General features: G+C 44.7%; 3 protein-coding genes across 5 annotated transcripts in view; 2 read left to right on the forward strand and 1 right to left on the reverse strand.

Annotated features, from left to right (window-relative positions):
* PYGO1 (pygopus family PHD finger 1) overlaps positions 1-15,222 on the forward strand; it is a 15,832-nt gene extending 610 nt beyond the window's left edge. Inside the window, exons 2-3 of the mRNA XM_038750449.1 lie at positions 8,734-8,819; positions 13,817-15,222. Coding sequence (XP_038606377.1) covers positions 8,734-8,819; positions 13,817-14,941 — 1,211 coding nt within the window. The 3' untranslated portion in view covers positions 14,942-15,222. The remainder of the gene's footprint in view (positions 1-8,733; positions 8,820-13,816) is intronic.
* Positions 15,223-28,991: 13,769 nt separating this feature from the next.
* DNAAF4 (dynein axonemal assembly factor 4) lies at positions 28,992-46,045 on the forward strand. Of its 3 annotated transcripts, none has more exons than XM_038750418.1 (9): positions 28,992-29,119; positions 32,065-32,212; positions 35,118-35,251; positions 36,741-36,981; positions 39,436-39,581; positions 40,685-40,794; positions 41,521-41,674; positions 44,135-44,240; positions 45,752-46,045. In XM_038750418.1, the coding sequence occupies exons 1-9, from the start codon at positions 28,997-28,999 to the stop codon at positions 45,853-45,855; spliced, it is 1,266 nt and encodes a 421-aa protein (XP_038606346.1). In that variant the 5' UTR covers positions 28,992-28,996; the 3' UTR covers positions 45,856-46,045. The 3 variants fall into 3 exon arrangements, with proteins under 3 accessions (XP_038606346.1, XP_038606348.1, XP_038606347.1); XM_038750420.1 differs by having other exon boundaries at positions 44,135-44,229; positions 45,752-45,863; XM_038750419.1 differs by having other exon boundaries at positions 45,729-45,856.
* Positions 46,046-49,157: 3,112 nt separating this feature from the next.
* C8H15orf65 (chromosome 8 C15orf65 homolog) lies at positions 49,158-54,122 on the reverse strand. The gene is made up of 2 exons (XM_038750694.1): positions 54,007-54,122; positions 49,158-49,744 (listed from the first exon to the last, which is right to left on the reverse strand). Exons 1-2 carry the CDS (start codon positions 54,120-54,122, stop codon positions 49,411-49,413), a joined length of 450 nt encoding a protein of 149 aa, XP_038606622.1. The 3' UTR covers positions 49,158-49,410.
* Positions 54,123-60,948: the final 6,826 nt, after the last annotated feature.

Below are 60,948 nucleotides of genomic sequence, written 5' to 3' on the forward strand. Positions count from 1 at the left end.
TTGGATAATAATGATAATAATAACGGCGTTTATTAATCAATCAATCAATCAATCGTATTTATGGAGCGCCCGCTGTGTGCAGAGCACTGGACTAAGCGCTTGGCAAGTCCAAGTTGGCAACAGCTAGAGACGGTCCCTACCCAACAGCGGGCTCGCAGTCTAAAAGGGGGAGACGGGGAACAAAACCAAACATACTAACAAAATAAAATAAACAGAATAGATATGTACAAGTAAAATGAATAGAGTAATAAATATGTGCATACATATATAATAATAATAATGGCATCTCCCATCCCTTCCCTCCCCCCCGCCAGTGCGGCCGGCTTGGGGTTTCCCCTTTCTCCCGCAAACCCAGACCCAGCCAGTCGCATAATAGTGATAATAACGGCGTTTATTAATTAATCAATCAATCAATCAATCGTATTTATTGAGCGCCTGCTGTGTGCAGAGCACTGTACTAAGCGCTTGGGAAGTCCAAGTTGGCAGCATAGAGAGACGGGCCCGACCCACCAGCGGGCTCACAGGGTGGAAGAGCACTGCTGGGGAGGTTACAAGGTGATCAGGTTGGCCCTCCGGGGGGGCTTGCAATCTTAATCCCCGTTTTACAGATGAGGGAACTGAGGCCCGGAGAAGAGGAGTAATGTTGGTGTTTGTTAAGCGCTCACTACGTGCCAAGCGCTGCTCTAAGCGCTGCGGGGGATACAAGGTAATTAAGGTTGTCCCACGGGTGGCTCACAGTCTCCATCCCCATTTTACAGATGAGGGGACTGAGGACAGAGAAGTTAAGGTAATCAAGGTTGTCCCACGGGGGGTTCACAGTCTTCATCCCTATTTTACAGATGAGGGGACTGAGGACAGAGAAGTTAAGGTAATCAAGGTTGTCCCACGGGGGGTTCACAGTCTTCATCCCCATTTTACAGATGAGGAGACGGGGGACAGACTTGCCCAAAATCACGCAGCTGACAAGTGGTGGAGTCGGGATTAGAACCCATGACCTCTGACTCCAAGTGAAGTGACTTGCCCAAAGTCGCCCAGCGGACAGTTGGCGGATCCGGGATTTGAACCCGTGACCAATGACTCCAAATCCTGTGCCCTTTCCACTGAGCCACAATGTTAGGCGCTTATCATGTGCCAAGCACTGTTCTAAGCGCTGGGGTAGATACAAGGTCATCAGGTTGCCCCACGTGGGGCTCACAGTCTTCATCCCCATTTTGCAGAGGAGGGAACTGAAGCCCACTAAAGCAGGGGCCGTCTCTATGTGATGCCAACTTGTACTTCCCAAGCGCTTGGTACAGTGCTCTGCACACAGTAAGCGCTCAGTAAATACGATTGAAAGTCACACAGCTGACAAGCGGCGGAGGCGGGATTAGAACCCAGGACCTCTGACTCCCAAGCCCGGGCTCTTTCCAGTGAGCCACGCTGCTTCTCCATATCGGGGTTTATCTCCTTCCCCTGCACAGGGAACCCAGGAGTCCTCGGAGCCGCCTCCCAAAAGTTTCGTCGTCGTCTTCTTTTTCTTCAGTCGTATTTATTGAGCGCTTACTGTGTGCAGAGCACTGTACTAAGCGCTTGGGAAGTACAAGTTGGCAACATATAGAGACAGCCCCTATCATCATCATCATCAATCGTATTTATTGAGCGCTTACTGTGTGCAGAGCACTGTACTAAGCGCTTGGGAAGTACAAGTTGGCAACATATAGAGACAGTCAACAGTGGGCTCACAGTCGGGCTCCTCCAGAGCTTCACTTTTAGGGGAGACCCAGGGGGGCCTCAATCCTGGCCGGGCAACTACTTGCCTGCCCCTGGGTATTTATTAAGCGTTTACTACGTGCCAAGCACTGTTCTAAGCGCTGGGGAGGGATACAAGGTAATTAAGGTTGTCCCACGGGGGGCTCACAGTCTTCATCCCCATTTTACAGATGAGGGGACTGAGGACAGAGAAGTTGTGAGTTGCCCAAAGTCGACACCTGTCTCCATGTTTTGTTTTGCTGTCTCCCCCTCCTAGACTGTGAGCCTGGGTAGGGACCGTCTCTATGTGTTGCCGACTTGTACTTCCTAAGCGCTTAGTACAGTGCACGGCACACAGGAAGCGCCCAATAAATACGATTGGATGAATCAATGAATGAAATCAGAAAGGCGGTCGCGCTCGGTGGGAAGGCGAGGCCCTCCGCAGCAGTTTTCGAAATTCATTTTTTTTTTTTTTTGGCTGCAGCTTCTTTGCACAGAAACCACAAGGGCCTTTTATGTTTTGGAGTTTTCGAGCTGGTGTCTTTGACTATCTAGGAATCAGGGCGCTCTAGACAAAGGGGCCATGGTAACCCATCTCGCTGAATACCTGGGGGGAGATCAAAGTCACCCAGCACTGGAAAACAATAATAATGATAATGATGGCATTTGTTAAGCGCTTACTCTGTGCCCAGCACCGTTCTAAGCGCTGGGGAGGTTACAAGGTGATCATCTTGTCTCCTGGGGGGCTAACAGTCCTAATCCCCATTTCCCAGATGAGGGAAGTGAGGCACAGAGAATAATAATAATAATAATGATGGTATTTGTTAAGCGCTTACTATGTGCCCAGCACCGTTCTAACCGCTGGGGAGGTTACAAGGTGATCAGCTTGTCTCATGGGGGGCTAACAGTCCTAATCCCCATTTCCCAGATGAGGGAAGTGAGGCACAGAGAATAATAATAATAATAATGATGGTATTTGTTAAGCGCTTACTATGTGCCCAGCACCGTTCTAACCGCTGGGGAGGTTACAAGGTGATCATCTTGTCCCTTGGGGGGCTAACAGTCCTAATCCCCGTTTCCCAGATGAGGGAACTGAGGCACAGAGAATAATAATAATAATGGTATTTGTTAAGCGCTTACTATGTGCAAAGCACCGTTCTAAGCGCTGGGAAGGTTACAAGGTGATCAGCTTGTCTCATGGGGGGCTAACAGTCCTAATCCCCGTTTCCCAGATGAGGGAATTGAGGCACAGAGAATAATAATAATAATAATAATAATGACGATGGTATTTGTTAAGCGCTTACTATGTGCAAAGCACCGTTCTAAGCGCTAGGGAGGTTACAAGGTGATCAGCTTGTCTCATGGGTGGCTAACAGTCCTAATCCCCGTTTCCCAGATGAGGGAACTGAGGCACAGAGAAGTTAAGTGACTTGCCCAAAGTCACACAGCTGACAATTGGCGGAGCTGGGAGTTGAACCCATGACCTCTGACTCCAAAGCCTGTGCTCTTTCCACTGAGCCACGCTGTTGAGCACTTACTATGTGCCAAGCACTGTCTAAGCACTGGGGTAGATACAGGGTAATGAGGTTGCCCCACGTGGGGCTCAGTCTTCATCCCCATTTTACAGAGGAGGGAAGTGAGGACCACTGAAGTGACTTGCCCAAAGTCACACAGCTGACAAGTGGCGGAGTCGGGATTAGAACCCAGGACCTCTGACTCCCAAGCCCGGGCTCTTTCCACTAAGCTACGCTGTTTCCCATAGAGGGGGGGGAAAAAGGGGTCTGGGCCATTCTGACTTGAATGGCTTTAAGGCGTGAGATGTGCCGTGGAAAGCCTCTGAATTAGGGTAATATGGAGCTGCATTTTTGCACTTCTCTTTCATTCAGGAAACTTCAAGGGCTTTACAGACTGGTAAGTAGCAGGGTAATTTCCCTGCGGACAACAAAGCTTATAGAGGCCAAGGACCACACTCATTCACCTATGTTTTTGTTCAGAGTGGTTAGGGAATAACTTGTTTACAGAGATCAACAGACTGGCTCAACCCGAATCACCATAAACATCTGCCGAATTGTACTGTCCAAACGCTTAGTACAGTGCTCTAGTGCTTAGAACAGTGCTTGGCACATATAACAAATACCGTCGTCATCATCATCAATAAATACAATTGAAAGAACGAATGAATCTCCTTAGAAGCTGGAGTTCAGTTTAACTTGCCATCTCAAAAGCTAAATTTTCAAGGTAAGGTGAAATGCCGTGTTTTAACGCTTTTGAGCAAATCTCATTATTTTTTTCACATCATCCTGCTTTCTAACCGAGCTCGTAGTTTGCCAGATTTCACCTTGGTTTCTTACAGCCAGTTGGTTCTCAGTGAAGCGGAGGCAGTGGGTTCTTTTCACCTCGGTTAACTACAGACTTGGCCATCACGGTGTATGTTAGGCAGAGCAAATCCTAGTGTGGGCTAAGAGCGTGGGTTTGTGTGCATTCTGTTCAGACTTGGTCTGTGGCAGTCTCTGTATCCTCAGGAGGGTACTGCCAGGCCCTATTCACGAGTTAACCCAAGGATACTCAGAGTTTCAGGGGCAGAAAAGAAGAAAATCAATTTTTATTTCTAAAATAAAAAGTTATGTGAGAAGCACTTGTAAGAAGGGTCTTGAATTAATTCGTTTCTAATTCTTTTATAGTTCTGTAACCTACTGAAGGAACCAAAATAACCGCATGGGTCTAATCTGAACAGAATTCTGCAGTGCTTCACTATCCAGATATTCCAACCCTATCGTTGTGATTTTATATTTATTATGCTTCATTACTAGGAATAGTCCTAGTAATGGTCTTCTTCCTTCTGCAACATCCTAACACTTGGATTTGTACCCTTTATTCGCATCTCATTCCATCCCACAGCACTTATGTACATATCTGTAATGTATTTTAAGCAGTGAATCATATTTATTGAGTGCTGTGTGCAGAGCACTGTACTAAGTGCTTGGGAGAGTACAATATAACAGAGCTGGTAAATATGTTCCCTGCCCATAGGGTGCTTAAAAGCAGGAGGGGGAGACAGACACTAATGTAAATAAGTAAATTGCTGGAGTGTGTGGGGCTGAGGGTAAGGTGATTAAGGGTGTAAATCTAAATGTAAGGGAGAGGGAGTAAGTAGAAGAAATGAGGGCTTAGCAAGGCCTCATGGAGGTGTGATTTTAATAAGGCTTTGAAGATGGGGAGAGTGATTGTCTGTCGGATTTGAAGGCAGGGAGGGCGGGCCAGGCCAGAAGCAGGACGTGGGAGAAAAGTCAGTGGTGAGATAGACGAGGTTTGTCACTCTCCCTCTGGATCGTAAGCTCTGTGTCTACCAAAACAGAGCTTCATATCTGCCAACTCTGTTATATTGTACTGTCCCAAGCGTTTAGTACAGTGCTCTGCACAGAGTAAGGCTCTGTAAATGTGATCGATTGAGATGACAGTTACCAACATGGACTCAAGTAATGGTGAGGACAATTGGCCAAATGCTTGGCCTATGTTTTCGGAACATTTTAACTTCATTCATTAGCCCGTTCAAACGGCAAGGCCTGTGGTCTAGTCCAGTGTCATCACGTTTGTATTTCAGAATGGGGACATGGAGGTCCAGCATGTAGCCCAGGGCTAGCCAGTGAGTCACTGAAAGAATTGAGTTTAGAAGCTAGAGTCTCTTATGGCTACACCCATGCACTCATCATCCCAAATGATCATTTACTGAGAGTCCAGTAAGAACAAGACACTTTCTAAGTGCTAGAGGATTTTTTTTAATAAAGAGTGAAGGCAATCTCTGCCCTTGATAAACTTACATTCTAAACTGAGAGACAAAATAAATGAATGGATTTAAATGGCAGCTCAGGATACACATAGAAATTCAGGTGTCTCTCAAACTGAGGATGAGATCTGAGAAAAGGCAATATAAACAAATGTGAGCAAAGTGAGCTGGTCTTTGTAAAGTACAAAGGAGGTTTGGTTCTAGACCTAAAGTTTGCAGCCTATTCATGTTTCAGAAGCGGAAAGCAGGAACCTAAGAATTCGAAGGAAATCTGGGGCAGTAGAGATCAAAGCCAAAAGACCTGCAAAAATTTCATTCATGAGTTCGATTCTTTGTAAACCGAATCTCTCTAAGGAGAAACAGTTTACAAAGAATCGTTGAAATTATGAATGAAAGTTTTGCAGGTGTCTGAACATGTCCTCTGAACTTGGCAATAATGATGTAGGGGTAAATTTTATTTCTATATAATAAGGGCATATACCTATTCATATTTTTCCATGTCCAGTTAGTTTACGAGTGTCCCTAGGTCTTTCATACCTGAAGAAGTCCGTGAGATTCATTCATTCATTCGTTCAATTGTATTTATTGAGTGCTTACTGTGTGCAGAGCACTGTACTAAGCGCTTGGGAAGTACAAGTTGGCAACACATAGAGACGGTCCCTACCCAACAACAGGCTCACAGTCTAGAAGGGGGAGACAGACAACAAAACAAAACATTTGGACAGGTGTCATCAGAATAAGTAGAAGTAAAGCTAGATGCACATCATTAACAAAGTAAATAGAATAGTAAATATGTGCAAGTAAAATAGAGTAATGAATCTGTACAAGCATGTATACAGGTGCTGTGGGGAGGGGAAGGAGGTAGGGTGGGGGGGATGGGGAGGAGGAGAGGAAAAAGGGGGCGCAGTCAGGGAAGGCCTCCTGGAGGAGGTGAGCTCTCAGTAGGGCTTTGAAGGGAGGAAGAGAGCTAGCTTGGCGGATGTGGGGAGGGAGGGCATTCCAGGCCCGGGGGAGGACGCGGGCTGGGGGTCGATGGCGGGACAGGCGAGAACGAGGTACAGTGAGGAGGTTACACATGGCTGCATCTGTGGCCACTACATCTTGTGACACAGAGACTGCCCTTATATATGCTGTCTTTTTTCTAGTTGTTTTTTTATTTTTCTTCTTATGCCTCTTTGTCTTTAAGACAAAGAAGAGCAAATGAAATGCAACTAAAAACTGTGTAAAGTGAACAGTTCCTGAATTTGTAACTCCCTGAAAATCAGCGGAGCGCATTGAGGGAAAATGTCTTCCCGGTTTCACCTTTACATCTACCCACAGTTGGTGAAGTCCGGGGGTTTCTCACTGGCTTCCAGATTTACCTCAGGATCAGTGCCCAGCTTTCTTCACCATCCCCTCTCCATCTTCTGCCGCTCCGTCCCTCGCGGCAGAATTGCAAAACTAGAGAACGCGAGGGTCCAGCCTCTGTCAGAACCTTCTCGCTTCTGTCTTCCCGTCCCGGCTGTTGTGCTAAGGGTCGTGAATGGGCCTGCAATGTCAGCGGGCGAAGGGGCCCATCTGTCTGTCCAGGGATGCCCCTGATTAGGTGGCAGCTGGGAATGGGAGGGGTGCCAGGATAGAGCATGGAGGGGTGGAAACAGGAAAAAGCATCCACATTTTCAAGATCTGGATAGCAGGTTTGCAGGGACAGACATGCACAGAAGAATGAGGACTGGAGATTCATCATCTAGAAAAAGAGAGGTTAGCGTTCATTGGCTAGTTTTTAATCTCTCAAAGTTATTCTCATGGCACGCTTGAAAGGTGTGAGTCTATGTACAGGATGTGAAACACCGGAGTTTTACTGAATATCTTTGTTTAATAATTAAGTCCAAGGGTAAGGTTTCCAAGGGTGAGGTTTGGGGGGCTGAAAGGAAAGTCATTTCACAGAAGAATGAGGACTGGAGATTCATCATCTAGAAAAAGAGAGGTTAGCGTTCATTGGCTAGTTTTTAATCTCTCAAAGTTATTCTCATGGCACGCTTGAAAGGGGCGAGTCTATGTACAGGATGTGAAACACCGGAGTTTTACTAAATATCTTTGTTTAATAATTAAGTCCAAGGGTAAGGTTTCCAAGGGTGAGGTTTGGGGGGCTGAAAGAAAAGTCATTTCAGCACTAAATGTGTGGTTGAATGAACCACATGGTATTAAGTGGTTGAATGAACCACATGGTATTAAGGATGGATGTTGGAGGTTCCGGATTTGAGGAAAGAAGCATCTGTATGTGTTATCTTTGGTCTTGGGTGGGGCATGGCTCATTGGAAAGAACGGGGGCTTGGGAGTTAGAGATCATGGGTTCTAATCCCGGTTCCACCACACGTCTGCTGTGTGACCTTGGGCAAGTCACTTAACTTCTCTGAGCCTCATTCCCTTCATCTGTGAAATGGGGATGAAGACTGTGAGCCCCACGTGGGACAACCTGATCACCTTGTACCCCACCAGCGCTTAGAACAGTGCTTTGCACATAGTAAGCGCTTAACAAATGCCATTATTATTATTAACCCTCATGAAAGATGTTCAAAAATAAGTCCCCTGGAGCTCTTGTGCCTCCTGTTATCTACCTGAAGCACATCAGGCAAAGACTTTTTACATTTCTACAAATATTCTTCCCCAACAGATTTAGTAGAGTCTCTTGTGTTAAGTGCTCTTGACCCACTGGTATTTTTCTTTTCATTCTGCCAGTCAGTGCCAGTTCTAGTGGTGGGTAAGCTTTGTGATTTGGAAAGCTGTCCACTTAGAACTAGCTGGAGATCACCAGTTCACTTTATACAGGCCAGTGATCAGCTTTTACTGGGTAAAGGTCTCCTCTAATTTATGCCGGAATTGGACCAGCATGACCTTGGGTAGGAAAGGTCCTTCCTTGTCTCCACATCATTTCTTCACAAGCAGTCATTTTACCACTCAGATGTATTCTTTGTCTTTTAACTTGAAAGCAGAGCGCTCAATTAGGGCTTCTCATGTTAATGGTAACAAATCTAAGGGCATTCTGATGTAAATCGGGAAAAGTGTGATTTTTATTGTCCTAGAGATAACAAAAGTTATGTGTGCTTCCTATGGTAATTCCATAGCCTTAAGAATAGAACAGGCGTAGTAATGGGTAGCTGTAATGGGCTTTGGTTGATGTGACTAACATAAAAATGATTCACTTATGAATGGAGAATTTTGTCTGGATGAAAACTTTCTAGGTGGAGACAGTGGACTGGATGGGTTAGGAGGACCAGGTGTTCAGCTTGGAAGCCCTGATAAGAAAAAGCGCAAAGCAAACGCCCAGGTAAATTATATTCCGTTGTTGTAGTTTTGCTAATGCCTTTCTTTCCTTCGCCATTGTGGCCAGATGGTTGAAGAAGAACATGCCCGGGGTTGAACCTTCAGTGCCCGCCTCCGTCAAATCATACCTCAGGAAGTGCAGACAGAAGAGGCTGAAGTTTAAGAGTCCTGACACGAACTCTGCAATGTCGGTGGTGTTAGGCTATCTTTTTATTCAGGATCTTACGAAACAAGTCAGGAGCCTTTGATGAACCTAGAAAATGAGAATGGACCAAATTTGAGCTGTTGAATTGGTGCTGGAGGGGTTCTATGAGGGAGGGGCTTGGGGTTGGATTGTTTAATTGTCTTCTCCCGTCTCTAATGCCTGCCTTTCTGTTCTGGGCTCTTCTTGATGCTCTGACATGAAGTTTCCGTTCCGTTCTGGTTTTCAGCCCTCAGCCTTTATTCCTTTACCCAGGAATTGCCCTCCTCCGTCATCACTGTGTTTCTGAATTGATAGTTATCCGAATGATAAAATCCAGTGGGTTCCGCTTCACGTCATCCATTATTAATGTGTTCAGCAGTTTAGCCCTAACCCAAATCACCAGACCAAGTCCAAATACCTCTGCCCTTTCAATGATATGACTCACTTGGCAGTCCTGGCTATTTAAGGCAACCCAATTTCTTCTTGGAGTTTAGGGTCCCCTCCTGGATTGTAAATTCCAGGACTGTAAGCTCCAGGAATGTGTCTACCAACTCTGTTATAGTGTACGCTCCCAAGTGCTTAGTACAGTGCTCTGTACACAGAAAGTGCTCAGTAAATATGATCGATTGATCGAGGGAAGGAATCATTTCTACTAAGTCCATTGTACTCTTCCAGCTGCTTAATCTGGGGCTATACATGCAATAGGCACTCAATAAATACTGTTGATTTATTGATTAGAGGAGCAGTGCCCAGGGTGACTCCAGTGTTCCCTTAGGGTTTGATTTTCATGGTCATTTTTGTTTGGGATCCATTCTGGGGATTTTGGCTGCTGCCCCTGGGAAGATCAAGGGCTCACTGTCCAGTTTGGGCTCCTCAACAACTGGCATTATTAGTCAGGGGTAGGGGGCTGAGAACACAGTTGAAGCAGCATGGCCTAATGGAGAGAGCACAGGCCTGGGAATCAGAGAACCTGGGTTCTAATCCTGGCTCTGCCCTTTGCCTGCTTTATGACTTTGGGCAAGTCACTTAACTTCTCTGGGCCTCAGTTTCCTCATCTGTAAAAAAAAAAATGGATTACATCTTAATCCTTTCTACCTACACCGGAAGCCCCATGTGGGACAGCGACTGTGTCCAAACTGATAACCTTGTATCTACACCAGCTCTTAGAACAGTTTTGGTGTAGATTAAGTGCTTAACAGATGCCACTATTATTATCATCATTAGTATTATGTAGTGGACTCCCTCTGTCTTGTTTCAGCCTTCAGAATGACTGTCCATTGAATTTATGCTTCAGTGTAGCAGTATCCGGGCTGCTGTAGATAACCAAAGTTGAGACTCAACGGCTAGACACCTTCAGAAAAGGAGTGGCTGTTTATTGGGGGTCCAAAGGGCGACAGTGCAAAGCTGGGGGGCCTTAGTGCACCTTATTAGGTGGAACCAGAAACAGGCACAAAACCGGAAAAGTATGCACAATACTTGCATTTTTTTGTAACAACGTGTTTGATATTTTCTCCCACATCCAAATGATTTATGCCCTTTCACTTTTGGATCAAATTTAGTACCTTCGCTTAGCCTTCACAAATCTGAACGCTGAAAAATAAAATTTATCTATATAGCTCCATTCGAGTATTACAATTGGGAGGGATTGTGTCCAGACCAATTTGCATGTATCCACTGTAGCGCTTAGTACAGTACCTGGCGCACAGTACGCACTTATCAAATGCCACGATTATTATTATTATTACCTTCTGATTACCTTATACATCACCTGATGTTTAGCACATAAGTAAGCCCTTAATACACAGTTCAGTAAATAAACAAACCCCTCGTTTATATTCTCCTACCTTTTAGACTGTGAGCCCACTGTTGGGTAGGGACTGTCTCTATGTGTTGCCAATTTGTACTTCCCAAGCGCTTAGTACAGTGCTCTGCACATAGTAAGCGCTCAATAAATACGATTGATTGATTGATTGATTGAGAGCAGTTCAGAAGGATGGGCTGTAACTTAGAAAAGCTAAGGGTGGCATGGGTAAATACTGAGCTTGCCGATGAAAATTCATCTTTAAAGTAAATTATCAGCATCTTTAATGTGGGAGACATCCGGAATGATCTTGGAAAATCATAAGGTCATTTAATATTACCACAGCCGTTTAATATTAAAATAGCCCTCACCCAGTGGAATCTCATTCAGTGCTGCTTGCTATACTGTCAAAACAATTCTTTGTTTAAAATTTTTGAAAAAGAGTTTCAGCCGAAGTAATTTTTTAAAAACTCCTATTGGAATAATTGGGTATTATGAGAATAATCTTATTTACCCAGGGTGCATTTTAGAGTAATCACGGAGGAGGCATCCTTTGTCTACAACCTGCTGTTGGAAGCATAATTGGGTGGTTTTAGGCCTTTCATATCTTTTTATTCTCTGTCAGTGTAAATCATTCCTTCTCTAACGAAGGCCTGGTGATAAGTACAGAGTGCATGCAGATCAGTTTTCTCTACTTCTGTCACCAATTACGAGACGTGCGGTAGGACTGAAATCTGGGAATTTATTTTTCCCCGTCTGTGGCCATGATCTCCTTTATTTAGTAAATCGTTTCTGAAGTCAAGCTAAGAATACCTCTTCGATCCTTATTTATAATTCTTTTTATGGACACTTTGGGCCTAATAGATGCTTTTAAATTTTTTTTTTTAATTTTAAGTGAATTCTTTTTTAGTGTAGTGGATAACCTGCTCATTATAGGACAATTAGGACATGAAACTTATTTTGAAGAGTCCGTTAAGTGCTGCAGTCTTTCTCTGCTATGCAGATTAGTTTGAACTCAGTACAAAGCTCTTTAGTATTTGATTTTGGGGACAGAAATGTGACGCATTTTTGCTTTTCACAGTAAAATATTTTAAAATATTGAAAATGGGAGGAAAAGCAACCAAACTATCTCTTGTATTCTCAGAGGGAAGATCCCTTTGGCCAGAGAGAGATTCCCCAAGCATTTCTTTAATGATATTTGTTAAGCGCTTACTATGTGCCAGGCACTGTAGTAAACGCTGGGATAGGTACAAGCAAATCCGGTTGGATAGAGTCCATGTCCCACATGGGGCTCACAGTTTTAATTCTCGTTTAACAGATGAGATAACTTAGAGGCACAGAGAAGTTAAGTGATTTGCCCAAGGTCACAGAAAAGACAAGTAATAATAATAATGGCATTTATTAAGCGCTTACTATGTGCAAAGCACTGTTCTAAGCGCTGGGGTGGTTACAAGGTGATCAGGTTGTCCCACGTGGGGCTCACAGTCTTAATCCCCGTGTTACAGATGAGGTCACTGAGGCCCAGAGAAGTGAAGTTACTTGCCCACAGTCACACAGCTGACAATTGGCGGAGCCGGGATTTGAACCCGTGATCTCTGACTTCAAAGCCCGGGCTCTTTCCAGTGAGCCACGCTAGGATTAGAACCCAGGTCCTTCTTCTGACTCACAGCCCGTGACCTATCCACCAGCCCGGCTGCTTCTCAAGTATTGTGATATTTGGAACCGTTTCCAGAGCCACCTTGAATCAAAAAGGAAATAGTCAATAATACTCAATTTTAATTCTATTTCAGTAGGTATCTTGGAGTATATTTTCCATAGGATTAACTTGCGTCTGCCCCAGCACTTAGAACTGTGCTTGGCACATAGTAAGCGCTGCTTAAAAAGTACTGTCAATATTATTAGTTCACCTTTAGCTGAGGCCTATGAAATATTTACAGGATTTTTGCATTCCCGGGATCTCCAGCCCTATTGTTGTCTCTTTCCATATCCTGGGGTTTTTCCCTTTCCCTCACTCTTATTTAATGGTCTCTACTTCTCTCTCATATTCCTTCTTGAAATCCCTAGCGCCCCATCTCTTCTCCATCCCCCATTTTTCTTCAACTTTTCTCCGCTGTCTTTCCACTCTTCCTTCTCTCTGTTATCTATACAGTCTCCCTCCCTTTAATTCCCGCTACCTTCTCTTCCTCCTCCCTCTGTCATTTGCCTCTTTGTCCCCATTTCTCTTCCAGTTGCTAGTTAGCCAGATTCATTTTGGCAGTGGAAAACAGAGGTGGTAATGTACCATTGCCAATACGGTGCCTATTTGTTTGTGGTGCTGATGGGATAAAATTGCCACCAGAAGCAGAAATGAGCAGAAAGTTTCCTTCCAGTTAGGGTGGCCACTTCCTCCACTGATGTCTTGGCATCTGCCAGGATTGTTTTAGGGATGGAGAGGAGGCCGTTCGCCTCCTCTGCTCCGTGATGCTGAAATGATTCTCGTGGGGGAAAGCAGGAATTAGAAGCCGGCTCCCTCAACTCTCAGTTCTTGCATTTGCAGCAGTCATCACCACTCTGAAGTGAGCGTCAGTCTGGACAAAGAACATGAGGCAGGAGATCCTCCTCAGTTGTCTCCATCACCAAAATGGCCCATGCAGTTTGCAACAGAATCGCAAGCCCAGCTGCCCAGGTTTTGGTCAGGGGTGTAGACAACTCTCCAAATAAGTCAGCAAACCACTCTCAGAGCCCAGCTCCCAGTTGTGCCATCTTGACCTCTCTTCCCGGGCACGTTTATTAGGCCCGGCAACTGCACGTGCCCAGATCAGGAGACAGAAGTTGATCACAGCTATTAATATATAAATTACGCGTCAGGGATAAAATTAAAAGTAGAGGCATTATTGAGCCAGCAGTGTTTGGGAGACAGGACCGTATTTACTTAGGTAGTTGGAGTGAGCGCTGAAATGTGTCCAAACCAAAACTCCCGTTCTGGTTCCTGGGAAGATTTCACTAATGTACCTCTCATTTGAAACTTTCATTGCAGGGGCCCTCTTTTCCTCCACCATCAGAATATGCCCCACCACCAAATCCAAGCTCGGATCATCTGGTAGCTGCAAATCCGTTTGACGACAACTATAATCCTGTTTCGTACAAGCCTCTTCCTTCGGGAAATCCGTATCTTAGTCCCGGTTATCCCGGCTTTGGGGGCTACACCACGTTCAGGATGCCTCCTCACATGCCTCCGAGAATGTCTTCCCCTTACTACGGGGCGTACGCCCTTCGAAATCAGCCGCACCAGTTTCCCCAGAACCCCATGGGCATAGGGTTCAATCGACCTCCTGCTTTTAACTTTGGGCCCCAAGATAATTCTGGGTACGGAAATCCGGTTTATAGCGGCGGGCTGGGGCAGAACGTTAATATGCCCGGTCAGCATTTTAGACCAAATCCTGGTGAAAACTTCCCTCAGATGCCCCCGCAGAACGCCAACCAAATGGCCAATCCCGACATGGTCCCGCATTTTGGCCCCGGAAACGCTCCGAGTTTCACCTCCCAGTTAGAACCGAATCATTCTTTCGTCCCCCTGCCAAACGCTTTTAGTCAGGCCAAAGCCCCTCACCAGAAGCCAGACTTTAATCAAGGACAGAGCAAAAACACCGCTCAGAACTCCTCAGCACACCCACCTCAGCTGAGCCTGGACCCCGCGGGGAACCAGAGTACCGCCGAGGCGAAAAACGTCCACCGCAGCAACGCGGCGAGCACGGAGAGCAACCACTCCGGCGGCGCAGAGGTGGTGACCGCCGGCCAGGCCAACGGGACCCCAAACCAACCCCGCCCGCCCAGGGGCTCGCCCGCCGGGGCCAGCTCTGAAAAGAACAGCAAAAGCACCCTCCCCCTGAGCCGCCATGGCCACCCATCCTCGGATCCGGTGTATCCTTGCGGCATATGCACGAACGAAGTGAACGATGACCAGGATGCCATCCTGTGCGAGGCCTCCTGCCAGAAATGGTTTCACCGCATCTGCACGGGTATGACCGAGACCGCCTATGGGCTCCTGACGGCGGAAGCGTCAGCCGTCTGGGGCTGTGACACCTGCATGGCCGACAAGGACGTTCAGCTGATGCGCACCAGGGAGAGCATTGGGGCCACGGCAGCGGGTACGGACGGGTAGTGGCGGGAAGGGTGTTCTTTGTCTTTTTCCAGGCGTCGCAGCGGTCCGGCTTTCAAGGATCCGAAAGCTTCCCAAAGCCCCTGAAAATCGTATTTGTCTCGTCAGCTCCCTGGTTAAGCTTAGCGATTTCCAGGCCGGACGTTCAGTCTTAGGTCCGGCGCGGATAATGATTCTCTTTTTTGGTATATCCTCCCTGGGTGTTCATCAGAAATACAAAAGCCTCTCAACGCTTCATTCATTCATTCGGTCGTATTTATTGAGCACTTACTGTGTGCTGAGCACTGTACTAAGCGCTTGGGAAGTACAGGTTGGCAACAGATAGAGACGGTCCCTACCCAACAGTGGGCTCACAGTCTAGAAGGGGGAGACAGAGAACAAAACAGAATAAAGCTTCAAATCCAGACCGGTAAAATTTAGATTTAGCGTAATCACAGGAAGGTCGTCCCCCACCCCCTCACACAAAACATCCCCACTATAAAAAGTAATTACTAGAATTATTGGCGGCGGAACATAAACTGCTCCAAAATGCTGAGCTTTTTAAGCCTGGCCAGTTAGGTCGACATCCAATACAATTCGTGGTTTTACAGGAGTTCGTTCTACTCAAAGGCTGCTAATCTTGTATTATTAAGGTAAATTATGTGTGGGTGGCGGAGAAACACTAAGGTTCTTTAAATCTTTTCTGAAAAACAAGGTTTGCTATTAAATTTCTCCAGGTGGCCTGGTATTAATGACTCCTATCATTTTCAAGTGTTTCGTCTTCAAAGAGCACTGGGGCGGTTTTCTTTTTCTCTCTCCACCTCCTAATTTGCGAGATTCCCGTTTGATTTTAATTGGTGTTCTGGTTCAGCACCGACTGAAGAATTTGCCCCCAAGAGCATCCGAAGCCGTGCAGATCACAACAGGTTATCTGCAGAATTGTAGAAACGGGAAGAAAAAAGAAGGACGTTGACCCTCCTCGAAGCCTTTACTGAAGATCAGACGGGCTAAAACAATGGCGTGTTCTGGTGTCTCACTCAGCCACGGTGCTCAGTGGTAGGCAAAAGTTCCTAATTGGTTTACACTGCCTATTTAGGAGAGTACCGTGTTAGCAGATTTTTTAAGCAAGCAGCCAACCAACCCGGTACAATTTTCCTCTTGAGATTCTAGCAATCAAGGAAAATACTGTTAAGAGGTAACACACTGCATTCTGCACACCCATTCCTAGCTTGTGAGATCATGTTGTCTTCCTGATGGGGTTGTACAATATGCTGCGCTGGATAATGTGAATAGGGCATTGCGGTTTTGGCCTCAGGAGTCCACTTATTTTACCTGCTGGTACATGAGTTTTGTTCTCTTCTCAAACTGACTCTGTGTTTTCCTTAGCCTTCTGCTAACGCACCAAATTTCACTCGAGGCGGTTGCTGTCAGTACTGTACAGCCAGCTAGGTTTTGAAAGCGAAATGAATTTGTCCCTCCCAAGTAACGGTAAAAGAAAAGAGAAATTGGGGACATACCGTGTTAAAAAAATATCTGGGTTGTGAAGTTTTTCCTCGGTGCCCTCGTTTCAGCTGTGGGGAAGCAGCGTGGCCTAATGGGTAGCGCGTGGGCCTGGGAGTTGGAAGGACTTGGGTTCATCCATTCATTCATTCAATTGTATTTATTGAGCGCCTACTGTGTGCAAAGCACTCTACTAAGCTCTTGGGAGAGTGCAGTTAGACAACAAGAGTTCTAACCCCACCGCTCCACCGCTTGCCTGCTGTGTGACCTTGGGCAAGTCGTTTCACTTCTTCTTGCCTCGGTTACCTCATCCATAAAGCAGGGATTAAGACTGGAAGCCCCGTGTGGGACAAGAACTGTGTCCAACCTGATGAGTTTGTATCTCCCCTAGCACTTGGAACAGTGCTCGACACATAGTAAGCATTTAACAAATACCATTATATATAAAAACAAACTAGCTACTGGTTATAAAGGGTGCCTAAAAGTGAGTTTTCACCCAGAAATTTGGGGCTGTAAATAGAGCGTTATTAACAAATACCATCGTGTAATGGATGTCGACAGCATCTCATCTCGAAATTCGGGTATTAATTCTAGCTAATTAGCTTTCCTGTGCTTGCTGCAGAGTTACAGAATTGAATGTGACAGGAGCTTCTCTGGGGCAGTTCAACATTGAAGGACCATTTGGTACTCATCATCATCATCAATCGTATTTATTGAGCGCTTACTGTGTGCAGAGCACTGTACTAAGCGCTTGGGAAGTACAAGTTGGCTCCGGAGAAATTGATCCCAGTCAAGATTTGGGGGGTACCGACCCCCCAGGTTGCTTGGCGGTAATACCCACCCAACTGTAGGTGTAATTGTGTCGGTGGTGAGGTTGGCAGGGCCTCCGTCCTCGCTTTCGGTGGGTTCCATCTTTCCGGGTCACCCGGGGGCTCCTCCTCCCCTTGTTGAAAGTGCCGCGTATTCATCCGGCTGGAGAAACCCTCCGTGTGTACAGAAAAGCAGTCACATTTATTCTTAAGGGAATGGGAAAGTTCTCCAAATCAGACCCACGCCAATTTTTATTTTCTGATTTTAGATCCTAGGTATTTATAAAACATTAAAGTGTTCATAGGAAGCTACTGTTCTCTGGGTAATTATGTATTTCAGTGGTAGTTTTTAGATAGTATCGCTGCTGCCCAAGTAACTGTCGTTTGGGTTTTGTAAATAATATCTAGAGCTCCTCTGGTCTCTGAGGTGGGCAGGGAATGTGTCTACTGACTCTGCTGTGTTGCTCTCTCCCAAGCGCTTAGTACAGTGCCCGGCACACAGTAAGCGCTCAGTAAATACAGTCGATTGATTGGGATGAAGATCGTCCTGGGTTGCTAATGGTTCTTTACAGACATAGAGTAGTCTATGATGAAATGCAGCATCCTTAATAAAGGCTCCCAGCCCACCTGGGTAGAAAGAACTCGTGGTGTACTCGTAAACTACTGATTTTAATCCCTTATGGAATATGCGTCAGGAGTCTCATTAAATGATCTTTCAGAGTTGTTTATCTTCAGCAGCAGTGTAGATGCTTACGATGGTTTGCCGTTTCCTCACTTTGGTCCATGGTTGATAATTAATATTGAAATAATATATTCGCAGCAGTTATTTCTGAAGGCAGCCGAAGAATCTGTGGATTTTTTTTGCTAGTGAGTGAAGATTTGCTAGGTATGAAATCCATACCAGTTTGGTTGTCTTTTTAAAAAATATATATGTATATATACTATATATATGTATATATATATGAGCTTTTTTTGGTTGGAAATTTTTACAAAACTTGGTGGAAGCCTGATTTTTCTCATATTCTTGGTAACTCCAAGTTACAAGCAATTCCGTTCAAGTACTTCAGCCTAAATTACCTGTTCTTCTAATATTATATAGATGATGTTGCCTGCTAGTTAAAAGATTATCTTTTATAAAAGAAAGTCCTGCTTCTTCTCATGATGTATGTGACTTAATGACTGTTTCATATTAAAACTTGTCCTTCCTTATGTACTGCTTACATATACCTCCTTTTGGGATATTAGTTCAGTACTTTTATAAAATTCTGAATGTGTTCCACATTGGTGACATGTATTTTTGCAATAATTGTTTTGTTTTGTTCTGATTATAAATTAGAGCTCGTCTGAGGTAACACACATTAGTGCTATGGGCTGTGGCATAATTACTGTAATTCAAATTGGAAAACAGTTTCCAGACTTTGTCCAACATTAACCTTATGGCAAAGAATAAATTACTATGTAATAATGTTAATAATTTCCTACGATGGTGTGTTTTAAGGTACTCTATGAAGTATGTGAAACATCACTGTTTAAGGTTTGGTACCTGGCCTGGCGACATTACAATAAGAAAGTGGGTTCAATCAATGCGGGCAATTCATGATATTCAGAGTACAATGAATACTTCTTAAAAACTAGGTGTCTTCTTACCACCTCATTGTTTTATCAGGTATAGAGTTGCTAGAAAATTAATGGCTGAAAACTGTGGTGTACAATAGGCTTTATTTAGCATGTATAGCTATTCTAGTATCCCACTTACACTGAGGATTTTCAATTAAACTTTCAGGCTTACCGATTCAGAGTGCGTGCTAATGAATGAATTATAAATGTGTTTTTGAAATAGGTGCAGTCATTTAACCATTTGGTGGAAACACTGTGGATTAGAATAGGTTCCTATAAAAGAAAAAAAAATCTGTGGCATATATTTTTAAAACACTTCCATGCTTTGTGCTAGGTGCCTTTCATTTGAGGATATCAGAGTTCTTTCTTTACACACACACACATACACTCAGCATTTTCTAAAAACAGGATGGTGATTCGTGTTAGACTCAGTGAACGCATATCAGATTTCGTTCGCTTGTTTTTGTGTGAACGTGTGGTGTCACGATCATTTGCCCTCGCCTTCCTCTGTGACCTTTCCCTCTAAGCCTTTCCAGCCTGTAAGTCCATTCAGTCGTATTTATTAAGCGCTCACTGTGTGCAGAGCACTCCCTGATCCTGGATTTCCACCTCTCCTTCTCGGATGAAGTCACTTTTCATATTTCCGCTGCTTTTCCCATTCTTCATCCTGATACATGGTTCTGGTTTCACAGTCGTTTCTTAGTTGTTTTACCGGTTCCTGACTTCCTACTTGCCATGCTTTTTCTCTCTTTGCCCTTTTCATCACGTGTCTGCCCCATTTTTTCTTCTAGTACCGTACATGTGTTGTGAGTGGTCTATTGTGTTTCTTTACCCCGGACTTTCTTGTTCTACCTTTTCTCCCTTTTCCTAGTCTCCTCCTGTGGTATATCATTTCAGCTACCGGTACAATAGTTGCTTTACATTTTGTGCTTCCCTGCATTCCCATCGGGAACTGAATTGGGATTTTGATTCAGTCCCGTCCATTCGAAGAAGTATTTAGTGTGAAATGATTCATGAATTGCTGACTAATGTAACTTGGTGGGAAAGTTAAAACGAGGAAAGGAAAATGAACGGTGAGTTATCACGAAGGGGGGTAAGCTGTGTTTTTCGGTTGGTGGCTCAGTTGTGGATTATTTGGGGTTAGGGAAATGAGATTGGTTCAGGGTCTGAATGGGAAATGCTAAGTAGTGTGTATGTCTTAAGTTCCTGAGTCTAAACACGTTCTCAAATCTGCAAATCTTAATTTAGGACATTCAAAGAGCTCGAGATAATTTGCTCATTCCCTCACTATAGTCTTTATTTAACGATCAACCCCCATATTTCCTGTTTTGAAAGTATAATTAAGGTTTCCAATGTAATCTCCCCAATCTTTTTACACCTCACCCAACTCCCAACGTGTTTACTTTTAAGTTTTTCTGGGCCATTTCACATCTCTTATCTTCCACATCTTAACATTTTGTGGCCTAATACACAAACTTCCTTTTCTCTGATTTGTGGCAAAATAAAGGTGTCGTAATGCAACTTGCAGAGTTACTGCCATCCAGACAGTCCATAAGACGAGATAATTAGTTTTTGCCTTTCCTTTCGACGGTGTTAGTGTAAATGTCATTTGTACGAAGTTAGAGGAATGTCATTTATCAGAATCTAGTTCTGTTAGTAGAAAATGTATGGCAGGCTTTCTTGAACGAAATATATTGTAAGATTATTGCTGTTGTGTTTATTTTGCTTCAGGTTCTTTGAAATAAAGCTAATTTTCAAGTGGGTAACGCCTATTTAATAGTAGAATCGGAGCAGCCTTACCGCAGGGCAAGTAGGAGCACCGTGGCCTAGTGGAAAGAGCACGGCCTGGGGAGTCAAAAGGACCTGGGTTCTAATCCTACCTCTGCCAATCGCTTGCTGTGTGACCTTGGGAAAGTCACTTAACTGGTCTGTACCTCAGTTACCTCATCTGTAAAATGGGGGTTAAATCCTCCTCTTTCCAACTCGGACCGTGAGCCCCATGTGGGACAGGGACTGTGTCCCACCTTTTCATTCATTCATTCATTCAATCATATTTATTGAGTGCTTACTGTGTGCAGAGCACTGTACTAAGCACTTGGGAAGTACAAGTTGGTAACATATAGAGACGGACCCTCCCCAACAACAGGCTCACAGTCTAGAAGGGGGACACAGACAACAAAACATGTAGGCAGGTGTCAAAATCGTCGGAATAAATAGAATTAAAGCTATATGCACATCATTAGCAAAATAAATAGTAAATATGTACAAGTAATAGAGTAATAAATATGTACAAATATATATACAGATATATATAAACTCACGTGATAATCTTCTCTTTACCCCAGTGCTCAGAACAGCGCTTGACACATAGTAAGCGCTTAACAGAAACCATTAATAAAAAGTAGAGAGGTATGCCTTTGATCCCATTGGTGGGACAAAGGTGTACCACATTAAAGAGTTTTAGGACTCGAGTCACCTAAAAGAAAAAATAGTTTGGTCCAGTAGCAATTGCCTGTATAGTTTGTGGCCACTGTGATGGAGAAGCAGTGTGGCTCAGTGGAAAGAGCCCGGGCTTGGGAGTCAGAGGTCATGGATTCTAATCCTGGCCCTGCCACTTGTCAGCTGTGTGACTTTGGGCAAGTCACTTCACTTCTCTGGGCCTCAGTTCCCTCATCTGTAAAATGGGGATCATTTTTAAATGGGGATCAGTCTTAATCCCCATTTTACAGGTGAGGGAACTGAGGCACAGAGAAGTTAAGTGACTTGCCCAAGGTCACGCAGCAGACATGTGGCAGAGCCGGGATTAGAACCCACATCCTCTGAATCCCCAAGTCGGTGCTCTTTCCACTAGGCAACGTTGTTCCCTTATCGGACGGTCTTTTGCTACCCCAACCTGCTCTGTTTTATGATATTCTCTACGGGTTGAGCAGTGAATAAATCTTCTATTCTATTCGTATGTGACTCAGTGGAAGTGCTTTATGTGAATGAATATCCGTGTCTGCCCAGGTACAGTGATGATAGATTGAAAGGAAAAATTCATGAATTCCATCTACTTCCCATTGGTGCTGATACAGTCTGACTCCGAGCTAATGTGGGAGGGTTTGTCAGCTAGCCCTTGAGGTTATTTTGCCACCGAGTCTTCTGGAAAAAAGTCAGAATAGCGGTCGGAGAAGGGAGGATTGTTGTGGGATGGCTCGCTCACTGGTTCGCTTATTGAGCGCCTATTCTGGGCAGGCACCGCTTGGGAATAAACAAGGAGAGTGACCGACCGTCTTGGCCTTCAAGCTTGCAATCTATTGATAGCTGCTGCCGTATGAGATGCTTCTGTCAGTCAGGTGAGTTTAACATCGTGTTCGGTGTGTCGTTAAATCCTGCGAGTGCTTCCTCTATAATCCTTCATTGACCCCATTCCTCCTCCGCTCTTACTGTCGCCATCCTGACTCAACACCTCATCACCATCTGCTGCTGCTGCTGTCTCTATATGTTGCCAACTTGTACTTCCCAAGCGCTTCGTACAGTGCTCTGCACACAGTAAGCGCTCAATAAATACAATAAATGAACACAGTAGGAGCTCAACTGCACACAATAAGTGCTCAATAAATGATGATGATGATGATGATGATTACCAAAATATTCTAATTGGTCTCCCAATGCCAAGCCTCCCACTTCTCCAATTTACCCTTCCTACAGCTTACACTTGTCATCATTCTAAAAACCTGAGTGCCTCCTTCTTAAAAACGTCTAATGATTAGCCACTTTTTCCTCATATAAAACAAAAGCTTGTCGCTTGTAGCTTTTTAAGGCTCTTATCGGAGCTCTCCATTCCGTCTTCCCCTTACACACCCGCTCCTGATGCAATCCAGTTCGAGCTCTCCCCAAGCTAAGCTGTATGAAAACTCAATCAGTGGTATTTGGTGAGTGCTTACTTTGTGCAGAGCATTGTACTAAAATGCTTGGAAGGGTATAATAATAATGATGATGATAGCATTTATTAAGCGCTTACTATGTGCAAAGCACTGTTCTAAGCGCTGGGGAGGTTGCAAGGTGGTGAGGTTGTCCCACGGGGGGCTCACAGCCTTCATCCCCATTTTCCAAATGAGGGAACTGAGGCCCAGAGAAGTTAAGTGACTTGCCCAAAGTCACACATTCGCTCCCACGGCTTCAACTATCATCTCTATGCTGATGACACCCAGATCTCCATCTCTGCCCCTGCTCTCTCTCCCTCCCTCCAGGCTCGCATCTCCTCCTGCCTTCAGGACATCTCCATGTGGATGTCTGCCCGCCACCTAAAACTCAACATGTCCAAGACTGAACTCCTTGTCTTCCCTCCCAAACCCTGCCCTCTCCCCGACTTTCCCATCTCTGTTGACGGCACTACCATCCTTCCCGTCTCACAAGCCCGCAACCTTGGTGTCATCCTCGACTCCGCTCTCTCATTCACCCCTCACATCCAAGCCGTCACCAAAACCTGCCGGTCTCTGCTCCGCAACATTGCCAAGATCCGCCCTTTCCTCTCCATCCATACCGGTACCCTGCTCGTTGAAGCTCTCATCCTATCCCGTCTGGACTACTGCATCAGCCTTCTCTCTGATCTCCCATCCTCGTGTCTCTCCCTACTTCAATCCATACTTCATGCTGCTGCCCGGATTGTCTTTGTCCAGAAACGCTCTGGGCATGTTACTCCCCTCCTCAAAAATCTCCAGTGGCTACCAATCAATCTGCACATCAGGCAGGAACTCCTCACCCTGGGCTTCAAGGCTGTCCATCCCCTCGCCCCCTCCTACCTCACCTCCCTTCTCTCCTTCTCCAGCCCGGCCCGCACCCTCCGCTCCTCCACTGCTAATCTCCTCACCGTACCTCGGTCTCGCCTGTCCCGCCGTCGACCCCCCGGCCCACGTCCTCCCCCGGGCCTGGAATGCCCTCCCTCTGCCCCTCCGCCAAGCTAGCTCTCTTCCTCCCTTCAAGGCCCTGCTGAGAGCTCACCTCCTCCAGGAGGCCTTCCCACACTGAGCCCCTTCCTTCCTCCCCCCCTCGTCCCCCTCTCTATCCCCCCATCTTACCTCCTTCCCTTCCCCACAGCACCTGTATATGTGTATATATGTTTGTACATATTTATTACTCTATTTATTTTACTTATACATATCTATTCTATTTATTTTATTTTGTTTGTATGTTTGGTCTTGTTCTCTGTCTCCCCCTTTTAGACTGTGAGCCCACTGTTGGGTAGGGACTGTCTCTATATGTTGCCAACTTGTACTTCCCAAGCGCTTAGTACAGTGCTCTGCACACAGTAAGCGCTCAATAAATACGATTGATTGATTAAATAAATATGAAAAAATGTTAAGTGAATTAATGGGCTCCCAAGATCCAAAAGGTTAGGTAAAACTATAAAATTTTTTTAAAAACATTGACTTCAAATATCACAATAGTTACATGATCAAATGGCAATGAAAATGTTCCAGTGAGAAGACTCTGAATTAGGTTTGTTTGTATGCATATGCACATGCTTAATTTTCGGAGGGTTAGCTTGCAAATCATTGATTGGCATTTATTGAGGCTGACTGTGTTCAGAGCACTGCACTAAACACTTGGGTGAGAACAACACAATAGTTGATGCTTGATTGCTGCCCACAAGGACCTTACAGTTTAAAGAGGGAGACAACTGTTAAAATAAACCAAGAGGTGTGCAGAAGTGCTGTGGGGCTGTAGATGGAGTGAATATCAAGTGTTTAAAGGTTACAAATCCAAGTGTATTAAGCGATGCAGAAGGGAGACAGAAGGGGAAATGAGGGCTCGGATGGGGAAGGGCTCTTGGAGATGTGATTTTAATTCGACTTTTAAGGTGATGTGGTGTCATGTATGAAGGGGGAGAGAATTCCAGGGAGAGGGAGGATGTGAACAAGGTGTCATTCGTTCATTGTCGTATTTATTGAGTTCTTACAGTGCGCAGAGCACTGTTCTCAAAGATTGGGAAGATGTGGACTGAAGATTGTTTTGAAAAACAGTGCCGCCAGAGGAATGAAGTAAGGACTGGCATGGGGGAGACGGGAGTCAGGGAAGTCAGTGCCGAGACTGTGAGCCCGCGGTTGGGTAGGGACCGTCTTTATATGTTGCCAATTTGTATCATCATCATCATCAATCGTATTTATTGAGTGCTTACTGTGTGCAGAGCACTGTACTAAGCACTTGGGAAGGACAAGTTGGCAACATATAGAGACAGTCCCCACCCAACAGTGGGCTCAATAAATACGATTAAATGAATGAATGAATGAATTTAAAAACTAGTGCCAAGGTTAGCACTTACCTGTTGTATTGTACTCTTCCAAACACTTAGTTGAGGGCTCTTCACACAAGTGCACACTAAATATTCATTCAATTGTATTTATTGAGCGCTAACTGTGTGCAGATCCCTGTACTAAGTGCTTGGGAAGTGCAAGTCGGCAATATATAGAGATGGTCCCTACCCAACAATGGGCTCACAGTCTAGAATCAATCTATGATTGATTACCCATACTAAATAATTCTGCCATTATGGAATGTAAACTGAAATGGGCTCAATCGCTTTTCTTTTTAAGGTGTTTGTTAAATGCTTACCGTATAATGATAATAATAATGGCATTTATTAAGCACTTATTATGTGCAAAGCACTGTTCTAAGCGCTGGAGAGGTTACAACGTGATCAGTTGTCCCGGGGGGGCTGACAGTTTTAATCCCCATTTTACAGATGAGGTAACTGAGGCCAAGAGAATTTAAGTGACTTGCCCAAAGTCACACAGCTGACTATTGGTGGAGCCGGGATTTGAACCCATGACCTCTGACGCCCAAGCCTGTGCTCTTTCCACTGAGCCACGCTGCTCAGGCACTGTACTAAGCACTGGAATAATAATAATAATAATAATATTGGCATTTATTAAGCGCTTACTGTGTGCAAAGCACTGTTCTAAGCGCTGGGGAGGTTACAAAGTGATCAGGTTGTCCCACGTGGGGCTCACAGTCTTCATCCCCATTTTACAGATGAGGGAACTGAGGCCCAGAGAAGTGAAGTGACTTGCCCCAAGTCACACAGCTGACAACTGGTGGAGCCGGGATTTGAACCCATGACTCTGACTCCAAATCAGTCAATCAATCGTATTCATTGAGCGCTTACTGTGTGCAGAGCACTGTACTAAGCGCTTGAGCCCGGGCTCAATTGGTCAGTCAGGTGTATTTATTGAGCACTTACCTTATGGAGAGTACAATATATGAGACACATTCCCCCCCTCCCAAACTCTTACAGTGTAAAGGTATGTTTGGTTTTGTTCTCTATCTCCGCCTTTTAGACTGTGAGCCCACTGTTGGGTAGGGACTGTCTCTATATGTTGCCAACTTGTACTTCCCAAGCGCTTAGTACAGTGCTCTGCACACAGTAAGTGCTCAATAAATACGATTGATTGATTGATAAAGGGGGAGACAGGCATGGCAGCAATGGATAGAGCTCTGGCCTGGGGGTCAGAAGGATGTGGTTCTAATGCTGATCACCCTGTATCCCCGTAACGCTTAGAATGGTGCTTGGCACATAGTAAGTGCTTAATAAATACCATCATTATTATTATTAACAAATACCAAAATAATTACTATTATGTCTGCTGTGTGACCTTGGGCAAGTCACTTAACTTCTGAGCCTCAGTTCCCTCATCTGTCAAATGGGGATGAAGACTGTGAGCCCCCCCATGGGACAACCTGATCACCTTGGATCCCCCCAGTGCTTAGAACGGTGCTTGGCGCATAGTAAGCGCTTAACAAATGCCGTCATTATTATTAGACGGGTGACAAAACAAGTACACAGGTGAATTGATTGACTGACTGATTCATTGATTGACTGGCTGACTGACTGACTGACCTGTATATATGTATATATGTTTGTACATATTTATTACTCTATTTATTTATTTATTTTACTTGTACATATCTATTCTATTTTATTTTGTTAGTATGTTTGGTTTTGTTCTCTGTCTCCCCCTTTTAGACTGTGAGCCCACTGTTGGGTAGGGACTGTCTCTATATGTTGCCAACTTGTACTTCCCAAGTGCTTAGTACAGTGCTCTGCACACAGTAAGCGCTCAATAAATACAATTGATTGATTGATTGTAAAATGGGGATGAAGACTGGGAGCCCCCCCATGGGACAACCTGATCACCTTGGATTCCCCCCAGTGCTTAGAACGGTGCTTGGCACATAGTAAGCGCTTAACAAATGCTGTCATTATTATTAGACGAGTGACAAAACAAGTACACAGGTGAATTGATTGATTGACTGACATTGATTGACTGGCTGACTGACTGGCTGACCTGTATATATGTATATATGTTTGTACATATTTATTACTCTATTTATTTATTTTACTTGTACATATCTATTCTATTTATTTTATTTTGTTAGTATGTTTGGTTTTGTTCTCTGTCTCTCCCTTTTAGACTGTGAGCCCACTGTTGGGTAGGGACCGTCTCTATATGTTGCCAACTTGGACTTCCCAAGAGCTTAGTACAGTGCTCTGCACACAGTAAGCGCTCAATAAATACGATTGATTGATTGATTGATTGACTGGCTGACTGACTGACTGACCTGTATATACATACATATGTTTGTACATATTTATTACTCTATTTATTTCTTTTTTTATTTTACTTGTACACATCTATTCTATTTATTTTATTTTGTTAGTATGTTTGGTTTTGTTCTCTGTCTCCCCCTTTTAGACTGTGAGCCCACTGTTGGGTAGGGACTGTCTCTATATGTTGCCAACTTGTACTTCCTAAGTGCTTAGTACAGTGCTCTTGCACACAGTAAGCGCTCAATAAATATGATTGATTGTCTCCCCCTTTTAGACTGTGAGCCCACTGTTGGGTAGGGACCGTCTCTATACGTTGCCAACTTGTACTTCCCAAGCGCTTAGTCCAGTGCTCAGCACACAGTAAGCACTTAATAAATACGATTTATTGAGCGTGGCTCAGTGGAAAGAGCCCGGGCTTTGGAGTCAGAGGGCATGGGTTCAAATCCCTGCTCCGCGCATTGTCAGCTGTGTGACCTCAGGCAAGCCACTTCACTTCTCTGGGCCTCAGTTCCCTCATCCGTAAAATGGGGATTAAGACTGTGAGCCCTCCGTGGGACAACCTGATCAGCTTGTAACCTCCCCAGCGCTTAGAACAGTGCTTTGCACATAGTAAGCGCTTAATAAATCATCATCATCATCAATCGTATTTATTGAGCGCTTACTATGTGCAGAGCAGTAGTAGTAAGTAGCTTCAGGGCAGTTCTGAAGCGCTTACTATGTAATAATAATTGGGGTCGTTCAGAAGTGCTTACTAGATAATAATAATTGGGGTCGTTCTGAAGCGCTCACTCTATGATCATCATCATCATCAAATGTATTTATTGAGCGCTTACTGTGTGCAGAGCCCTGTACTAAGCGCTTGGGAAGTACAAGTTGGCAACATATAGAAACAGTCCCTACCCAACTGTGGGCTCACAGTCTAAAAGCCATTATTATTATTATTTCTGCCAATTTGTACTTCCCAAGCGCTTAGTACAGTGCTCTGCACATAGTAAGCGCTCAATAAATACGATTGATGATGATGATCAATCAATCAATCGTATTTATTGAGCGCTTACTATGTGCAGAGCACTGTACTAAGCGCTTGGGAAGTACAAATTGGCAACACATAGAGACAGTCCCTACCCAACAGTGGGCTCACAGTCTAAAAGGGGGAGACAGAGAACAAAACCAAACATACCAACAAAATAAAATAAATAGGATAGAAATGTACAAGTAAAATAAATGAATAGAGTAATAAATATGTACAACCATATATACATATATACAGGTGCTGTATGATGATGATGACTGAAGACTGAGCACTGGAGGCCAAGCAGGCCCCTGCTCGGAGTGCGCAGGCGTGCGGGCGCAAGGCAGGGGCGCGCTCGAACTGCGCACGCGCGCGCGGGGCCCGGCCGTGCCCTGGGCAGGCCGTCCGCTCGGACTGCGCACGCGCGCGGTCGGAGGGTGGGGCGCGGCTGACGCACGCACGCAGAGCACGTCCACCGGAAGTGCTCCCGGAGGGGGCGTGGTTCGGTCCTTAGCAACCGAAGGATGCGCGGGTAGCAACGGAGGCCGGAGATGCCCCTGCAGGTCCGAGAGTACAGCTGGCAGCAGACGGATAGGGCCGTGTATCTTTCCCTGCCGCTCCCAGGAGTCCGGCCGGGCACGGCAGATATCTTCTGCACCGAAAACTACCTGAAGGTGGGCTGGGCACACAAATGCCAGGGCTCCTTTTCCTGCAGGATGGACGGGGGAGAGCGTAATGATGATAACAATATATGTTTGTACATATTTATTACCCTATGTATTTATTTTACTTGTACAGATCTATTCTATTTATTTTATTTTGTTAGTATGTTTGGTTTTGTTCTCTGTCTCCCCCTTTTAGACTGTGAGCCCACTCTTGGGTAGGGACTGTCTCTATATGTTGCCAATTTGTACTTCCCAAGCGCTTAGTACAGTGCTCTGCACACAGTAAGCGCTCAATAAATGAGATTGAGGATGATGATAATCATAATCAATCAATCGTATTTATTGAGCGCTTACTGTGTGCAGAGCACTGTACTAAGCGCTTGGGAAGTACAAGTTGGTAACATATAGAGACAGTCCCTAACCAACAGTGGGCTCAATCAGTCAATCAATCAATCGTATTTATTGAGCGCTTACTGTGTGCAGAGCCCTGTACCAGGCGCTTGGGAAGTACAAGTTGGTAACATATAGAGACAGTCCCTACCCAACAGTGGGCTCAATCAATCAATCAATCGTATTTATTGAGCGCTTACTGTGTGCAGAGCCCTGTACTAAGCGCTTGGGAAGTACAAGTTGGTAACATGTAGAGACAGTCCCTACCCAACAGTGGGCTCAATCAATCAATCAATCGTATTTATTGAGCGCTTACTGTGTGCAGAGCCCTGTACTAAGCACTTGGGAAGTACAAGTTGGTAACATGTAGAGACAGTCCCTACCCAGCAGTGGGCTCAATCAATCAATCAATCGTATTTATTGAGCGCTTACTGTGTGCAGAGCACTGTACTAAGAGCTTGGGAAGTACAAGTTGGTGACATATAGAGACAGTCCCTACCCAACGGTGGGCTCAATCATATTTATTGAGCACTTACTGTGTGCAGAGCACTGTACTAAGCGCTTGGGAAGTACAAGTTGGCAACGTATAGAGACGGTCCCTACCCAGCAGTGGGATCACGGTCTAGAAGGGGAAGACAGAGAACAAAACCAAACATATTAACAAAATAAAATAAATAGAATAGATAGGTACAAGTAAAATAAATAAATAGAGTAATAAATATGTACAAACATATATACATATATACAGGTGCTGTGGGGAAGGGAAGGAGGTGGAGAGGAAGGAGGGGGCTCAGTCTGGGAAGGCCTCCTGGAGGAGGTGAGCTCTCAGTAGGGCCTTGAAGGGAATGATAATCAGAATCATGGGATTTGTTAAGCGCTGATGATGTGCCAGGCACTGTACTAAGTGCTGGGGTGGAGAAGCAGTGCTGGCTCAGTGGAAAGAGCCCGGACTTTGGAGTCAGAGGTCATGGGTTCAAATCCCGGCTCTGCCAATTGTCAGCTGTGTGACTTTGGGCAAGTCACTTCACTTCTCTGTGCCTCAGTTATCTCATCTGTAAAATGGGGATGAAGACTGTGAGCCCCATGAGGGACAACCTAATCACCTTGTAACCTCCCCAGCACTTAGAACATGGCTTTGCACACAGTAAGTGCTTAATAAATGCTATCATCATCATGGGTTCGAATCCCGGCTGCATTCATTCAGTCGTATTTATTGAGCGCTTACTATGTGCAGAGCACTGTACTAAGCGCTTGGGAAGTTCAAGTCGGCAACATATAGGGACGCTCCCTACCCAACAGTGGGCTCACAGTCTAGAAGGGGCACCGCCACAGAAGTGAAATGACTTGACCAAGGTCACACAGCAGACAAGTGGCATGGTCGGGATTAGAACCCATGACCTGCTGACTCCCAGTCTCAGGCTGTATTTCGCCATGCTGCTTCCTTCCTTCATTCAGTCATATTTGTTGAGCGCTTGCCAGGTGCAGAGCACTGTACTGAACGCTTGGCTCAGAGGAAAGAGCATGGGCTTTGGAGTCAGAGGTCATGGGTTCAAATCCCGGCTCAGCCAATTGTCAGCTGTGTGACTTTGGGCGCGTCACTTCACTTCTCGGTGCCTCAGTTACCTCCTCTGTCAAATGGGGATTAAGACTGTGAACCCCCTGTGGGACAACCCGATCACCTTGTAACCTCCCCAGCGCTTAGAACGGTGCTTTGCACATAGTAAGAGCTTAATAAATGCCATTATTATTATTATTATTATTATTATTAACAATGCAACAATAACCAGTGACAGTCCCTCTCCACAATGAGCTTCACTCATTCAGTCGTGTTTATTGAGTGCTTACTGTGTGCAGAGCACCCTGTTAAGCACTGGGGAGAGTACACTGCAACAATAAAGGCACATTCACATTCCCTGCCCACAGCGAGTTTACAGTCTTTGGGTAGGGGAAAGGAGACAGACATTAATATAAATAAATCAATTGCAGATGTGTTCTCCAGAGAAACCTTTGCAGACGGGCACCTTTGGCTTCAGATCCCTTTCGTCCAGGTTGCAATCGCCCTTTTTTCTATAGTCTGCCTGTTGTTGAACATTTTCAAAAACTGTGAGCCCACTGTTGGGAAGGGACTGTCTCTATATGTTGCCAACTTGCACTTCCCAAGCGCTTAGTACAGTGCTCTGCCCACAGTAAGTGCTCAATAAATATGATTGATTGATTTTTAAAACACACACACACACACTCTAGACTATAAGCTCGTTGTGGGCAGGGGAATGTGTCTGCTTATTGTTGCGTTGTAGTCTTCCCAAGCGCTTAGCACAGTGCTCTGCACGCAGTAAGCGCTCAATTAATACGATTGAATGAAATGTATAGACACACACACAAACATGCAGATGCGATGCCAGCCATTCAAACGCCCTCCCATTACCACATTATTTCCTCTCTCCCCTCTCACGCTGTTCTTTCCCGTCTCACATTCCTGACGGACTTCCCGGCTCTTCCTTTGATATTTATTTCTTTAAATGAAAACCCCGCGTCTGCCCTTTTTTCTTTTGCGGGGAATCTAGGTCAACTTCTCCCCGTTCATCTTCGAAGTGTTTCTCTCCGCGCCCATAGATGACATCAATAGCAAAGCCAAGGTTGGGGATGGCGCCATCCTCTTTACGTTGTACAAAAAAACCGCCGCCACGTGGGAGACCCTTTCTATGGCCAATGGTGAGTTTTCTCCAAGAAGGGGGGGCACCCGCGCTCTTTTGATCACTTGCATTCTGTGTCTCCCCTCCTTTGAAGACGAGTTCAGCCTTGCATTTCCAGAGAAGGTAATAATAATATCCGTTAAGCGCTTACTGTCTGCCAGGCACCGTACTAAGCATGGGGGAAGATACAATATTGTACTCTCCCAGGCACTTAGTACAGTGCTCTGCACACAGTAAGTGCTGTATATATGTATATATACATATGTATATGTGTATATATACACATATGTATATATGTATACATACACATATGTATATGTGCATATATACGCATATGTGTATATGTGTATATACACACATGTATCTATGTGTATATATATATATATACACACACATGTATCTATGTGTATATATATACACATGTGTATATGTGTATATATACACACACGTATATATGTGTATATATACACATATGGTATATGTGTATATATGCACACACACATGTATATATGTGCATATATACACATGTATATAGATATATACACATGTATATAGATATATACACATGCATATATGTATATATGCACATGCATATATATATATACCCATGCATATATGTATATATACATGTGCATACATGTATATGTATATATGTATATATGCATATGTATATGTATATATGCATATGTATATATGCGCATATGCATGTGTATATGTATATATATGCGTGTATGCATATGTATATTTGTATGTATGCATGTGCGTATGTGTATATATACACATATGTATATATATGCATATGTATATATGTATATATAAGCATATGTATATATGTATATGTTTGTACATATTTGTTGCTCTATTTATTTATTTTGCTTGTACATATCTATTCTATTTATTTTATCTTGTTAGTATGTTTGGTTTTGTTCTCTGTCTCCCCCTTTTAGACTGTGAGCCCACTGTTGGGTAGGGACCATCTCTAGATGTTGCCAACTTGGACTTCCCAAGCGCTTAGTCCAGTGCTCTGCACACAGTAAGCGCTCAATAAATACGATTGATGATGATGATGATGATGAAGTGCTCAGTAAATATAGCAACAGTGCTATTCTTAAAGCCTAGAAATAGCTAGGGTTTGCTTATAATAATAATAATGATGATGATGGCATTTATTAAGCGCTTACTCTGTGCAAAGCACTGTTCTAAGCGCTGGGGAGGGTAAGCGCTTAATAAATGCCATCATTATTATTATTATAAGCAAACCCTAGCTATTTCTGGGGAGGGTACAAGGTGGTCAGGTTGTCCCATGGGGGGGCTCACAGTCTTAATCCCCATTTTACAGATGAGGCAACTGAGGCACAGAGAAGTGAAGTGACTTGCCCAAAGTCACACAGCTGACAGTTGGTGGAGCCGGGATTTGAACCCATGACCTCCGACTCCAAAGTCCGTGCTCTTTCCACTGAGCCACGCTGCTTCGCTGCTTATTTGGACCCACACTTCTTAAAATAACTTCATCACCTGGAAGATTCAGGCAGCGTGGCCTAGTGAATAGAGTAAAGGCCCGGGGGTCAGAAGGACCTGGGTTCTAGTCCTGGCTCCACTACTTGTCTCCTTTGTGACCTTGGACAAGTCACTCAGTTACCTCATCTGTAAAATGGGGATTAAGACTGGGGGCCTCATGTAGTCAGTCATGTTTCTGAGTGCTTATTGTGTGGCAGAGGACTGTACAATATAACAGAGTTGGTAGACATGTTCCCTGCCCACAAGTAGGTCATAGTCTAGAGAGCGAGGCAGACATTAATATAAAAAAAAATCATGTATATGTACACAATTGCTGTGTGGCTGAAGGAGGGCTGAATAGAGGGTACAAATCTCACATCAATTCTCAAGGCTTTAAACCAACAGGTCATAAAGGGCTCTCAGATCTGAGACTTTATTTTCTCCCGTCCATTTCCATTTTGGGTGAAGAAAGGCTGAGGAATTTTTTTTTTTTTTAACCTGACAAAGCCGGCAGATGACAAAAAGATCAACGTGCCCCATCAATAGTGGGAATTGTTCAAGACCTCGATAGCTTTTCCAAATCACGTAAAATCAGTTGGAATTTGGGGGAGAGGTTAGTCCTGGATTGGTTTTGATTCAGTGGATCCAAACCTGGATTGGTTTTGATTCAGTGGATCCAAAGTATAACATTTCACCTTAATACATGCAGTCTGTTAAGGAATGCAGAATAATCGCATGCATCTTGTGAGTTGTTATTAACATGCTGAATTTAAAATTACAATAGTGTCGTTGCTATTTCTCCTGTCGTCATTATGTCCCGTAATGTTATTTTGTGTGCAGAACACTCTAGTAGATAGCAAAAGAGAAAAAGGCCAGATCCCTGCTCCTCAAGGTGCTTACAATCTAATTCATTCATTCAATCGTATTTATTGAGCGCTTACTGTGTGCAGAGCACTGTACTAAGCGCTTGGGAAGTACAAGTTGGCGACATATAGAGCCGGTCCCTACCCAAAAATGGGAGAGAGAAACTGTGAGCCCCAAGTGGGACAGGAACTGCATCTGATCTGCTTATAATATATCTATCCCAGTGTGTAGCACAGCGCCTGGCACGTAGAAGTGCTTTAAAAATACCACAGTTATTAGAAGGTGATTATATCCTGCAGGCACATAATAGAAAATACTAGAAGTACGTATAAATTAGTATTATATATGTGCAAAGGAGATTGGGTGGATCTGGCTAGAGTAGCAGGATGATTAATCTGGGAAAGCTTCGTGCAAGAAGTAGCTTTCTAATAGGGTTGGAGAGAAAGAGAGTTGTTTCGATGTCTAGGGTAGCCAGGAAATTCCCTGCCTCCCCCCCTCCCTCCCATCCCGATGTAAACCCTCAAAATGTGTACATCGGCAGTCCTACTTTTCTGGAATTTCAGTTGACAAAGAGACGATGCAGAGGATAAGGGAAGAGTCTATACTGAGAGCACAAGAGAAAGCAAAAGAAATGTCAGAAGCAAAAGCTTCAGCAAAGCGAGAAGATCAAAGATACGCTCTCCAAGTCATGATGAAGGTAAGCTTAAGATTATTTATTTATTTATTTATTTATTTATTTATTTTACTTGTACATATCTATTCTATTTATTTTATTTTGTTAGTATGTTTGGTTTTGTTCTCTGTCTTCCCCTTTTAGACTGTGAGCCCACTGTTGGGTAGGGACTGTCTCTAGATGTTGCCAATCTGTACTTCCCAAGCGCTTAGTACAGTGCTCTGCACATAGTAAGCGCTCAATAAGTGCGATTGATGATGATGATGATGATGAAAAACTACATAATTCCTAAAAGAAGGAGACTAGCCCGAATTCTCACTCTGTAGGTATTTACTGTGTGTTAGCTGTGGGCAGAGCACTATACTAAGTGCCAATCAATCAATCATACTTATTGAGCGCTTACTGTGTGCAGAGCACTGTACTAAGCGCTTGGGAAGTACAAGTTGGCAACATATAGAGACAGTCCCTACCCAACAGTGGGCTCACAGTCTAAAAGTGCCAGGAAGAATAAAAAGATATTCATTCATTCAGTTGTATTTATTGAGTGCTTACTGTGTACAGAGCACTGTACTAAGCCCCATGATCTGCCGTGAGAATCAGAGTGGCTCTGTGGAAAGAGCCCGGGCTTGGGAGTCAAAGGTCATGGGTTCTAATTCCGGCTCCACCACTTGTCAGCTGTGTGACTTTGGGCAAGTCACCTCACTTCTCTGGGCCTCAGTTCCTTCATCTGTAAAATGGGGATTAATCAATCAATCAATCAATCAATCAATCGTATTTATTGAGCGCTTACTGTGTGCAGAGCACTGTACTAAGCGCTTGGGAAGTACAAGTTGGCAACATAAGATTGTGAGCCCCACATGGGACAACCTGATCACCTTGTAACCTCCCCAGCGCTTAGAACAGTGCTTTGCACATAGTAAGCGCTTAATAAATGCCATCGTTATTATTATTAGTTCCCACATGGGGCTCACAGTCTAAAAAGGAGGGAGAACAGGGATTGAATCCCCATTTTACAGGTGAGGGAACTAAGGCACAGAGAAAAGTGCCTTGCCCAAGATCACCCAGCAGGCTTGTGGTGAAGCTGGGATTAGTACCAGATCCTCTGACTCTCAGGCTTTGCTCTTTTAATAAATAATAATAATGGCATTTATTAAGCGCTTACTATGTGCAAAGCACTGTTCTAAGCGCTGGGCACTGTTCTAAGCTCTTTTCACTAAGCCAGACTGCTCCTTTATATTTTTTTATGGTATTTGTTAAAGCGCTTACTATCTGCTAAGTACTGTGCTAAGCACTGGGGAAGAGACGAGCTAATCAGGCTTGACAACGACCATGTCCCACATGGGGGTTACAGTCTTAAACTCCATTTTCCAGATGAGGTAACTGAGCCCCAGAGAAGTGAAGTGACTTGCCCTAGGTCACACAGCAGACAAGTGACAGAGCCGGGATTAGAACCCAGGTCCTTCTCCCAGGCCCGTGCTCCATCCACTAGGCCACGTTACTCTGCTTTTAACAGATTGAAGATGAGGAAAGGAAAAAAATTGAAGATCTGAAGGAAAACGAGAGGAAGAAAGCAAATGAAGAGCTGGAAGCTTGGAAGGAGCAACAGAGAAATGCAGAAAAACAGAAAGAGCTTCAACGGAAAGAGAAACTCCGTCAACAGAAACAGCAACGAGAAGAAGAAAGAAAGCAACAGAGAGAGAAAATCAAGACTTGCCCTTCAGAAAGTACAAAGACTAAAAATCTTTCCCGAAAAGGTATTGTGGATTAGTTTTCATGTTTACTGGGGAAATGGATGTGCCAGATGAAAGTTTTTCTTAATTATAAAATTTGCAAAATTCGTTTCTCCATCAGGAGATTATTATTCATTCATTCATTCATTCAATCGTATTTATTGAGTGCTTACTGTGTGCAGACCACTGTACTAAGCGCTTGGGAAGGACAAGTCGGCAATATATAGAGACGGTCCCTAGCCAACAACGGGCTCACAGTCTAGAAGGGGGAGACAGACAACAAAGCAAAACATGTAGACAGGTGTCCAAATCGTCAGAACAAATAGAATTAAAGCTATATGCCCATCATTAACAAAATAAATAGAATAGTAAATATGTACAAGTAAAATAAATAGAGTAATAAATCTGTACAAATATATACAAGTGCTGTGGGGAGGGGAAAGAGGTAGGGTGGGGGGGATGGGGAGGAGGAGAGGAAAAAGGGGGCTGAGTGTGGGAAGGCCTCCTGGAGGAGGTGAGCTCTCAGTAGGGCTTTGAAGGGAGGAAGAGAGCGAGCTTGGCGGATGGGCAGAGGGAGGGCATTCGAAGCCAGGGGGATGACGTGGGCCGGGGGTCGACGGTGGGACGGGCGAGAACGAGGCCTAATGGTGAGGAGATTAGCGGCAGAGGAGCGGAGGGTGCGGGCTGGGCTGGAGAAGGACAGAAGGGAGGTGAGGTAGGAGGGGGCGAGGGGATGGACAGCCTTGAAGTCAACATTTGTCCTACAAGTCCCATTATGATTTTTGTTTTGGAAAGCCTTGAAATGTATCAATACATCCTTCTGTTTTCTGGACTGTTACAGCTTTTATTCTCCAACAATGTTTACGGTTTTTTTCTTTCATTCTATTTTCTCTCTTTACTGGTGGACTCATTTTTTCCTTTTTGAAAGTGGAGATTGCTGCTATACGGTATATTCAGAGGATGCTTATTTATTCTACGAACCTTGCCTTTCCGGTGGTGTGGCTATTGCTCTTTTGCGTTCAGTTTCCTGTCTGTAAGACATTACCGGCTGTGACAGTCCAAATCTGGGAGAAAAAAAGTGAAGTCATAGATCTTTGGTATGCTGTGCCTTAACTGCAAGAAGGAAAAAGTGCATTTTGTGCTGAACTAAGAGTTGTAAATCATCTCCTTTCTAAGTTGTTACATTTTAAAAGTAAAGCAGTACACAATCACTTTGGTACTAAAATATAAAAATTCAATGCAACGGTGTTATTCTTAAAGCCTAGAAATAGGTAGGGTTTGCTTATTTGGAACCACACTTCTTAAAATAACTTCATCACCTGGAAGATTCAAGCAGCATGGCCTAGTGAACAGAGTAAAGGCCTGGGGGTCAGAAGGACCTGGGTTCTAATCCTGGCTCCACTACTTGTCTCCTGTGTGACCTTGGACAAGTCACTCAGTTACCTCATCTGTAAAATGGGGATTAAGACTGGGGGCCTCGTGTGGGACAGGGACCGTGTCCAACCCGATTTGCTTGTATCCACCTCAGTGCTTAGTACAGTGTCTGGCCCATAGTAAGTGCTTAACAAATACCACAGATTGTTATTATTATTATTAGTGCTGTTAACAATAATAAGATTCAAAGGCACTTAGAGTTTCTTTTCTTATTGAGTGCAGATTTACAAAATCTTGGGAAACCACGAGGCTCTTCTAGAAAGATTTGTTAGCAGCGTAGAAACCAAAGAAGAATATAAATAACGACATTTCTGTGTTAGAACAATTGTCCAACAGGCCACCATGGGCAAAAGGATGATTTGAAAGGACAGTGGGAACATTCCTGACTCTTTCTTTCCATTCCCAATTCTCCCTCCAGAAACCCAATTTGGATCATTTTTCAGTGAATTGCCCCAGTGCCTCTTGAAGCTTCTCAATTCTTTTTGCCTGCACAGTTTACTGTGGGAATAAATTCCTCATGTTCACATCCCCCCCACCCCGTCCTGTTGAAGAAGTATTTGCTTTTATCTGTTTTCAATGAACCATTTTCAAGTCTCACTGTGAGTTATGGGTCTTGGTCAATAACACCTTACCTCCAAACTGGTCGTTCTCTTTCGACATGCCCCTCGATACGGTCTCCGTGGTCAGCGAGAGATAACGGTACAAAAATTTAGAGAACAGCTCAGTGTTTTTACAAATGATCCACCTTACCTGTGAGGAAGTACCCTTTCCTAGAATTTCTACGAAGCATAACTTCCTCATCAGTGAAGAAACATCTCTGCTTAGCAGGTATTGGATTGAATAGCAAGTGGATCAATGAATTTCAAAAATATATATGCCATAAAAGAACCATTGAAGTTAAAAGAACATCTTGGCATTATTTGTTCTGGTTTACGAAACGGAATCACGGTCAAATGGAATGCCCTTCAGCATGCTTTCAGTTTTGCAATTAATGTAATGGAGAATGGAAAGCGAAAAATAAGTGTCTTCTGTTGGTTTTTGAAGCTGGCAGCTCTAGAAATATATTTTCTGAGAAGTCCAAAGAAGACCGTGTTCCTGCTCCACGATCTGTTGGTAATATCAAAATCCACTTCACGCCTCGAGTTTTCCCTACGGCTCTCAGAGAATCCCGGGTAGCCGAAGAAGAAGAGGTAAAAAGTATTGCTGGTATGGAAGAAATGTTTGTATCACAGTGAAGGAAATGCTTCGTACATTATTTATTTCCACTGCTTTTCAGGTGGTTTCTGGTTTTGAATCCCCCGTAGTCCACATTTAATCCAAATGAAAGGAAACGGCATGGCCTAGGGGATAAATCATGGGCTTGGGAGCCAGAAGACGTGGGTTCTAATACTCTGCCACTCACCTGCTTGGTGAACTTGGACACGGCACTTACCTTCTCTGGGCCTCGGTTTCCCCCTCTCAAAATGAGGATTCAATACCTGTTCTCCCTCCTACTTAGATTGTGAGCCACATGTGGGACTGATTAACTTGTAGCTACCCTGGTGCTTAGAACAGTGCTTGACACATAGTAAGTGCGTAAAAAATACCATTTATTAAAAATGAAGTAAATTTATGTGTATAACTATGGGAAAAAAAACCCTACTTTTCAAATTATTGGGAACAGGGTCCCATTGCAGAGAATCAGAAGTATGGTGATATAAAATGAAATTATTTCCACTATCTTGTCTTTCCAATCAAGCACATCTGTAATGTTTGCCTTTTATGTTAACAAATGAATTGTTTGAAGCTACTGTACTTGTATAGAAAAAATGTTGGCTTTTAGTATACGTTTCTTCGGGGGGTTTTTTTAGGGCTAGAGATTATGAAATTACCTACTTAAGGTGGAGATTTACTTTTTTTGTGTATCCAAAGAATCCCATCTCTAATGCAATTGACCAGTCTTGGGACCAGAATATTTATGGGCAAACCGAAAGTAATTTCTGAACCAAATGACATTACTGGGTTATAATTTTTCAAGTGAAAAAAGCCTAAATTTTTGAGTAGAAGACATACGTGCCTTGCCAACCAGGCTGCTGGATATGGAAGGAATTAGAGACTTTGTAGGCAGGTGAAAAATTTGGGGTGACAAGAACAAGTATCTTTGCTCAGTTTCCTTTCTGTGACGTTGCCCTTTTGGGAGAGGAGGATGAAATGTTAAATCATCACCATCCAAGGACGGGGAAAAATCTGGAAATAACTGAATTGTTGTTGAAACAAAGTCAATGTTGCTGACGAGGCTTACTCAAATCAACAGTGGCTGCATAAGCAAGCAGAGGCTCGAAGAGCAACGAATGCTGACATTCCTGAAATGTCTGATTTGAAAGAAGAAGAAAAGAACCCAGAGTGGTTGAGAGAGAAAGGAAAGTAAGTTGGGACTTTGCCCAGGGGGAATAAAATAGTTTATTGCAGACCTATCTATTAGACAATGAATATCCCACATACATACAACCCCCTTTCACACACAAACACACACACACCCTCAGACACAACAGTGCTTTGCACCTAGTAAGCGCTTAATAAATGCCATCATTATTATTATTAAATACATTTTTTGTGTGTCAGTATACTACATACACACACACCCTCACACACAAATACATTTTTGTGTGTGTGTGTCAGTATACTACATACACACACACCCTCACACACGAATATATTTTTTGTGTGTTCGTATGCTACATACACACCCCCCCCCACACACAAATACATTTTGTGTGTGTCGGTATGCTACATACACACACCACCTCACACACAAATGTATTTTCTGTGGGTGTCCGTTTGCTACGACCCCTCACCACCCCCTCACAAACAAATTCATTTTTTGTGTGACGGTATATTACATACAAACCACATCCTCACACCTATACATTTTGGGTATGTGTCAGTATACTACACACATACACACACACACACAAAACCACACATTTTGTGTTTTTAATCCCTTACCTGTGAAAGTCACCTCAGAAGCAAGGTCATCGGTTAGTTCCTGGCTTTTTTTTTTATTTTCGCAGATATGATACAGATAGTTGGGTGCGCTTCTCATGTTTCCAAATGTTTTCTTCTACTCTTCTTCTGTTCTCATTTTGTTAGCAAATTGTTTGCCACGGAGAACTACCTGGCGGCCATTAATGCTTACAACTTGGCCATCCAACTAAATAAGGAGATTCCAACTTCGTATCTGAATCGGGCTGCTTGCCACCTCAAACTAAAAAACTTGCATAAGGCGATTGAAGACTCTTCGAAGGTAGAATGGCTTGTTTCTGATCCTTAGTCTACTTACCTGTAATTGTGGTGCTTTTCTGATAATGTTGTGCAAACCGTTGCTTTCAAACGGCTCTGCCATCCTGAGCTTACTCCTGATTTTTTTAAAACCAGCTTAAACGCTGGGTGTCTTGAAATTCTCCTACCACTTGGTTAGATTGATTATAGTTTTTGGATATTTGTTAAGTGCTTACTATCTGCCATACACTCTAATAGTAATAATGATTGTAGTGTTTAAGCGCTTAATGTGGGCCAGGGACTGTACTAAGTGCTGAGTTAAGCACTGGGGTAAATCCAAGGTAATCAGGATGGACACAGTCCATGTCCCATTTGGAGCTTATTGTGTGTCCCGTGTAGGACAGTGAGCCCACTGTTGGGTAGGGACTGTCTCTATATGTTGCCAATTTGTACTTCCCAAGCGCTTAGTACAGTGCTCTGCACATAGTAAGCGCTCAATAAATACGATTGATGATGATGATGATGATGATGATGACAGGAATTATGTCCAACCTAATTATCAGCATGGCTCAGTGGAAAGATCCCGGGCTTGGGAGTCAGAGGTCATGGGTTCTAATCCCAGCTCCGCCACTTGTCAGCTGGGTGACTTTAGGCAAGTCACTTCACTTCTCTGGGCCTCAGTTCACTCATCTGTAAAATGGGGATTAAGACTGTGAGCCCCATGTGGAACAACCTAAATACCTTGTATCCCCCCCAGTGCTTAGAACAGTGCTTGGCACATAGTAAGTGCTTAACAAATGCCATTATTATTATTATTATTATTGTTATTATGTATTTATACCAATGTTCAGTAGAATGCCTGACACATAGTAAACAATTAGCAAATATCATTATTATTATTACTATTACTAGTGCTGCTAGCAGCAGTTAAGATTAATTTACCTGTCAGGGTCACTTTCCTAGTGTAATTGTGTAGGGAGACTTTGTCCCCTGAAAGACTGAATGCAAAATCTCCTGAGCATTGTTACCCAACCAGAGATGGGGAAACTTCTGAATTAGCTGGACCGCTAGTTGCTCATATTAGAGAAGCAGCGTGGCTCAGTGGAAAGAGCCCGGGCTTAGAAGTCAGAGGTCATGGGTTCGAATCCTGGCTCCACCAATTGTCAACTGTGTGACTTTGGGCAAGTCACTTCACTTCTCCGGGCCTCAGTTCCCTCATCTGTAAAATGGGGATTTAAGACTGTGAACCCCCCCCTCCCCCCCCCGTGGGACAACCTGATCACCTTATATCCGCCCCAGCACTTAGGACAGTGCTTTGCACATAGTAAGCGCTTAACAAATGCCATCATTATTATTATTATTATATGTTCCCTTTTTTCACCCTTCCCTCAGCCCTACAGCACTTACGGCCATATCCATAATTTATTGATTTATATTAATGTTCATTCATTCAGTCGTATTTCTTGAGCACTTACCGTGTGCAGAGCACTGTACTAAGTGCTTGGAAAGTACAATTCGGCAACAGATAGAGACAGTCCCTACCCAAAAATGGGTCCGTCTCCTTATCTAAACTGTAAATTCATTGTGGGCATGTCTATCAACTCTGTTATATTGTACTCTCCCAAGCACTTAGTACAGTGCTCTGAACACAGTAAGTTCTCAATAAATACAATTGATTCAGAGCTGATCCCCTTAAAAATAATAATAACAATACCAATAATAGCTGTGTGACTTTGGGCAAGTCACTTAACTTCTCTGTGCCTCAGTTACCTCATCTGCAAAATGGGGATTAAGACTGTGAGCCCCCCCGGGGGGACAACCTGATCACCTTGTAACCTCCCCAGCGCTTAGAACAGTGCTTTGCACATAGTAAGCGCTTAATAAATGCCATCATTATTATTATTAATATTGTTTGTAGTATTTGTTACTGTGTTCCAAGCACTGGGGTAGTTGCAAGATAATCAGTCCCCGCCCCACACGGGAGAGGGAACACATATTTTGTCCCCATTTTTCAGATGAGAAAATGAGGCACAGAAAGGTTGAGTGAATTGCTCAAGGAATCCCAGGCTCGGTCTTCTAGGCCACGGTCGTCTCTGGCTGGATTTTATGATATGGTAAATTTTGATATAAATAAAATTTTGATACAATAATATAAATATCACAGAAAAATGCTATAAAGGAAGAGTAGGTTCTTTTCACATTTTTCTGGAATGTTTTATTTTCTTTTCTTTTTCTTTTCTTTTATTTTGTTAGTATGTTTGGTTTTGTTCTCTGTCTCCCCCTTTTAGACTGTGAGCCCACTGTTGGGTAGGGACTGTCTCTAGATGTTGCCAATTTGTACTTCCCAAGCGCTTAGTACAGTGCTGTGCACACAGTAAGCGCTCAATAAATACGATTGATGATGATATGGCCATTAATAGAAGATGCTAAGCCCAAGTAAGGGTCTGTGACAATGTTCTACCTTTTGGGTATTTTCCTTTCTAAGGCCTTGGAACTACTGACGCCACCCGTTGCTGACAACGCCAGGGCAAGAGCTAAAGCTCATGTGAGAAGAGGGACTGCATTCTGTCAACTAGAATTGTATGTAGAAGGTAGGAGACGCTTAAACAATTTCCTAATAATTGTGATATTTGTTGAACACTTACCGTGTGCCGGACACCCTATCATAAGCGCTGGGATGGACACAGTTCTCAATAAATACGATTGATTCAGAGCTGATCCACTTAATCACACATTTGTTGATGGAACTAGTGTAATGTCTTATTTTAAGGTCTTGATTTATTTTAAGTCAGAAAAAGTGGTTTAAAATAAAGATTATTTTGAAAAAATTTATATTTTAAGAGGTCTTGACATTAAAGTGTCACTGACAAAGATCCTCCCCATTTCCTTTTCCTTTCCCTTCTAGACTGTGAGCCCGTTGGTGGGTAGGGACCGTCTCTATATGTTGCCGACTTGTACTTCCCAAGCGCTTAGTACAGGGCTCTGCACACAGTAAGCGCTCAATAAATATGATTGAATGAATTAATGAATGTTACAAGCAGACTAAGACTAAGCCCCCCTTTTCCTCAGCTCCCCCTCTGCCCTTCTCCGTTGTCCCCTCCCAACCCCGCAGCACTTATGTATATATGTATATATCTATAACTCTATATTGATGCCTGCTTACTTGTTTTGATGTGTATATACCTATAATTCTGTTTATTTGTATTGATGCTATTGATGCCTGTTTACTTCTCTAATGACAATTTAGCGACATTCTCTAATGTAGCGGAAGTGTGCCTTTTCCCATTCAAGGTGTCCACATTCACTGATCTTTTAGGACACGTGAAGCGAAAAGAACCTCCAGGAAGGATAGTTCACAAAAGAAAATATCTGGATTTAAAAAAAATTTAGAGACATATTTAAGTATGTGTTTTGAATTTTAGGAGATTTTAGTGCTCTCCTAGCCATTTCAGCCAATAAGATCGTTTTCACCACTTAAAGTCCCCAAATTTTTCCCTCTTCCTAAAATGAATGGAGTTGCCAGTACAGAAGTCTTGGATTCACTGCGATCAACCAGTCGATCAATTGTATTTACTAAGTGCTTACTGTGTGCAGAGCACTGTACTAAGAGCTGAGGAGGGTACAGTATATCAAATAGATACACTCCCCACCCACAACGAGCAGAGCACTGTACTAAGCGCTTGGAAAAGTACAATAGTTAGCAGACGCATTCCCTCCCCTCAATGAGCTAACAGTCTGTAAAATGCTATTATACATAATAATAATAATACTAATAATGGCATTTGTTAAGCATGTACTATTTGCAAAGCACTATTCTAAGTGCTGGAGAGGATACAAGGTGAACAGGTTGTCCCACGTGGGGCTCACAGTCTTCATCCCCATTTTACAGATGAGGGAACTGAGGCACAGAGAAATTAAGTGATTTGCCCAAAATCACACAGCTGACAAGTGGCGGAGGCAGGATTAGAACCCATGACCTCTGTCTGACTCCCAAGCCCGGGCTCTTTCCACTGAGCCACGCTGCTTCTCTACATCTATTTTTGACATAAATATTTTTAAGTAACCTTTATGAAATACAGGTTTTGTTGCCGTATCAATATAGGACTCCAGGATTACGAAGCCGCCCTTAAAATTGACCCGTCGAACAAAATTGTAGAACAAGACGCCGAGAACATTCGACGCATCATTCAAGGAAGTGAACTGTAATCTTCAAATAGTGTGACCTGCTGGTTTATGTTGACAGTGGAGAGCTGGAAACAGTGGAGCCCTTTGTCTAAATCCTGGTTCATCCCGTCACCACTTGGAGCTGTGCGTTTCCTTCAGTTTCAGTGTGAAACTGTGGAAGACGAGCCATCTAAATGGAAAAAATTTCCCGGGGAAATAAATCAGAGTAGAATAAGGTAATGTAGGTTGTGATTTCAGAACCTAGTTTACATGAAATTGAAGCTTTTGGCTTGTGTGGGGTTTTTTTTTTTAAGGCGTACTTTGTCCCCAGGAGCTAAACACTTGTTGATGGAATTGACGTAAGGTCTTATTTTAAGATCTTTTCTTGATTTATTTTAAATCAGAAAAAGTGGTTTAAAATAAAGATTCTTTTGAAAAAAATTTATATTTTAAAACGTCTTGACGTTAAAGTGTCCCTGACAAAGATCCTGTCAGTGCCTTTGACACTGTGGACCACCCCCTTCTCCTCAACACGCTATCCAACCTTGGCTTCACAGACTCTGTCCTCTCCTGGTTCTCCTCTTATCTCTCCGGTCGTTCTTTCTCAGTCTCTTTTGCAGGCTCCTCCTCCCCCTCCCATCCCCTTACTGTGGGGGTTTCCCAAGGGTCAGTGCTTGGTCCCCTTCTGTTCTCGATCTACACTCACTCCCTTGGTGACCCCATTCACTCCCACGGCTTCAACTATCATTTCTACGCTGATGACACCCAGATCTACATCTCTGCCCCTGCTCTCTTCCCCTCTCTCCAGGCTCACATCTCCTCTTGCCTTCAGGACCTCTCCATCTGGATGTCTGCCCGCCACCTAGAACTCAACATGTCCAAGACTGAACTCCTTGTCTTCCCTCCCAAACCCTGCCCTCTCCCTGACTTTCCCATCACTGTTGACGGCACTACCATCCTTCCTGTCTCACAAGCCCGCAACCTCGGTGTCATCCTCGACTCCGCTCTCTCGTTCACCCCTCACATCCAAGCCGTCACCAAAACCTGCCGGTCTCAGCTCCGCAACATTGCCAAGATCCGCCCTTTCCTCTCCATCCATACCGCTACCCTGCTCGTTCAAGCTCTCATCCTATCCCGTCTGGACTACTGCATCAGCCTCCTCTCTGATCTCCCATCCTCGTGTCTCTCCCCACTTCAATCCATACTTCATGCTCCTGCCCAAATTATCTTTGTCCAGAAACGCTCTGGGCATATCACTCCCCTCCTCAAAAATCTCCAGTGGCTACCAGTCAATCTGCGCATCAGGCAGAAACTCCTCACCCTGGGCTTCAAGGCTGTCCATCCCCTCGCCCCCTCCTACCTCACCTCCCTTCTCTCCTTCTACAGCCCAGCCCTCACCCTCCGCTCCTCCGCCGCTAATCTCCTCACTGTGCCTTGTTCTCGCCTGTCCCGCCATCGACCCCCGGCCCACGTCCTCCCCCGGGCCTGGAATGGCCTCCCTCTGCCCCTCCGCCAAGCTAGCTCTCTTCCTCCCTTCAAGGCCCTACTGAGAGCTCACCTCCTCCAGGAAGCCTTCCCACACTGAGCCCCCTCCTTCCTCTCCCCCTCGTCCCCCTCTCCATCCCCACCATCTTACCTCCTTCCCTTCCCCACAGCACCTGTACATATGTATATATGTTTGTACATATTTATTACTCTATTTTACTTGTACGTATCTATTCTATTTATTTTATTTTGTTAATATGTTTGGTTTTGTTCTCTGTCTCACCCCTCTAGACTGTGAGCCCAACTGTTGGGTAGGGACTGTCTCTATATGTTGCCAACTTGTACTTCCCAAGAGCTTAGTACAGTGCTCTGCACACAGCGCTCAGTAAATACGATTGATTGATCCTCCCCATTTCCTTTTCCTTTCCCCTAATTCTCCCCAACACCACCTGCTATTCTATTGAGAAGCATATGCTACTGAGAAGCAGCATGGCTCACTGGAAAGAGTCAGAAGTCATGGGTTCAAATTCTGGCTCCACCACTTGTCAGCTGTGAGACCTTGGGCAGGTCACTTAACTTCTCTGGGCCTCAGTTACCTTATTTGGAAAATGGGGATTAAAACTGTGACCCCCCACGTGGGACAACCTGATCACCTTGTAAACTCCCCAGCACTTAGAACAGTGCTTTGCACATAGTAAGTGCTTAATAAATGCTATTATTATTATTATTATTATTATTATCTAGCAATCGCCCTGTGTGCAGGGAACACATCTACCACCTTTGCTATACTGGACTCTCCCAAGCACCTAGTACAGTGCTCTGCACAAAGTAAGCGCTCAATAAATACCAGCGATTGATCACCAGGGATGCAATGACTTAGCTTAACAAATACTACTCACCAACAAATGCCATTAGCAAATTAAATAAATGTTAGGGATCTGAACATAAGTGCCGAAATCCTCAGCTGCAACTTTTGGTTTGTTTAGTTATTGAAGGAAAACTTGAACACCAAGCATTTACTCACAGTGTGCGAATGTAAATTTTAATATTTTATTACTTCTACACATCACTTTTCTACTTCTTTTTGGTGCCAGGAAGGAAACCGCACTTTAAACTTTAAACTTTGTCCAACAAAAAGGGTGGGCTTGTCTTTAAAAGTCACTCAAAAAGCTATTATCCAAACTCCAATTCATTCTTTTCAGTTCCATAGAAAGGGGAGAGCTTCCCCGAAATGACTGCAAATCTAGCCTGTTACATATGAATGCAAAGTCAGTCCCTTCAGACATTCAAACATCCTGCAACAACAAAACTTGGTTTTAAACCTTTTAGAGTAAAGAGTAAAAACTTGTACATTTTTTTAGTTAGCTATTCTTTCGTTGTCTTCTCAAAGGTCTAGAAAAGTTCAGTGAATAAGATCTAACCCCTCCAAGCTCAAAATGGGAATCAAAATCTGGGAATCTTTCAAGGCTCATTTGAGAAAGAAAAATGTCCCAACAAAGGATAGAATGGGAACTGTTGGTTAAGGTAAACCTAATGTTGCTATAAGAATCTTAAAAGGAAGGTTTAAGAATAATTTAACTACGAAAATCACTGTTCAAAACTAGCATGATTGCCACGATAAGGTCATCTAGAAATAGATCCTTGAGCAGAGACCTGCAGTTTTGTCACTGACTAGGTGACTCTGACTTCTCGGTTATTCCATCTGTAAAATGGGCATGATACTTATTGCTACCTACTCTCCTGGGCTGATGTGAGAAGAAAACTTCTGTGTCTGCCTGGGGAGGGAAGGGCACCTCTATAAATCCAGGGTATTATTTAGGAAATGGCTTAAAGGAGGAAACCCGTTTTCACCACTTCAGTTGTTCTTGACAGATTTTAATTTGAGGGCACTGTCAATTTCAAACATTTGGAAAAACTCCATTCTCTCTAAGATCTGTCCTTCCCATCTGGCTCTTCTAGAAACCCGGTTCTTCAGAAGTTTATTTATTTTTTTTTCCGTCTGTCTCCAGCGTGGTCCGAATATTTTATAATGGGAGTTCTGGGCACAGCTAAAAATGCCAGCTTCCCCTGCTGAAGATGATTTCAAAAGTCCCCATCCAAAGACATTTGGTTTCATAAAGTGTGTTGTAAATTTGAGGCGTCACAGACTTTCTCTTGATCGATTTTGGTATTTAGGGAGTTATCCTGGAACATTCCTGCAGCTCTAAGAACCTTTGAAAAATTCTGATCCTTCGGAAAGTATTTGCGGGGAATACATTCGGCTACTGGGGCTAATCCACCGTAATCACTCGAGGTTGTTTTATACATAATCATTTGGGGTTTTGACAGTGAAGTGGAGGTGCGGAGATCCTTTGGGGCCAACATGCAGGAAAATACCGGATTGCCTGGGTTAAAACAGGGTCTACCGATTTCTGCAGGCTCCGCATCTTCTGAGAACGGTTTTCTCCTGAGAAAAAGAACAAGATATATATAATTTATAATTTATGATTTTTAAGGAATGTAACAATGTAAATCTCTCTTTTTTTTCCTCCCAATAAAATCTTCTTTTATCATAAAGGAGGGGAAATTATAGTTTTCCCGTGTAATTAGAATGATTTGAAAGAAATATTTTTTCCGTCCTTTATATATATTATACTTTAGTCACCACTGGTGAACGTTTCATCACTGAATTAAATCCACTGATAACTCAGTTTTATTTCAGTTACTGCAACTAGAGATTTTTTTTTCTGTTTAAAATGAAATTATCAGAGGGTTAGAAGGGAGGAAGTGTAGCACTGGCCTAGGAGTCGGAAGACCTGGGTTTTTTTTTTTAATGGAATTTGTTAAACGCTTACTATGTGCCGGGCACTGTTCTAAGCGCTAGGGTAGATACAAGCTAATCAGATTGGACACAGTTCCGGTCCCACATGGGGTTCACGGTTTTAATCCCCATTTTACAGATGAGGTAACTGAGGCACGGAGAAGTGAAGTGATTTGCCCAAGGTCACATTGCAGACAAGTGACGGAGCTGGGACTAGAACCCAGCTGCCGTATTTATTTTCTAGTACTTCTAATATAATATACCTTCCAAGGACAGGAAGCAGCATGGCCTACTGGATAGAGCACAGGCTTGGGAGTCAGAAGGACCTGGGTTCGAATTCCAACGCTGCCACTTGTCTGCTGGGTGACCTTGGGCAAGTCACTCAACTTCTCTGTGGCTGAGTTCCCTCATCTGTAAAATGGGGATTAAGACTGGGGGCCCCATGTGAGTTGGGGGGTGTGTGTCCAACCTGATAAGCTTGTATCCACCCCAGCGCTTAGTACAGCGTCTGGTATATCGTAAGTGCTTAACAAATACCGTGAAAAAGGAGCTTATAAGCAGTTTTAAATTGAAGTGAAAGTGATGCTTCTCTGTGACTCAGTTGAGAGCTCACCTCCTCCAGGAGGCCTTCCCAGACTGAACCCCCTCCTTCCTCTCCCCCTCCTCCCCCCTCCATCCCCCCCGCCCCACCTCCTTCCCTTCCCCACAGCACCTGTATATATGTATATATGTTTGTACGTATTTATTACTCTATTTATTTTACTTGTACATATCTATTCTATTTATTTTATTTTGTTAGTATGTTTGATTTTGTTCTCTGACTCCCCCTTCTAGACTGTGAGCCCACTGTTGGGTAGGGACCGTCTCTCTATGTTGCCAACTTGGACTTCCCAAGCGCTTAGTACAGTGCTCTGCACACAGTAAGCGCTCAATAAATATGACTGATTGATTTCCCTGATTCAATGGACCCATGCTCCCTCCTACTTAGAATGTGAACCGCATGTGGGACCCACTTATCTTCTATCTATCCCAGTGCTTGGCACATACGTAAGGACTTAACAAATACAACACCAAAACAGATGGTTGTTTCCATCTTATTCTTTCTTAAAAACTGTCTACTTTCTCCCCTTTACCAACAAGTTTGTCCCCTGAAACTAACTTGTGATTTAAATCCACCTCCTCTTACTCTGCTCTCTTCAGAGATGGAGAACAGAGAATCTCTTCCTTTCTCTTCTTTGACCTCCCTTTTCTTCCTAAAATTGTATTCCAGCTTCTAATCAGTGGCTTAGTGGAAAGACCCCAGGCTTGGAAGTCAGAGGATGTAGGTAATAATAATAATAATAATAATAATAATAATAATAATAATGGCATTTATTAAGCGCTTACTCTTCCTCCCTTCAAGGCCCTACTGAGAGCTCACCTCCTCCAGGAGGCCTTCCCAGACTGAGCCCCTTCCTTCCTCTCCCCCTCGTCGCCCTCTCCATCCCCCTCATCTTACCTCCTTCCCTTCCCCACAGCACCTGTATATATGTATATATGTTTGTACATATTTATTACTTTATTTATTTTACTTGTACATACCTTTTCCATTTATTTTATTTTGTTAGTGTGTTTGGTTTTGTTCTCTGTCTCCCCCTTTTAGACTGTGAGCCCACTGTTGGGTAGGGACTGTCTCTATATGTTGCCAGCTTGTACTTCCCAAGCGCTTAGTACAGTGTTCTGCACACAGTAAGCGCTCAATAAATATGATTGATTGATTTATTGATTACTATGTGCAAAGCACTGTTTTAAGCGCTGGGGAGGTAACAAGGTGATCAGGTTGTCCCACAGGGGGCTCACAGTCAATCCCCATTTTACAGATGAGGTAACTGAGGCACAGAGAAGTTAAGTGGCTTGCCCAGAGTCACACAGCTGGCAACTGGTGGAGCCAGGATTTGAACCCATTCTAATCCCGCCTCCGCCACTTATGTGCTGCGTGACCTTGGGCAAGCCACTTAACTTTTCTGGGCCTCAGTTACCTCATCTGGAAAATGGGAATTAATAATAATAATAATAATAATAATAATAATAATGGTATTTGTTAAGCGCTTACTATGTGCAAAGCACTGTTCTAAGCGCTGGGGGGGGATACAGTGTGATCAAGTTGTCCCACGTGGGGCTCACAGTCTTAATCCCCATTTTTACAGATGAGGTAACTGAGGCTCAGAGAAGTTAAGTGACTTGTCCCAGGTCACACAGCAGACTTGTGGTGGAGCCGGGATTCGAACCCATGACCTCTGACTCCAAAGCCCGGGCTCCTTCCGCTGAGCCACACTGCTTCTCTGATTAAGATACTGAGCCCCACGGGGGACAACCTGACGACCCCGTATCTATCCCAGCGCTTAGAACAGTGCTTGGCACATAGTAGACACTTAGCAAATACCTTAATTATTATTATTATTTCTTCTCATCACAACCCACAGTCTCCTCCCTGGCAATGCCCAATGGGTTGGCAGGAATGCCTGCAGAGCCTGTTTGTTGTCATCCCTGGATTTCCTGGCACGTTCACACATTTATTGGGTTTTTGTCATTTTCCCGGAATTCTTTCCCCCCTCCCTGCTCGCCAAAACATACATACACACGCTCAGAAAGTAACAGGGCTTGGCCAGAGAGGTAGTGTAGCCTAGGGGAAAGAGCACAGGACAGCAGGAGGCCTAGCTTTTTGTCCTGGCTCTGCCATTTGACTGCTGGGCAAGATACTTTAATGCTCTGTGCCTCAACTTCTAGACTGTGAGCCCACTGTTGGGTAGGGACCGTCTCTATATGTTGCCAACTTGGACTTCCCAAGCGCTTAGTACAGTGCTCTGCACACAGAAAGTGCTCAATAAATACGAATGAATGAATGCATGAATGAATCTGTCAAAAGGGAATTAAATACCTGTTCTGTGAGACTCAGTGACCACAGGGGCTGAGTCTGATCGCCCTGTATTATAATAATAATAGTGGTATTTAAGTGCTTACTGTGTGCCAGGCATCTCCCCCTTTTAGACTGTGAGCCCACTGTTGGGTAGGGACTGTCTCTGTATGTTGCCAATTTGTACTTCCCAAGCGCTTAGTACACTGCTCTGCACATAGTAAGCGCTCAATAAATACGATTGATGATGATGATGATGATCTGTAAAATGGGGATTGCGAGTGTGAGCCCCATGTTGAACAGGGATTGCTTCCAACCTGATTTGCTTGCATTCACCCCAGCGCTTAGTACAGTGCCTGGCACATAATTAATATCATAATAATTGTTATTATTGTTACTAAGCGCTGGAGTGGATACAAGCAAATCGGGTTGGAAGCAGTCCCTGTCCCACGTGGGGCTGTCGATCTCATAGCGCTTAGCACAATGCTCGGCACATAGTACGCGACCAACCAATGCCCCGGTAATTGCTGAGAAGCAGTGTGGCTTAGTGGAAGGAGCCCGGGCTTGGGAGTCAGAGGTCGTGGGTTCTAATCCTGGCTCTGCCACTTGTCTTTTGTACGACCTTGGGCAAGGCTCAGTGGAAAGAACCCGACCTTGGGAGACACAGGACTTGGGTTCTAATCCCAGCCCCGCCACCTGTCAGCTGTGTGACTTTGGGCAAGTCGCTTAACTTCTCTGGGCCTCAGTTCCCTCATCCGTAAAATGGGGATGAAGGCTGTGAGCCCCACGTGGGACAAGCTTGATTACGTTGTATCCCCCGCCAGCGCTTAGAGCAGTGTTTGGCACATAGTAAGTGCTTAACTATGCCAACTTGTACTTCCCAAAAACGTAGTACAGTGCTCTGCACACAGTAAGCGCTCAATAAACACGATTGATTGATTGATTAACAAATACCAACATTATTATTATTAACTATTATTATTATTGCCCCCATAATGACGGCCCTTCCACCTGCCTGGCTGTTTGTCCCTTGCTCTCCTGCTCAGCCAAAGCCGCTTCTTCCAAAGCATCCCTGCCAGGAACCCCGGCGCTCCCGGCCTCCGGCTCCATCCCTGGCGACTCCGTTTCCATGGCAACAAGTTCTACCGCTTCCCCGGCCTTTCCTCCCGGATGTTGTTGCTCGACTGTTTTCCCACTGTTGGGTAGGGACCGTCTCTGTATCAATCAATCAATCATCAATCAATCGTATTTATTGAACGCTTACTGTGTGCACAGCACTGTAGTAAGCACTAGGGAAGTACAAGTTGGCAACATCTAGAGATGGTCCCTACCCAGCAGTGGGCTCACAGTCTAGAAGGGGGAGACAGAGAACAAAACCAAACATATTAACAAAATAAAATCAATCAATCAATCGTATTTATTGAAAGCTTACTGTGTGCAGAGCACTGTACTAAGCGCTGGGGAAGTACAAGTTGTCAACATACAGAGACGGTCCCTACCCAACAGTGGGCTCACAGTCTAGAAGGGGGAGACAGAGAACAAAACCAAACATATTAACAAAATAAAATCAATCAATCAATCGTATTTATTGAGCGCTTACTGTGTGCAGAGCACTGTACTAAGCGCTAGGGAAGTCCAAGTTGGCAACATCGAGAGACGGTCCCTACCCAACAGTGGGCTCACAGTCTAGAAGGGGGAGACAGAGAACAAAACAAAACATATTAACAAAATAAAATCAATCATTCAATCGTGTTTATTGAGCGCTTACTGTGTGCAGAGCACTGGACTAAGCGCTAGGGAAGTACAAGTTGGCAACATCTAGAGATGGTCCCTACCCAACAGCGGACTTACAGTCTAGAAGGGGGAGACAGAGAACAAAACAAAACATATTAACAAAATAAAATAAATAGAATAGATATGTACAAGTAAAATGAATAAATAGAGTAATAAATCCGTACAAACATATATACACTGGTGCTGTGGGGAAGGGAAGGAGGTAAGGCGGGGAGGAGGGGGAGAGGAAGGAGGGGGCTCAGTCTGGGAAGGCCTCCTGGAGGAGGTGAGCTCTCAGTGCCAACTTTTTCATTCATTCCTTCATTCAATCGTATTTATTGAGCACTTACTGTGTGCAGAGCACTGTACTAAGTGCTCGGGAAGTCCAAGTTGGCAACATCTAGAGACAGTCCCTACCCAACAGCGGGCTCACAGTCTAGAAGGGGGAGACCGACAACAAAACAAAACATATTAACAAAATAAAATAAATAGAATAGTAAATATGTACGAGCAAAATAAATAGAGTAATAAATCTGTACCAACATATATACAGGTGCTGTGGCGAGGGGAAGGAGGTAGGGCGGTGGGGATGGGGAGGGGGATCCCCCTTTTAGACTGTGAGCCCACTGTTGGGTAGGGACTGTCTCTATATGTTGCCAATTTGTACTTCCCAAGCGCTCAGTACAGTGCTCTGCACATAGTAAGCGCTCAATAAATACGATTGATGATGATGATGATGATGATGATGATGATGATGATGATGATGGGGAGGGGGGATCTAAGTGGTGGTTGAGGGAGCTTCATATTTATTCATATGAATGTCTGTCTCCCCCTCTAGACTATAAGCTTGTGATGGCCAGGGCCTGTTTCTACTGATTTTGTTGCATTGTACTCTCCCAAGCGCTTAGTACAGTGCTCTGCACACAGTAAGCGCTCAATAAATGAATGAATGAATGAATGTCCCTGGCAACTCCGTTTCCGTGGCAACAAAGGCTGCCGCGCCCTTTCCTCCGGAGTGCCCGGATGTTGCGCTCGCGCAGCTGCCTCGGCGGCCCCCCCCCCCCCCAACTTCCGGGCGGCCCAATGACGGCGGGCGCCGCGGGGGTTTCTGGGAATAGTAGTTCCAGGCCCCTCCCCGCGCGTGCTCGGTAGGGCGCCGGTGGGGGGCGGACTACAAGTCCCAGGGTGCCCCGCGGCGCCCCGCAGTTGCCTCAGCAGCCGCCGCTGAGGGAGCAGGTTGTTGTTGGTGGTGGCGGCGGAGGAGGAGGAGGAGGAGGAGGAGGAGGAAGAGGAGGAGGAGGAGGAGGAGGAGGAGGAGGAGGCGGCCACCACAGGCGCCTCCGGCTCCCTCAGGTAGGACAGGGCCGGGGACCAACCTCCAACCCCGGCCCCGACAAACACCGGGTGACCTTGGCCGAGTCACTGCCCTGGGCCTCACTCTCCTCCTCTGGAAAATGGGGATGGAGGCCCAGAGCCCCCTGGGGCGAAGGGACCGGCCCCTGCACACCCCAGCGCTTAGCACAGGGCCTGGCCCTCAGAAAGCACTTTATTGTTATTACTGTTATTATTATTGTCATTATTGTTATTATTATTATTATTATTATTATTATGAGACAAGGTCTGGGCCTCAGTGACCTCATCTGGAAAATGGGGATGGAGGCCCAGAGCCCCCTGGGGCGAAGGGACCGGCCCCTGCACACCCCAGCGCTTAGCACAGGGCTTGGCCCTCAGAAACCGCTTTATTATTATTAATTATTATTATGAGGTAAGGTCTGGGCCTCAGTGACCTCATCTGGAAAATGGGGATGGAGGCCCAAAGCCCCCTGGGGCGAAGGGACCGGCCCCTGCACACCCCAGCGCTTAGCACAGGGCTTGGCCCTCAGAAACCGCTTTATTATTATTAATTATTATTATGAGGTAAGGTCTGGGCCTCAGTGACCTCCTCTGGAAAATGGGGATGGAGACCCAGAGCCCCCTGGGGCGCAGGGACCGGCTCCTGGGCCACCCCAGCGCTTAGCACAGGGCCTGACCCTCAGAAACCGCTTTATTATTATTATTATTATTATTATTATTATTATTATTATTGTTGTGAGGTAAGGTCTGGGCCTCACTCACCTCCTCTGGAAAATGGGGATGGAGGCCCAGAGCCCCCTGGGGCGCAGGGACCGGCTTCTGTCCACCCCAGCGTTTACCACAGGGCCTGGCGCTCAGAAACCACTTTATTATTATTATTATTTTTATTGTGACATAAGGTCTGGGCCTCAGTGACCCCATCTGGAAAATGGGGGTGGAGACCCAGAGCCCCCTCGGGGACAGGGACCGGCTCCTGGACACCCCAGCGCTTAGCACAGGGCCTGGCACTCAGGAAGCGCATTATTATTATTATTATTGTTATTATTATTATGAGGTAAGGTCTGGGCCTGAGTGACCTCATCTGGAAAATGGGGATGGAGGCCCAGAGCCCCCTGGGGCGCAGGGGCCGGCTCCTGTCCAGCCCAGCGTTTACCACAGGGACGGCCCTCAGAAAGCGCTTTATTATTATTGTTATTATTATTATTATGAGGTAAGGTCTGGGCCTCAGTGACCTCATTGGGAAAATGGGGATGGAGACCCAGAGCCCCCTGGGGCACAGGGGCCGGCCCCTGTCCAGCCCAGCGCTTAGCAGAGGGCCTGGCACTCAGAAAGCGCTTTATTGTTATTATTGTCATTATTATTATTATTATTGTGAGGTAAGGTCTGGGCCTCAGTGACCTCATCTGGAAAATGGGGATGGAGACCCAGAGCCCTCTGGGGCACAGGGGCCGGCTCCTGTCCAGCCCAGCGCTTAGCACAGGGCCTGGTGCTCAGAAAGCGCTTTATTATCATTATTATTATTATTATTATTGTCATTATCATTATTATTATTATTATGAGGTAAGGTTTGGGCCTCAGTGAGCTCATCTGGAAAGTGGGGATGGAGGTCCAGAGCCCCCCTGGGGCACAGGGACCGGCTTTTGCCCACCCCAGCGTTTACCACAGGGCCTGGCCCTCAGAAAGCGCTTTATTATTATTACTATTATTATTATTATTATTATTATTATTATTATCATCATCATTATTATCATTATTGTGAGGTAAGGTCTGGGCCTCAGTGACCTCATCTGGAAAATGGGGATGGAGGCACAGGGACCCCTGAGGGGCAGGGACTGGCTCCTGTCCAGCCCAGCGTGTAGCACAGGGCCTGGCCTTCAGAAAGCGCTTTATTGTTATTAATTATTATTACTATGAGGTAAGGTCTGGGCCTCAGTGACCTCATCTAGAAAATGGGGATGGAGGCCCAGGGACCAGCTCCTGTCCACCCCAGCGCTTAGCACAGGGCTTGACCCTCAGAAAGCGCTTTATTATTATTAATTATTATTATTATGAGGTAAGGTCTGGGCCTCAGTGACCTCATCTGGAAAATGGGGGTGGAGACACAGAGCCCCCTGGGGCCCAGGGACTGGCTCCTGTCCACCCCAGCGCTTAGCATAGGGCCTGGCCCTCAGAAAGCATTTTATTGTTGTTATTATTATCATTATTGTTATTATTGTGAAGTAAGGTCTGGGCCTCAGTGACCTCATCTGGAAAATGGGGATGGAGACCCAGAGCCCCCTGGGGCACAGGGGCCGGCTTCTGTCCACCCCAGCGCTTAGCACAGGGCCTGCACCTCAGAAAGCGCTTTATTATTATGAATTATTATTACTATGAGGTAAGGTCTGGGCCTCAGTGTCCTCATTTGGAAAATGGGGGTGGAGGCCCAGAGTCCCCGGGGCACAGGGACCGGCTCCTGGCCACCCCAGTAATTAGCACAGGGCCTGGCCCTCAGAAAGCGCATTATTATTATTACTATTATTATTATTATTATGAGGTAAGGTCTGGGCCTCAGTGACCTCATCTTGAAAATGGGGATGGAGGCCCAAGGACCCCTGGGGGGCAGGAACCGGCTCCTATCCAGCCCAGCGCTTAGCACAGGACGTGGCACTCAGAAAGCACATTATTATTATTATTATTATTATTATTATTATTATTATTATGAGGTAAGGTGTGGGCCTCAGTGGCCTCATCAGGAAAATGGGGATGGAGACCCAGAGCCCCCTGGGAGGCAGGGACCGGCTACTGTCCACTCCAGCGCTTAGCACAGGGCCTGGCACTCAGAAAGTACCTTACAAATACCTCTGTTATTACTATTATCATTATTACTATGAAGTAAGATCTGGTCCTCAGTGACCTCATCTGGAAAATGGGGGTAAAGACCGAGAGCCCCCTGGGGGACAGGGACCGGCTCCTGTCCAGCCCAGTGCTTAGTACAGGGCCTGGCACATAGTAAGCGCTTAACAAATACCGTGATTATTATTGTTATTATGAGGTAAGGTCTGGGCCTCAGTCACCTCATCTGGAAAATGGGGGTAAAGACTGAGAGGCCCCTGGGCGACAAGGGACCGTGTCCAGCATTCATTCTTTCATTCAATCGTATTTATTGAGCGCTTACTGTGTGCAGAGCACTGTATTAAGCGCTTGGGAAGTACAAGTCGGCAACATATAGAGATGGTCCCTACCCAACAGCAGGGAGAAGGATGATTGGCTCGTGATTACCTCAGCGCTTAGGACAGTGACTGGCACACAGTAAGCGCTTAATAAATACTCCAATTTTTATTCTTGTTATTATGAGGTAAGGTTTGGGCCTCAGTCACCTCATCTGGAAAATGGGGTTACTGAGAGTCCCCGGGGGACAGGGGCCGGCTCCTGTCCAGCCCAGTGGTTAGCACAGGGCACGGTGCTCAGAAAGTGCTTTACAAATACCCCTATTATTATTACTGTTATTATTGTTACTATGAGGTAAGGTCTGGGCCTCAGTGAGCTCATCTGGATAATGGGAGTAAAGACCGAGTATCCCCTGGGGGACAAGGGACCATGCCCAGCCCGATTGGCTCGTTCGCACCCCAGCGCTTAGAACAGTGCCTGGCACACAGTAAGCACTTAACAAACGCCCCAATTTATATTGATTCTTATTATGAGGTAAGGTCTGGGCCTCTGTGACCCCATCTGGAAAATGGGTGAAGACCGAGAGCCCCGTGGGGGACAGGGACCTGCTGCTGTCCACCCCAGCGCTTAGCACAGGGCCTGGCGCACAGTAAGCGCTTTACAAATACCCCTATTATTATTATGATGATGATGATGATGAGGTAGGGTCTGGGCCTCAGTGACCTCACCTGGAAAATGGGGGTAAAGACCGAGAGCCCCCTGGGGGACAGGGACCGGCTCCTGTCCAGCCCAGCGCTTAGCACAGGGCCTGGCATACAGTAAGCGCTTAGCAAATACCCCAATTATTATTATTATTATAATTGTTATGAGGTAAGGTCTGGGCCTCAGTGACCTCATCTGGAAAATGGGGGTAAAGACCGAGAGCCCCTGGGGGACAGGGACCGGCTCCTGTCCAGCCCAGCGCTTAGCAAAGGGCCTGGCACACAGTAAGCGCTTAACAAATACCCCAATTAGTATTATTATAATTGTTATGAGGCAAGGTCTGGGCCTCAGTGACCTCATCTGGAAAATGGGGTAAAAGACCAAGAGCCCCCTGGGGCACAGGGACCGTGCCCAGCCCGATAGGCTTGTGCCCACCTCAGCGCTTAGGACAGTGCCTGGCACACAGTAAGCGCTCAACAAATACCCCAATTATTATTATTATGAGGTAAAGTCTGGGCCTCTGTGACCACATCTGGAAAATGGGGGTGAAGACTCAGAGCCCCAAGTGTGACAAGGACCGTGTCCAGCCCAGCGCTTAGGACAGTGCTTGGCACACAGCGTTGAACAAATACCCCCGTTATTATAATTTTAATTCTGAGGTAAAGGTGGCGAGGCTGCTCGGGGTCCCCGGGCCATATGGCCATACATACATATATGTATGTATGTTTGTACATATTTATTACTCTATTTATTTATTTTACTTGTACATATCTATTCTATTTATTTTATTTTGTTACTATGTTTGGTTTTATTCTCTGTCTCCCCCTTTTAGACCATGAGCCCACTGTTGGGTAGGGACTGTCTCTAGATGTTGCCAACTTGGACTTCCCAAGCGCGTAGTACAGTGCTCTGCGCACAGTAAGCGCTCAATAAATACGACTGATTGATTGATTGATATGGCACCTCGCCCGCCCTTTGGGCC

This window comes from Tachyglossus aculeatus, chromosome 8 (genome assembly GCF_015852505.1).
Source record: "Tachyglossus aculeatus isolate mTacAcu1 chromosome 8, mTacAcu1.pri, whole genome shotgun sequence".
Lineage (NCBI taxonomy): Eukaryota > Metazoa > Chordata > Mammalia > Monotremata > Tachyglossidae > Tachyglossus > Tachyglossus aculeatus.

What these genes read in the sequence shown, in the direction of transcription:
- DNAAF4 (XM_038750418.1), top strand. Translation starts at nt 28,997, where the DNA reads ATGCCCCTGCAGGTCCGAGAGTACAGCTGGCAGCAGACGGATAGGGCC. An exon ending in GACCCTTTCTATGGCCAATG is followed by an intron (nt 32,213 to 35,117) that starts GTGAGTTTTCTC and finishes CTGGAATTTCAG; the next exon opens with TTGACAAAGAGACGATGCAG. An exon ending in CGATTGAAGACTCTTCGAAG is followed by an intron (nt 41,675 to 44,134) that starts GTAGAATGGCTT and finishes TTCCTTTCTAAG; the next exon opens with GCCTTGGAACTACTGACGCC.
- C8H15orf65 (XM_038750694.1), bottom strand. Translation starts at nt 54,122, where the DNA reads ATGGAAACGGAGTCGCCAGGGATGGAGCCGGAGGCCGGGAGCGCCGGG. An exon ending in AGCAAGGGACAAACAGCCAG is followed by an intron (nt 49,745 to 54,006) that starts GCAGGTGGAAGG and finishes TCTTTTTCTCAG; the next exon opens with GAGAAAACCGTTCTCAGAAG.